The following is a 72,089-nucleotide window of genomic DNA, read 5'->3' as shown; positions in this document are numbered from 1 at the left end:
ATCTTATTTAGGCTTTTATGGTCATAAGACCTCTCTCTATCCTTAGGGATAATGCTGCCACCAGTGGGTTCTAACCCACTTAACTTTTGCTCTCTTGCAAGAGCAAGTCTCTCTTTGGCTGGGCAGGTTCTTGCCTCTCAATCCTCAGATTGACTTCTTTCATTCTGGCCTGGTGCTCTCTCCTCTGAGGGAAAGTCATTCTCCTCTGAGCAGAGCCATCAGAGCCTATTGAGCCATTAGAATGTTGAGATTCCCTGGACAGGGATCTCCTCCTTCTGGGCGCAGTGTTAAGCCTGCTTGGAGGTCTGAAAGGGGCTACGCCTTCTACAGCCCCATGTAAGCTTAGGTTGACCTGGTTAAGTTCTAAAACTTGGACCTGATCAGTGTCATCATCCTCTTCAGCATCCTCATACACTTCACTATCATCATCTAGATGGAGGTCAGGGGAATCTTCAGCTGAGGGCTGACCCTCTTCTGCACTACCTGAAGGACCTTGGTTAGATGCTTTCTTGGCATCATACTCTTCAATTATTTCTATAAGGTGCTTAAGGGTAGGGTTTGAACCCTGCTTTAACTTCCTAGTTGTGCACAAGTGCCTTAACTCATGGAAAGTTAGGGTATCATATCTAGAAGGTGCCCCCAGGGGGTCAACTTCTACTGGGAGAGCTCCACTGGGTTCTGCTCTCAGAGACAGGATCTAGTGAGGTGTGGTGTGTGCACCTACCTACACTAAGTGTTATCTACTAAACCTCTCTATGAGTTGTAGTCAGGGTGTGCTAGGCCCTTTACTCTACAACCACTAAGTTCAGTAAAACTTAAGTATTTAAGACTTGATTTATATGTACCTCTAGGTACCTTGATGTGATCTTTCAAATGATCTTTCAAGATTATATGGTAAAACAATCAGCAAGCTCTTATCCCAACCGCTGCACACCAATGTGAGAAGTTGGCCTGGTATATGATGTTCACTATTCTAGTGAGCACCTTGCACCAGTCCAAACAACCCTTATGGTGATGGTTGTAAAGTCAACCTTATAGACCAGCTATCCTAGTGGTAGCATAGACAAAGCAGTCTTAGGCTAATACTTCAGAGAGCATGTGAAGCCAATTGTTTTACCAATTATAATCCCTTGAATACCAAATGAAAGGACACCACACAAGGTATATATCAAATATATATGTATTTATTACTAACACAACCCCTCTGCACTCTTTATGAGGTCAGAGTTCGAGATACAGCACAAGTTACTCAATAAGCATACTATAAGTTGCACAAATACAATTCTGCCCTAGGGGCCTCACGAACCATATACTAAAGAAGAGGTATAAGAACCACTTCAGGAAAGGTGAGTAGGCCTAGGGCCTAGGAAATCGCTGGGGCTATGTTGATCAACCAAAGGATTGGAAGTAGGAGACCCACAGGATGTGTGTGCAGTGTCTAAACACACATGCGAGTTACCATGGAGAATCAATGGGAACGTAAAAGTTTCAAAGTAGTTGATTTCGGACACTTCCGGGTGGACTACAGGAAAACCCTGTTAAACTAGGACACTCGGATAATTGTTACCTACGGGAGCACCGGAGTACTCGAGTTACCTCACCCAGGGAAGCCGGGTGCATATGTGTTCTTTCGTGTCAGGTTTAGTCGATCAATCCTATGGAGAGCTGCAAGAAAGTGCTGCAAGCGACCAGGAGGAAGATGTCCGGATGGATCCAAGGGTGGATCGGAGTCGAGAAGAACCTGAAAGCAGAGGGGACAGAGTCTGGGTCACAAGCCAGTGACCAGGAAGGAACCAGGAAGGAACCAGGCGATGTCGAGATGCAATCAGGTGAAGATGTGAAGCTTGTCTCTGCAGCCATGTGGACCAGGAGGCGTGGAGGACAACCAGGAGCTAAATACGGAGTGTCCCACAAAGGATATAGCTGTTGGCAGTGTCGGTATCAGGATTGGACACAACAAGCCATGGCAAAGGCAATCCATGCAGGAAGGGAAGATCGGCTTCCGTTCAGACCAGCAAGGTCTGGGGAGCTTCCCCTTTACAGGAAAGCAGGAGCAACCCCAGACCAACCAGGCAAGTGGTGTTGTTTCAAAAGGATGTCTTCAGGAGGGTCACTAGCCAACGGGCTAACAACCGCAAAGATGCATCAAGGAGAAATTCAGGTGCAGGCCCCACACGGCACTCGTGGAGTGTGGAGGGCTGAGCTTCGGTGCACTAACGGCTCGGGGTTGGGGCTTCTTAATCCCCAATGCACAACTTTGAGGACACCTCAGAAGCTGCACAAGTAGCAAAAAGCAGGTACTGCAGGATGTCCGGTCCCACGTCTCTCGTGTCTGCCACGGGTCTCAGCTTTGCTGTGGATATGGGTCGGAGTCAGAGAAGTCTGGAAGTCCAGAGGCTGCATCGCTAAGTCTTCGGGATCCGGCTGGAGCATCGACAAAGCAAACCGGCAAGTTACTGGTGGTGCCTGTTTGCACAGGGTGGTCACTCCTTGACCACAAGGGAGAAGTCTTCAGTCTTCCAGTCGAAATGGAACGTCGAAGGTCCAAGAGTTTGTTTCAGAGTTTCTTTCCAGGATAATCTAAAGTCTCTAGACTCAGCTCCTATCTTTATACCAAATTAAGGGGCTGGATTACCTGCTAGGTCCCTCCTGTGGGTGGAACCTGGGAAGGGGGTGTTCACACCCCTTTCCCTTTGTCCAGTTTAGCGCCAGAGCTGGGGCTGGAGTGCCCCAGCAACTGGTTTGAACCGGGCTATGCGTGGGGCACCTTGTGTGCCCCAGGCAGTGTCTCATTTCTTTCAACCCACCCTGCCCCAATACACTAAAGTCCGTCTGGGGAGGTGCTAGCACCTCCCAAGGCAGGAAACCTATTGTCCAGGCCTCCCCTTCCAGAGTTTCATCCAGCAGCAGGAGATCAGACTCGTGTCTGTGGCAGCAGCATCCATTTTGTGATGCTGGGGCTCTGTTTAACATTAACCGGGTAAAGTAGAAACTACATGTCTTCTCCCTCGAGAAGGGTGGAATGCTATCCCAGCCGCCAGAACTGGTGGGAGGGGTAGTATTCCAAAGCGTATGACACCTTACACGACATGTTTTGATAAAGCCAAACCAAAGTTAGCAATAACCGCGAGGATTATAATGCACTAAAGCGTATATGGTATGGCTATATCATAGAACAGCTATAAGGACATGGTTCCGAAAGCTGCAGACAGGCTCAGCTCATGCTAGAGCACCATCTCACATAAAACCAAGCACTCTGCCTCCAGGATTGCTAAGGCCTGCCATAGGAGTGACTTACAGGTATATATGTGTCTATATATATGGGTAGATATAGGTATACTATATCTAAGCAAGGGGTGATTACACGACCTTGCCCAAGCTGAGTTTTCAGCCTGTGGTGTCAGTTTGGATGGCCAGCCAGGGGTGGCATAATACATGCTGCAGCCCCTGGTAGGCCTTGGATGCACCTATGCCCTGGGTACCTATGGTACACTATACAGGGGCACACAAAGGTGACCCAATACCCAATTGGATATGTAAATAAAGCACATGGTATGAATTCAGACAGACAACAGCTGGGCTGTGGGTCTGATTAGCAGGCCCACAGCCACACTAAAGTCGAAAAACCAGTGAATCAGAGCAAAAAGTGGGGTGACCATAGGAAGCAGACCCTACTCTCCAACAGGCCTGATTTAGATCTTGGCTGTATTACCACCATCTTGCAGTGGTCCAAAGTACTCCATTGAGTTAACAGCCGTTCACCATCCATATTTAGATGTTGCAGCAATAGACAGGAGACCACTGAGGCGTTCTTTTCTGCTGGCTAACCGTACTCCAATCTCTATCATGCCGGTGAGTTACCACAAACTTGATTTTAGATTTTCTAGTTGTGCTGTCGGTGTCCTGGCGGCAGATTCCTGAGTGAGGCCATGATGGCGTGGAGACAGGTAAGTACTACATATTTTCAACTCACTAAACATATATGTTATGAATCTGTCAATTTGTATAAGTCTGTAATGTTTACTGCCCATATTTTTAACATATAGCATTTCACAACAACATACACACAGTGCACAGTCTAAATATCGAGTTTTTTATTTCGACCTACAATAATATAGAGTTGTAAATATCGTAGGGATAGAATATCGAAATCAAGAATATCGACGACCAGCATATCGACCTGAAGGTAAGAAATATCGGTTTTGTTAATATAGAAGTTAGTAATATCGATAGCAAAAATATTGATGTTACTAATATCGATATTTATATTAGTGATATGTATTTTATTATGTATTTTATATGTTTGTATTTATATTTGTTGTTAATTATTGTACTAGTTTTAGATTATATATGTATAAAAATGTTAGAAGTTAGTAATTTTTTTAAAGTAAATTATGCGTTTTAGTACTGTAGCGGGTTAATAGGGGAATAGGGAGGGAAGTAATTTAATTCTTATTAGGTAATTATTTATTTTATTGTTTAGTATTGATAATGTATTGTTAATTAATTATTAATTGGTAATAGATGTTTAATAATCAATATTTTTCTGTTTTGAAAATTAATTTATTGTTCCTTACCTATCAACTGGTAATTAATTTTTATTAATTATTATTGATTGGTATTTACCAATAATGTATTGATAATTAATTATTAATTTCTAAATACTTTTTTATATTTATTGTTTTTTGGTATTGGAAATTAATTATGTGTTTAATCATTAATTTGTAATTAATTTTTGATAATAATTTATTTGTATTTATCATCAATTTAATTGTTAATTAATTATTAATTAGTATTTATTTTTATTAAATATTTATTGGTATTGTTAATAAATGTATTGTTATTTAATAATTAAATTATTATTTATTAAAAATTCTATTTTTTTTAATTATTAGTAAGTTATTTTTACCCCTACAGTATCCAACACTTTCCCTACTGTTGCACTCTGTGGAGTGGGAATAGTAATTTTAACTACTTCGCTATCCAACATTTTCCCTACTGTTGCACTCTCTGGAGTTGGAATAGTAATTTTTACCACTACGCCATCCAACACTTTCCCTGCTGTTTCACTCTCTGGAGTTGGATTAGTAATGTTTACCTCTACGCTATCCAACACTTTCGCCTACTGTTGCACTGTCTGGAGTTGGAGTAGTAATTTTTACCCTACGCTATCCAACACTTTCCCTACAGTTGCACTAAATGGGGTTGGAAAAGTAATTTTACCCCTACGCTATCCAACACTTTCCCTATTGTTGCACTCTCTGGAGTTGGATTAGTAATTTTTACCACTACGCTATCAAACACGTTCCCTACTGTTTCACTCAATGGGGTTGGATTAGTCATTTTTACCCCAACGCTATCCAACACGTTCCCTACTGTTGCACTCTCTGGAGTTGGAATACTATTTTTTACCCCTATGCTATCTAACACTTTCCCTACTGTTGCACTCTCTGGAGTGGGAATAGTAATTTTGATCCCTACGCTATCCAACACTTTCCCTACTGTTGCACTCTCTGGAGTGGGAACAGGAATTTTTACCCCTACGCTATCCAACACTTCCCCTACTGTTGCACTCTCTGGAGTTGGAATAGTAATTTTTACCCTACGCTATCCAACACTTTCCCTACTGTTGCACTCTCTGGAGTGGGAATAGTAATTTTTACCCCTACCCTATCCAATATTCACTGTTTTATTTAATGTAGTGTATAATTTATTTTGAATTTTTTTTTTAAATTGTTAAATATATTTTTTATATTTTTATTTGTTATTGTAGTATGTGTATGTATGTACTTATAATTTATAAAATGTTTTTTAACAATTTATAAGTTATTACAATTATTATTTGTAAATATTATTAAGTCTATATATTATATTTTAAATGTATGTTAATTTGTTTTATATTATATATATTACTTATAATTTGAAACATATTTTTAACTATGTTTATTTTAAATATATGTATTATTTTCTTTATTTTGTATTATTTTTAAACATTCTTGACATCGATATTTCGCCTCCGATATTTTTGACGCCAATATTTTTTACGTCGATATTCTGTCAGTAATTCCATACACACACCATTGAAAGTACACCTGCACCCACCAAAAATGCCTACCTTTCATCCAATTGACAACAGAGTGTCATAGTCAAGTAGCAGGAGCACAGGAACGAGCTAGACAATGGTGTGCTAAACAGAATCGGTGGAGGAATTTGAAAAAATATGTGTTTTCACCTCTTTTCTACGATCCCACCAGCTCAAGCTTGGAGGATTTCCCTGCCCCAGGTGCCCTGACGGAAAAGCTCATCGTAATGTGAAAGGTGGAAATCTTGATGGGGCTCCCTTCAAAAGCTGCTTCTGCCTCTGATGCCTTTGACACGGAGAAAGATCCAGGTGGTGTATGCGGTAATGCAGCGGTCTTTCCTCCAGGGACCATCCAACATCTAAATTAAGCGGGCGGACCGCCAAGTCGGCGGATGGGAAGAGTGCCAAAAAAGCAACAGCAGGGCCCGGGCGGCCAAGATCTAAATCAGGCCCCATGTGCTGTGAGCCCTCATTCATAGGTAGGTTGAGTATCCCCCAGACAAAGTATGGTGTGAGATATGAAACTGAAGCATGAGCTCTGAAGTGCACTGAGACACACTTGCTCCATTATTTCTTCATATATGGTAGGCATTCTGCAAGAAGAGAGACTCTTGAAGACAAGATCCTCCTCTCCAGAAATAACTTTTCTAGGTAACACTTCGAAGTATTTTTGGTATATTCTGACCTGCTAAAATTCTAGTTTCCGTACTCATGTCATAAGGGGACTAGTTTTCGACTTCAGCATAGCCAGGCAATAAATAAGAAGTAGTAAAAGCCTACCTCTTAAAATTGTTTTTTACTTCTTTATTTTGAGCTCTTGTGATATTGCCCTGGGCTTCTGAAGAAAAATAAATTAAAAGTGCAGAGATGCTTTCTAGTCAAGGTAATTCAAAGATGATAGGAATATGAGGACAACTACAAAGCAAGGGAGGAGTCAGCTGGTAACACTAGGTGGTCAACAACTGTCTGAAGGCAGAAGGGGTAGTTATTAGGATTTTTGAGAAAGAAAATTTGAGTAATTGATCTATAGAGTTTCTTCTGAACCCTAGGTGCAAATACTGTGATCCAAGTGGTGCCACCCTATTCAAATGAGTTACAAAATATTACCAAATGCTGTTTTTAAATATTGATTGATTTAAACTCTTCAGAAGGAAAGTACTATATGAGACTCATATTATCTAGACTATTAAAAGTGGATTAAGAAGCAAAAAATAAGTATTGACAAAGCCAATATTTCTCACATACGAGAACTATTATCTTTCCAAATTTTTTGTAGTCGTGCTGTACAGCAGCACATGGGCAAGGAGATGAGAGCAAGCATGTGTACAATGGAGGTGAGTAATATTGGTTGGGGCAAATAGACAAAAGACAGAGACATGTGAGAGGCACTAGAGGCAAGTAGACAGTATAGGGTCTAAGGGTTATACAGTTGGTGGTCAGCAATAGACTGAAGGTCTATCACAGGTACAAATCAGTTAAGGCAGGTAATCTGGTACGATGCATATGGTAGGGAAAAACCACCTGATCCCCACCTGTGTGGCTAGCAGACCACTTATGCTATAGATACAAATTATCTGCACACGTTCACAAGTAAATACATAAAGTTACATAAAATATCACAATGATGCTTGTCTTTATATTTCAGATGTCTTTAATTCTGGGGGCATATTAGCAAGGGCCTTATCGCCGCTTTAGCGGCCCTTTTTGCAGATAAAGCGGCGATATTTCTATCGCCCTATTAGTAAGCCAGCGCTAACATGCGTTAGCGCCACCTTTCCAGCGTTATCTGCCAGTTTTCCTATCGCCTCGCATGCCTACGATAATTATCGCTCATGACATGCAAGGTAGACGTTCCTTACAAAAAGCACATGGAAAAGGTCGCTAAAACAACTTCGCTCTATTAGCAAAGCTGTCCCGCGATGACTAAAGTCACGCTAAGCCCCCATCATCGCAATATTCTATCACCTGATTGTAACCTGACTTACCATTAATGCCTATGGGAGGTGGATTGTAAGGTTTAGTCCACACTCCCCTATTACCAAGCCTGACATTAGCGCTGTGAAATCATTGCAGGATTTCACGCGCTAATGTTCATTATCGCAGTCTATTGCAGGATTTCACATCGCCTGTTAGCTAAGCGTTGCTAATATGCCGCTAACACAGTGATGTAATCCAGCGACAGCTGGAGATAATTAAAATCGCGCTAAGAGCGCACTGAGATATGTAGATAATATGCCCCAAGATCTTTTAGCCTTCTTGGCCAACACGTGTTTTGTCGCTGTTACAGGGGATTACCCCGGGACTTCTTCAGGGCTGAGGTCAGTTTCAAGTAGTCTCTTAATTGTGGTGATAATTCCAACCCAACCCGGAAGGGGTTCCTTAAAGTTCTGCCCTTGGAAAGGTAGACCTATTAGTCTTGTGTCTGGAAAGCTAAATATACTTCAAAATGTAAGGGAGTTTCTTTTAGAAGAGCTGCCCCATCCGGCAGTATTAGGTAGAACCCTTCAGATCTCCAGGCCGTGGCGTGTTCACCGCGCAAATCAGCAAGAGCCTGCGTATTAGGCAACATCTAGAAATTAGAGCCTGTGATGCTGTTCTAAATTAGTACCTGGTGAAAGAGCCCGTGCTCTGTCCAGATCTGTAAATGAAAAAGCCTCAAAGACAATGACTAAACAGATTTATTCAAGAGGAAGTTCTAAAAATAGTACAGCACCTGCATCAACAGTTACATTATCACTGCTCCAGAAACACTTTGTGGTATCTTCTTTCTAAGAAAGGGTTCAATCCAAGAACTTCGGGAGAATAGAATGGCTCTCGCAGTCATCTTCTGAAAACATCAGAGATATCATAAATTCAGACGATACTCGAAAGAAGTGTTGGAGGACGTCAAGGTGGCAGCCATGCAAGCATACATTTTTTTTTTTTAAAAAGGGAGTGAGAGACACATATTTACCAACAAGTCTTACTAAGATTATTAGCTTGTTTAACTATTACCACCTGTCAACCTTATTTTAAGTACACTCTACTTGAATGCATAAGATCTAAATGCAGAAAGTAGAGGGAAATAAAAAAGAAGTTATTGGTAATGCTCAGCATAATTATTATAGGAAGTAAAAAAAGGTTATTAGTAATTATCAGCATAATTATTACAGGCAATAAAGTAATACTCAAAAACAATTTATACTAGTTTGGTTGAAAGGACAAAGGGAAGAGGCTGTCAAGGTCAGTCAATTGGCAAAGGAACTAAAGAGATTATATGAATTCCATGATTAAACTGTTCACTCTTCAAGGACACGACCTTATAAAATTCTGTTCATAAGCTTAATATCTAAATAAAAGTTTCCATCTCCATTTCATAAGAGTGATAGGTTCAACACCCAAGAGGAGGTTTCAACACTGCTTTAATTTTCTACATTGAGTTGAAAGTACAATGAAAGGTTTTGCAACGTCACATTAATGGCAGATTGTGCACTACACAAGTGTACTTAATAAAAAAAGAACAATTAATATGATCAAATGGTTTATTGGACAACTGCACTATGGGACTTCAGTAAGTTCTGCTGGCACCTATATTGGATATTTTAAAACTGTTTTTACTTCTTGTTAGACTTTGCACATACTCTGCTGCTAGTTCTGACTCTGGGGATTGCACCAGGCACTTTAGGATCGCCTTCATGTGCTCCGACCCCGGTCCACTGCAGCTGACGCTGTTTGTGTGGAGGGCGGACACACACAACGTGACACACCCCCTTGGCACATCAGATGCGGACGGCAGGCAGGTGGAAGACCATTTAAGCTGCACTGAGACGGATGCGCAGCAGACTTCAGTAAGTTCTGCTGGTGCCTATATTGGAAATTTTAAAACAGTTTTTACCTGTTTTTAGACTTTGCCCATACTCTGCTGTTAGTTCTGACTCTAGGGATTGCACCAGGCACTTTAGGATCGCACTCGTGTGCTCCGACCCCGGTTCACCACAGCTGATGCTGTTTGTGTGGAGGGCGGACACACACGATGCGACACACTCTCCTGGCACGTCAGACGCTGACGGCAGTCAGGCGGAAGACCATTTGAGCTGCAATGAGATGGACGTGCAGCGGACGCGCACAGCGCACGAGCCGCTGGTGCGCCGAAGGCAATCCCGTCTGCGCCCGTCAGCGCTCAGACTGGCCTCAGGGCCAGTCCCCCTGGCCCCCTTGTCCCAGGGATGCTAAGCTATTCCAGAGATACTTTAATGAAACTCGATCCACTGAGGGGGAGGCAGGCTACCCCAGATTGCTGCCTGGGATCCACCCTAAAGATCAAGCAGGTACCTGCATGAAATGCTTGTCACCTCTTCCAATATTATGGCTCTTACCATTAACCAGTTGCCTAATTCAACAAGAAGTAATCACAGGCATAATGAGTTGCCTGTTGTTAAATGTTTCCTTCTTAACACTCGGTCACTGGTTAAGCACAGTGTGGAATGCGCTCTCCTCATTGAGGAACATAACATTAAGATGGCTTTCATAACCGAGGCCTGGACTGATGATTCCTCTGGCCCGGATATTGTGAAAGCATCCCCCCCTGACTTTCTCTGTCACACCCTTGATAGACCCCTGAAAAGGGTGAAGGTCTCGCAGTCATTTATCATAATAGCCTTAATCCCTCTTTTAGCATAGCCTCCAACTTAGCGTGTGTAGCACTGTCAATTAGTGTAAGGATTTCGCCACATAATACATTTAAATCCATCCTCAATTACAGGCTGCCAGGTTCTAGGGGCATAATCTTGGATTCCATCGGCACTCTCCAAGAGGAAGGGCTGTGTGCCTCTTCGTTTACTATGATGGGGGATTTCAATTTCCATTTGGAGGATCCTCTGGACCCAGAAAACATGAGGTTGAAGGAGATTATGAATGGAGGGGGCTTAGAGCAGAGGGTGAACGGTCCTACGCATGTAGCCGGACATACATTAGATGGCATTTTTTCCAACCATGATAGTCTTTCCATTATTGAACTTCTGCCACTTACTTGGACCGATCATGCGGCGATTATTTTTACGTTAGTAAAAACTGCTCACTCCCAATATCAATCTATAACTAAAGACAAGATAGCTGTACGCTCTTGGAAAAATGTAGATAGCCTGGAATTGGAGAAGATCTTAGTTGCAACCGTTCTGAATCTTCCAGAGGAAGTGGAGGCGGCCATGGCCGCTTATTCGGGATGGATTGAGGATGCATGCAACATCTTAGCACCGGTTAAGCTACTCATTCCTAAGCGAGCTCGCCCCTCTGCCCCCTGGTTTTCGGAAAAATTACAAAAACCTAAAACTGACTGCAAAAGGTTTGAATGGGCATGGAGAAAGGGGTACAATGTTAATGAAAAAGAAGCTTATAGAACAAGTCTCACCAAGTATAAAATATTACTTATGGAAACCAAAAAATGATACTTTGCGTAGCAGATACACAAGGCCAAATTCTCATCAAGGGAATTGTTTTAAATGATTATGAAACTGACGAACCCTGATAGACCCGTAACACCTTGTAGTTTCACCCTTTGTGAATCACTAGCCTTCTTCTTTAGAAAGAAGGTGGAAGCCATTTTTTCCTCCTTTTCGTAACTACCTAAGGATGAGGTGGAGACTGTAGTTAGACCAAGGCCAAATGTCACAAACCCTGAATTCTTGTTAGAGGGATTCACTCCACTTGAGACGCAAGATCTAGTTAATCTCCTAAAGGCAGCTCGATCCGGGTCGCCCATGGACCCCTGTCCAGTCTCAATGATCAAAGGTTTTCTGGAGGCCATTGCCCCCATTCTTACTCCTTTGTTTAACACCATCTAAGATACTGGTCAGTTTCCAAGGCCCTGGAAAACAGCATCAATACTTCCATTGATAAAAAAGCCCAAACTGGACCCTTTGGATCCTAACAGTTATAGGCCTATCTCGCGCCTCCCCTTACTGGCTAAATTGATCGAGAAGGCTATGAATGTACAACTCAGCAAGTATATTCAGCTAAATAATGTGCTAGATCCCACACAATTTCAGTTTTCGTACAGAACACAGCACAGAGCTTGCCTTGATCAAAGCTACGGAGGAGGTCCGAGAGGTAATGGACCATGGGGGCACAACAATTCTAATCATGCTAGATATGTCAGCAGCCTTTGACACGGTCCACCACGCAGTCTTGATGAACCGGCTATTGGCTGCAGGGGGGCAGGGTAGAGCCTGAACCCTCCTGAAATCCTTTTTGGCAGACATAATTCAAACGATGGATATGGGGTGACAGAAGTCCAAGCCGTTCTCTTCTCCTTGCGGGGTCCCACTGGGCTCTTCGCTTAGTCCCACGCTTTTTAATATCTACATGGGCCCACTGGCAGCACTTATAAGATCTCATGGGCTCCGGCTACCTTCTCATGCAGACGATACACAAATTGTGTTGTCCGTACAGCGAGGCAAGGAATTGGAAACTGGCTTAAGATGACGCGAATGTATGAAAGCCATCACCGGCTGGATGTCCTCAAATTGCCTCAAACTTAATGCAGGCAAAACAGAGGTCATCATTTTCGGTAATAATCTCAACATCTGGACCCCTGACTGGTGGCCTGAAGAAATGGGAGCTCCCCCTGCACCCACCAGGAAAGCTAAGAATCTAGGGGTGATCCTGGACAACAAACTAACCTTTGGGGATCAGGACAACAAACTAACCTTTGGGTATCAGGTTAGTTTGTCTCAACAAGCTTCGACCTACTCAGAGTTCTGAGGAAAATAAAATTTGTTTTGCCCAAGGAAGGTTTCAGAACAGCAGTTACAGCGCTCATTTTGTCCCGTCTGGATTACAGTAATAGTCTCTATGCAAATATTCAGAAGAAGCATCTCTACAGGCTCCAGCTGGTGCAAAACGCGACAGCCAGACTAATTACCAGCACGCCTTGATTTGTTTCTGTTAGGAAGGATATAAAGGAGCTTCACTTGCTACCACTGATACAGCGTGCCCAATTGAAAGCACTGTGCAAGGTGTTTAAATCTCTGACGGGCTGGGGCCCTGATTATCTGAGGAATCATTTTCATTGGTATGTTCCTGGGAGACAATTTAGATCAGTAGAGGCAAAATATGTGGTTGTCCTCGAGTCAAAAGAGCCAGCTGGGGTGGCAGAAATTTTATTGTGGGCGCTGCCAAAGCATAGAACAATCTGCCATCATATCTCAGGAATAACACAGAGCTACTTGCCTTTAGGAGGGGGCTCAAAACTTGGTTGTTTTCTCAATAACCGTTGATTTATAGCTTTTGTATCCAGTTAGGTTTCAGTTAGCGCCAGGACACCCTTGGGTATAAGTGTGCTTTATAAGCTTTTTAACATAACATAACATAACATGTACTGGACAACTGCAATAGAGTTAATATGCACTTTCCCCAACTACCAAAAGGCCAGTTTGCAGAAGGCATAAAGTGAGGTATGCTCCAACTCCCCTCACACTTGATCAGCATGAAGTAGAGAGAGGCTCTCAGAGCATGAAACGTATGTGTCTTCCAAATCACACTGTTCCATCCATTGGACCCACTGCAGTTTTTTAGATCTTGCATAAGACAGCGCATGCCCTGTCTCTTGCAAGACAAAATGCTAGCTTAGAGGGGTCTTAGAGCCCACCCATTGCTTAGCATTTTTTGACTTCATCGTCCCTAACATTGCCTTGCTTCTATTTGGACAGAGGACCAGGTTCACTTATTCTTGGTCTGTTTGTTCCTCCTTCTTTTGAAATGGATAACCCCTCCCCCCACACTTTTTGCCTGGAAAATGGAGTGGTTTCCATTGTAAGTTTATTTATTTATTTTGAAAGTTTTATATAGCGCAAACATGACCACCAAGGTTATCAGAGTGCTTTACAGATTAGGCATCACGATGGTTATAAGCAAACAAACAAAATCAGCAGGGCAACAAAATCAGAGTATAATTGACAAACATTATCCTAAGAGAAAAACAAACACAACAGAATTGTCAGCTCTACAAGGTCCTTATCTAGAAATGTCCAAGAATTTTGTGAACCAATTGGCTGGGCCAGAGTCAGCGGGTATGGACCAAAAAACAAATAAAGGAGCCATGCTAAAGAAGAAATGTCTTCATCAGGCGTCCTTTAACTTCTTTTTTTAAGAAGACATTGGAGGGGTACACCCTGACTTCGGATGGAAGGTAGTTCCAGGTCCTCGGCTCTATCCCTAAGAAGGTTCGGTTGTAGGTCTTTTTTTTCTTGAATTTTTGTGGTTTTAGCAAAAGGGTGCTGGCACTTTTGGAGGCTCTAGAACTGCAACAGAGCTCCAGTTTCTGAGTGAGGTACAGCGGGGTCTCGAAGTGGATGGCCTTGTGAGCCATGCATGCAATTTTTAACTGTATCCGACCTTCATATGGAAGCCAATTCAGGTCCCTCAAGTCCGGAGAGATGTGGTGGTATTTTTTTGTGCCAGTTAAGAGTCTAGCAGCGGAATTGAGGGGAGCCCTAAGAGGAGCCGTCCTTACGCTATGCAGGCCGCAAAGTTTCGTGCTACCATAGTCCAGCTTTGAGATCACTAATGCTTGTACTGCCACCTTCAAGTCATGAGCAGGGAGAAAGGGTTTGAGTTTCCTGAGTAGTCTGACTTGGAAGTTTGCTCCTTTGGTGAGGTAACTGAGGTGTTTCTGCATGTTCAGGTTTTTGTCCAGAATGATACCCAGAGAAGATGCTGAGTCCACAAGGTGCGGTCTAGAGTTAAGAGCAGTCAGCTGGTTCAGCCATTGCTCCATGACAGGAGATTGGTTGTGGGGTGAGATCAATAAGAATTAAATTTTAAGAGCATTTAACTTCAGGTGATTACTTGTCAACAAGCTTTGTTTTTCCAGCAGGACTGAGTTGAGGGACTGAATGTCTTCTGGGGAGGTGATCTTCAAGTATAGTTGGGTATCATCCGCATACATATGATAATGAATAATGGATGATTTTAGAATTTTAGTCAGAGGCTCCATGAACAGGTTAAAGAGGGTGGGGGACAGAGCTGAACCTTGGGGAACCCCCAAGGTGACCGGTGCAGGATGGGACAAGGAGTTGTTCACCTTGAAGCTTTGGGATCTGTTGTGAAGGAACGAAGAGAACCAGTTTAAAACTGGCCAGACAGCTCCATCCTAAGTTTCAGGAGGTCAATTAAGTGATCGTGTTTGACAGTATCAAATGCTGATGAGGGGTCAAGAAGGATCAATAGACACGCTTCATTGTGACCCAGCATTCTAAATGCATCATCCACGATGTGTGTTAGCGCCAACACTGTACTATGACCTGGGCGGAAGCCAGATTGGTATTGGTCCAGGAGCTGGAAGTGGTCTTTGTGATATCAGAGTTGGGCAAGCAGATATTTCTCCAGGAGTTTTGCTAAGGTGGGGATGTTAGTGATTGGGCAAACGTTAAGAAGGTCCGTGGGATCAGCATTTGGTTTCTTTATGATTGGAGTAACTTGACCTGATTTATAGCAATCCGGAATAGTACATTGCATAAGAGAAGCATTGACGATCGTCGTCCCGTTAGTAAGGAGGATCTCACTTCCGGAAACAAGTTCGGTGGCAATGGGTCGTTGTAGTGATTGGAAGGTTTCAACGTCAACAGCATTTTGCTTATAATGGGTTAATCCAAGGCTTGGAACAGACTCCAAGATGCATTGTTTTTGGGGAGGAAGGGCTGTTAAGGTTCAGTGCTTGTAGACACAGAAGGGCATCGTGTGTTCAGAGGACCACTCGGGAGGAGATCACGGGCCAAGCATAACTCCATCTCAATCTTGGTAGACTTATCAGTGAAGAAAACAGTGAATTCTTTGCAGTTTGTGAGTGCCCATTCACCCGGAGAGGAGAGGGTATGATGATTGTTAGCTTGGGACTTGATGAGTTCAAACTGTTTTTTTGGATGTTTTTTTGCTTGATCCAGTTGAGTTCTGAAGAAGGTGGCCTTCGAGCATCTTATGCGTTTATTGTATGTGCTTTGCAAAGGATCTCAGATGACAAAGATGTTCAAGGGAGGCATGCAATCGCCATTTCCTTCCTGCAAGTCTTACATTTCTTTTTACTGCATTAAGACTATCATTGAACCATGGTTTGGATGATTTAGAGGACACTCGTTTAAGCTGAAGTGGTGCTACTGAGTCAAGTACATTAAGCATTGCATGGTTATAGTGTGCCTTCAGGTCATGAACATCTGACATGTTGAAAGTGGGTGGCAAGATGCTATCACAGAGGTCAGGTCTTGCGAGTTGATGTTTCGTTTAGTGTAGAAGATGAGATCATTTATGGAGATACCCTTGTTGATGAAGAAGATGGGGTCTAAAATAATGGTTTCCGAATGTGTTTTAAGTAGACTATGATTGAAGTTTCTTGCAGCATTTTTTGAAAGGTTCGGAGGATATATGATTCGGAAAGCGTTCTGGCCTGCCATCTCTAGGTTGGGAGAGATGAGCTTCGGAGGATTCGGCTTCAGGCCCCCCCTCCACCATATCTCCTCACCCAGGAAGACTAGACAGGCAAATAACCTGGAATAGGGCAAACTAAAGCAGACCCATGCGTGGAATATATGGGGAAGAGCCTACTCCAAGGAGGCAATCATGTACGTTACACCTTCAGAGGTAGGCAGTTCAGGCAAGCCGTTTCATAAAAGGCAATAAATAAGTGAAGAGGGCCCCTCCAAACAAGGCCCTCTGTGCCAGTGCTCCTTTTTAGAACTGCACCATGATTGGTACTAGGGCATTGGGACTGAAGAGGATCCCCTAGGGACCCCTCACCTAGGCTATGCACACTGACACGATAAACAGACAAATTATCAATTTCAAAATATCGAATGGACAAAATATCGACTTCAAAATATAGAATGGACAAAATATCGAATGGACAGAATATATTCATCAAAAATATCGTTTTTAAGGTAAGTAATGTAATATCGAATTTTAAAAATATAGAAAGTCAAAATATCGAATTATATAATATAGGTTATTAAAATCATCTAATTTTTTATAATATAAAATTTTTTATAGTTTTTTTTATGTTATTATATGTGTGAAAAGTGTGTATTTATGTTATAATTTATTTTAATTAATGAATTTTATGTTATTTAATTTTTGCATAATTTAATTCTGTAGCGGGTTGTGGGTTTATAGGGGAATAGGGTGGGAAGTAATTTAATTATAATTAATTAAATATGTAAATCTATTTCTTGATATTTATTTTTAATTAATTGTTAATTAATTTGTATTTGGTAATTAATTAAATTTTAATTGCCAATTAATTTTATTTAATTGATTCATTGATAATCATGTTAATTTTACTAATTTATTTTCTGTAGTGGGTTATGGGTTTATAGGGGAATAGGGTGGGAAGTAATTTAATTATAATTAATTAAATATGTACATGTATTTATTGGTATTTATTTTGAATTAATTGTTAATTAATTTTTAATTGCTAATTAATTAATTGTTAATTTGTAAATAATTTGTATTAATAGGTAACTAATTGTAATAATTTATTTTAATTTATATTTTTAATTGATTAATTATTATATTATATTAAATTGGTAATTACTTTTAATTAATTTTTTATAGATATTAATATATCTATTTTTAAAAAAAATATATGAAGTATTTACTTTCCCTACTGTTGCACTCACTGGAGTGGGAATAGTAATTTTTACCCCTACGCTATCCAACGCTTTCCCTACTGTTGCACTCTCTGGAGTGGGAATAGTAAATTGTACCCCTACGCTATCCAACGCTTTCCCTACTGTTGCACTCTTTGGAGTGGGAATAGTCATTTTTACCCCTACGCTATCCAATGTTTTCCCTACTGTTGCACTCTTTGGAGTAGGAACAGTAATTTTTACCCCTACGCTATCCAGCGCTTTCCCTACTGTTGCACTCTCTGGAGTGGGAATAGTAATTTTTACCCCTACGCTATCCAACGCTTTCCCTACTGTTGCACTCTCTGGAGTGGGAATAGTAATTTTTACCCCTACGCTATCCAACACTTTCCCTACTGTTGCACTCTCTGGAGTGGGAATAGTAATTTTTACACTTCCGCTATCCTACGGTAATAATATTGCATATTTTTTATTTATAATATGTTACTATATATATATATATGTTTTAATAAATATGATTGTATTATTTTTTTTATAACTTTAATTAATTATTTAATAAGTTTAATGTAATTTAAATATTTTTAAGTGTATTTTAGTTATTAATTTTTTATATTTTTTTAATTTAACATTGTTTTTAAGAAATTCGATATTTTTACAAACTATATGTTTTAAACGATATTTTTGACTCGATATTTTAGTACTTACCTGTTTGTAGATAGAAACTCAATATTTTGTCTGTCGATATTATTTCGCCGATATTTTTGGTAGTCGATATTATGTCCGTGATCCACTGACACTGCAGAATGCATGCCTTGGTGCAGACAAAAACTACAAAGTTTACATGGTACACTGCCTGTGTGCAATCCCCAACAGCACTGCTGAGGGTATCGGTAAATAACCCCTTTATCAGGCCTTACAGGCCCTAAGGCTGGGTGCACTATATCTCAGGTGTGGGCATATCTGTATGAGCATATATGCTCCTATAATATCTAAGTCTATTCTTTAAATTGTAAGCGCCAGTGAAGCAACAGAGAGTACATGGCTGGAAACTTGATAACTCGAGTTCCCCAGCACCATGATGGCTTCACTGAGCACAGTAGTGTTTGTTTCCAAACAACTCTTCTCACTAAACCCACACTGATGCCAGTGTGGGGTTTACTGAAACATGTACCCAGCGGGCACCTCAGTGGTGCCCCCCGGAAACCTACCAACCCTGGTGTGGTCTAGGACTGGCTTTAGGCAGCCTGCCACCAACATACATGTTTCTAGACCCCATGGGTCGAGAGCCCTTGGTCTCCGAGGCCAGAAACAAAGCACATCCTGGGTAGAGGTGTCACCTCTCCTCCCCCAGAATGAGCACAGTGCTTGAGAGGGGATCTACAAAGGTCCTGCCACTTTTGTAATGTGACCCCAGTCTCTGCTGCTAGGAGCAGATGGCAACCCCGGGTTCAAACCCCCACTTTTGGTTAGAGAACCAGTGAGAAAACCAAGATAGAATAGGAGGTGTGTGTCCCTTTGCCAAATCCACCCCTTAGGTGCTAGAGGTGAATTTAAGCAATTTTTTTTTCAGTGCCCACCCTCTTGAAGATGGTTGGACTTATCCCATCTGGGCCAGGGCTAGGGTTATACCCCCCTCTCACAGTAGGGTGGCATAAAGTGGGTCTAGACACCTAAGGGAAGGAACCCATTAGCCTCTACCTCTTACTCCCCTGTAACACCCCTAAATCTATTATTTAGGTGGCTCCCCTAGACCCTGAAATCAGAATCCTGATTACCAACTGTGACAGGTTGAGATCTAAGGGGCAAGATGGCCGCGGATGAGTTGTGCTGAGAGGTCGCACTCCTTCCTCTCTCCAGCATAAGCCGATTTTCAGGGCTTACAAGCTGCGAATGGCGTATGGCGAATGGCTAGATGGCTAGATGGATGGCCTCAGTTGGTAGAAGATAACCCTAAAGGAATATATCCAGTTGTTAAAGCGACTAGCCGGCAAGTGGTCCTGGACCCGACATTGGCAAGTGAAGTGGCTGACTGGGTTGGAGAGCGTATGCCTAGGCTCACTCCTCGAGATGCCCCTCCGAAGCGCCAAACCCGAAAAAAAAAAGGAAACACCAGTTCAGGCGGCAACAGCGATGAAGAAGAAAACGGCTCTCCCAGGTACCCCAAGCGTAGATCCTGGCATGGGTAAAACCGGGAGCTCGACAGGGGCGGCACTGAAGAACCCGGTGCCCCTACCTCCAGCTACCAGAAGAAAGATGGAGCCGCGGGAGAAACCGGGAATGACAGCGGGAAGCGTGGCTTCAAAGTCTGCTGAAATCCGCGCTCAGAAAGAGGCCAGAGCCGAAAACGCCACGAAGGGAGCGGAGACCCATAAAATTAAAGACTCAACTATGCGACAACCCACCTTAAACGAAGTCTTCTCTGCGAGGGCCCCCGAGCAGATCGAAGCCGCGAGGAATCACCAGATACAGCAGGAAAGCAGCGAGAGTGTCCTCGAGGACACAGCGATGGAAGCCGAGAGTTTGGTTGCTAGGCGACGCTCGAGTCTCGAGCAAGGCAAGCAGCGCGCGCAAGGTGAAGAGAGCAACCAGACGCCCAAGCAGCCGCCTAACGACAGGAGCACTCAAGGTACTACCTTCGGGGGGGCGCCAGAAGTACGGACTGAGGCTGTGGAGGAGAACACGGGTGACCCCAGGGCCGAAGTGAGTGAACTGGGAGAGGGTGGCAGCAGTATGGCGATAGGAGGCAGAGAACAGGGAAATAAAGACATGCTAGAGGCGATACTCTCAGTAGAAGAGGAGATGAAACTGGGAAAACGTACACTACAGTTGAACAATACAGAGTGGGGCAGAGATAGTCCCAGCACCAAAGAAGGGGGCGAGTGTGTGTCACTGGAGGGTGAGTGCTTTTTTTCTGTGAACGTAGACACAGAGACAGAGTCAGAGCTAGAATCACTAGTATCAGAAAGTTCAGAGGAGGAGGAGGGGGAAGAAGGCTCAGGCTCAGGTTCAGATACTTCAGGAAAGAACTCTACACAAAGGAAAAAAATCCCTAGATTAAGAAGACGTGGCACGCGGTCCCCCACTCATACTGAAAGACGCTTGGAGTGGGACTACTCAGCTACCTTGCAGGAATACCAGGAATACCAGGATGATGGTGGAGTAGGACCAGCTGGCGGGCCCGCCCAGAGCGACTCCTTTGGGATTTTATTTTCCACACTAAAGCAAATGCAAGCTGAGGCGAGGGCCGATAGTAGCAGAGCTAGACAGGATACGAAGAAAATCCAAGGGTCCCTGAGGAAGATCAATAAACAGTATAAAGCAATGGCAGACAGAGTGACAGAAGTGGAAGAACGCACTGGGAAGTTAGAGAATGATGTTGGGACATGGCATTCCTTCAAAACTGAGCACGAGAAAATGACGGAAGATCTACGATGGAAGATTGAAGACTTTGAAAATAGACAGAGACGGAATAATGTCAGAATTTTGGGTGTGGCTGAAGGGATGGAAGGGCAGGATATAAGACAATTTGTTGTGGATTTGTTAAAGGGGGCCTTTCCAGAATCCCAGTGGCAGTGGGAAAGGGAGGTCCAGAGGGCGCACCGGTTTCCGTTCACTATAAGGAAAGGACAGGCCAGTGAAGCTAGAGAGGTCTTACCCAGGGCAATTCTAGTTAACATTGGAAACTATCTGCTAAGACAAGAACTCATAGACAAAGCAAGGCCCAACAAAAAACGCACATTCAAAGATGTCACTTTCTTTACAAGGCCTGATTTTTGCCATACGACGGTAGAGCGCAGATGAAAATTGAGGCAGATGATAGTTCCATTCCAGGCTCTAGGGGCGGGAGCATACCTCCTTTACCCCTCTAGACTCAAGGTGGTGTTAAAAGGGAAAGTTTGGATGTTTGTTTCAGAGATTAAAGCCCAGCATTTCTTGGAACAACTGAAGGATAAGAAAGTAGAGTAGAGTAGAGAAGGGGGGCGATGAAACTGATTTAAACAATAATTGGATATGAAAGGTTATGTATGGTGATTAATTAGATGAAAGGCAGTTCACTCTCAACTTCCAAGGGAATTCTTTTTGTTTTGGGCAGTTTTTCAAAGGGGAATTTTTCTAAGATTACACTTAAGCTAAAGCAGCACGGGGATAGTAGGATTAAGCTGGAGGGGGAGGCGACGAGCAGAACTCAACACGGTCACATATAGGTCACCAGACCTATTTGCCTGTAAAGGGGTGGGAGGGTGGGGGGGAGATAAAGGGGGGGAGGGAGGGAAGGATTGGGGAGGGCAAAGGGGGGGAAGAAAAGAGGCTCGAAGGATGGAAGCTTTAAGTTTGGCACAGCGCACTGGGACAGGAGGAGTCATGACGAAATACTTGTATGACATTCAAGCTGGACAAGAAATACATAATAAACAGTTATATTTAGCAGTTATAGTTGTAGCATCTTCACGGTTAAGCAAATACATAGAGGTACCCACTGGGATGGTAATAAAGCTAAAATCTAATGTCATGTAGGATAGGATCAATAAATGTATGTGGGCTGAATGACATAAATAAAAGACACAGAGTAGCTGCATTGTTAAATACCTTGAAATTAGATCTGGTGTGTTTACAAGAAACACACATAGAAGGTAAAAATGCATCTCTTATAGAACAGCTGGGGTTTGCGGTGCTGGCAAAAACTAATCAAGGGACAAAGACTAGAGGGGTGGTAGTGCTGGGCAGAAAGAAGGACACGGAGGTAAAGAGGAAAAAGGAAGATCAATGGGGAAGATGGGTGATTTTGGAGATTGCATTTAAAGGAGAGACAATAACGTTGGTCTCAGTGTACGGGTCTACTGATGACGATACGAATATTTTTCAATACCTGGATGTAGAATTAGCACAATGGCAGGAACCAATTATATGTTGCGGCGACTTTAACTTACACGATCCTGACAGCTCGTTTACCCAAGTAGGTTTTCAGTACCAAGGTAGAAAGAAAAAAACCTACAAAGCCCTGTCAGATATGGTGACAAATAATGCATTGTTGGATCCATGGTTAAAATGGCACCCGAATTTGGATGGAAGCACCTTCTTCTCGGCCCCACACCAGGTTTTAGTCAGGCTTGATTACTTCCTTATTTCAAACAGCTTGGTAACAGGGTCGGAAATAGAAAAACACCCATGTATCGTATCAGACCATAGCCCACTAGTACTAACAATTAAATTAGGGCAATGCCAAAGAAAAGAGTCACAGTGGACCTTCGAAAGAGCATTGTTGCAGGATCCTGAATATAGAACGTTCATGACAAACTGGATTAGGAGTTTCTGGGGGTTAAATCGAAATACCGCACCCCCAGGCATAGTCTGGGATACATTTAAGGCGGGTGTAAGGGGGGAGACAATGAGTTATGTCTTCTCGAGACAAAAAAGGGAAAAACTGAAAATAGAAGAAATAAATAGAAATATCCTGAGAGTAGAGGGTGAGTTAGAGTTGGCTATTAAACACCAATCCCCACTAGACCAGATATTATTAAAAGGCATAGCGCTAAAGGCAGAAGCTGTTGAAGGGATTGCTAAAAAGACAGTTGAGAAATATCTGGCAAGAAAAGAGAATGTTTACGAACTCAGTGAACGGGTCGGGCACATTTTGGCTGTTCGTACAAGGCAGAGAGGGGCCACATTAGATATCAGGGAGATCAAAGACACCTAAGGGAATATGGTTCATGAGCCGGCTCAGATAAGAGAGGTATTTAGGCAGTACTACTCAGGCCTTTATGATACTGGCGATGCAGTAGGATCAGAGGAGGTAGAAAGATATCTGAGTGACATACCACCTCCAGCGTTATCAATACAGGATAAGGCTTACCTTGAGGAGGTTATCCACCTTGAGGAGTTTGGGATAGCATTAGGAGAACTCCCGGCAGGGAAAGCCGCTGGCCCAGATCAGATACCGCTGGAGTTCTACAAAACATTTAAAGGAACTCTGGAGTTCAATATAATACGTTCAATATAATACGGCAGGCACAGGAAGGAGAGTCGATACCGGAATCATGGGGAGGGGCAGTCATTATTGTAATTGCAAAGAAAGGAAAACCTACGATCAACACAGGCTCGTATCGGCCAATTACTCTGATGAACTCAGACGTAAAAATGTATTCCAAAATACTGGCCAAAAGGTTATCAAGGGTGATAGAAAGTATGGTCTGCCCCTCCCAGCATGGCTTTATTCCAGGGAAAGGCTCAACACAACACATAAGGCAGGTCATAACGATGCTGGACGCAGCAAATACCCTAGGAGACCCTATGGCCGCGTTATTCCTAGATGCTGAAAAAGCATTCGATAGGGTCTCCTGGGAGTATTTATGGTCAGTTATGAGGTGGAGTGGAATAGGAGACAGTTTTATTAAGGCCATGCAAACTCTCTACATGAACCCGTCAGCCAAGATAAACGTTAATAGAGGAACAAGACAGGGCTGCCCCTCATCTCCCTTGCTATTTGCCCTATATCTGGACCCTTATCTGCGAAGGTTAGAGCGTAATCCGGATATTCCGGCAATGAACTTAAATAGCAGCGACGTTAAAACACTGGCGTACGCAGACGACGTAGCCATATTAACACCTGATCCCGGAGCGGCTATCAAGAAGGTGGAGGAGGAAGCACAGTGCTTTGGACTGGTTTCAGGGTATAGCCTGAATAAAAGTAAAACCCAGATTGTGGTGAATAGTTGCGCCACTTGCCAGGACAACAGAGTTGTTAGCTCCGCAGTATATCTGGGGGTCTCAATAACGGCAAACTTAGATTCAGTGGTGGGGAACAATATGACACCGTTAATTACGCAAGTAAAAGGGGACCTGGAAAGAATGAATAACCTGCATTTGTCACTGGTGGGGTGTACAAACGTCATAAAAATGTTAATTTTACCTAAGTTTCTCTACCTTTTTAGATCAATTCCTTTATTTTTTGAGGCTACGTGGTTTAATACTCTGGAGGCAATCTGCAATAAGTTTATTTGGGCCCATGGTAAGACACGTAGAGCCTATAGGTTCATGACCTTACCTAGAGAGCGGGGGGGATGGGGCGCTCCGGATTTCAGGTTGTATTATATGGCCGCGGCACTCCAATATATGCAAGGATTAATTGGTGGGAATGATGGCGACCCGAGGATCAGATGTTTTTCTACGAAAATATATACAACGGTAGCAGGGGAGGAGGTGGGAAACTGCTTATTAAATTGTATAAACTATGGTTACTTTAAAAGAACGAGATTCAAGACACTACTGGCTGCAGTTAAAATATGGAATGCATTTTGTAAAAAGTGTAAATTGGGGAGATATAATCGATATGTAAGATTGTACAAAAATAAGTCATTCCCCCCGGAGATATTTGGGGATCAAACTATGTTGAGTTGGGTGGAAAAGGGGATTGTACAGATTGGCGATGTCTTGAGATCAGAGGGAATGTTACAATTTGAGGATTTAAGAAAGAAATTTGACTTGAGCAATAGAGACTTTTTTAAATACCTCCAGATTAGAAGCTTCTTAGGTGGTAAACAAGGAGGTCCAGGAGGTTTTAACAAGAACGAAATTTTGGAAAAAATAAGATTAGCAGGGGATCGCTCGATTCGATCAATATACGCAAGTTTGATAAAAGAGAAATCTGATGATTTAGAAAAATACAGCAACAAATGGGAGGCAAAAGTACAGGGAGAAAGTGGTTGGTTTCAGGAGTCATTGGATATAGGTCGCTCATTATTGTGTGCATCCTCCCTTCAATCCCAACACTACAAAACGATCTATATGCTCTATATTACTCCCTCCAAGATTGCACAATGGGGAGGGACTGAGGGAACGTCCTGCTCGAGATGTAATGCCGCCGAGGCAGATAGCATACATATATTTGCCACATGTCCGCAACTTCACACGCTCCTCAAAGATATAGAGAGGTTTATGGACAATACATTAGGGATTCGGATAAAGCTTATCCCATCCTGGATCTTATTAGGAGTAGGCAGGGTTAATGACGGGATGCAGCAGGAATTTATTTCCGTGGCAATGGCGGTTTACAGACTAATGATAGCCAGGGCCTGGCTAGATAAGAACCCACCAACGCTACAGTGCTGGTTGGCTAACTTATTAGCATCTTACAACACGGAGAAAAATATCTATGCTCGTAAAGGAAAAAGAGGCAGACTGATGGGATTGAGGATTTGGGACCCTATTCTAAGATGGAAGGAGGGAATAGGTTGACCAAATAAGATGCTTGATTTTGCTTTAATTCTGCTTTGATAAAATACTGGCATTATAAATGAAGAAATATAAGGATATATAAGGAACGGAACTGTTGGTTATAGCATATCTTTGCTTTATATCTGATATAAGACCGGGGCTAGGGGCACGTCACTCTGCCCAAATCATCACTTACACTTCCTCCCAACTCCGCAGTCTTCATGGCCCGTGGCCTTTGCCCCCCTCTACCTGCTCTTGCATATCTTCACTTGATCTGTCCCGTCTCTTCACTTCCCCGCCCTCCCATTCCTCCCACTCCCTTTCATTTCCCCAGAGGGGATACCAGCGCAGGTTCTCTTAGGACTCTCTCGGCCTACTACCTCAATACCCGGTCAGCAGTGGCCCACTCACACGAACTGTCGGTGCTGCTGGACCTCCACGCACCTGACCTTCTCTTCCTAACCGAGACTTGGTTTAGTGATGATTCTCTCCCCGCCCTACTGGCCACTCTCCCTGCTCCATACTATGCTCTACGAGCAGACCGTCTCGCGGGTAGGACTGGGGGTGGCGTAGCGGTCATTACCCGGGCCGACCTCCCTTTCCAACTTCTATCCTTGCCAGATATCGCCACAACAGAGTACCTTGCCATTCGTACTACATCTACCACCCCTCCTCTTACTTGTTTTCTCACTTACCGGCCCCCTCAGTCACCTTTACTTTTTCTCTCTGATTTTCAAGAGGTACTGGCCACACTTACGGTCAATAACGCTTCCATTCTATTATTGGGAGACTTCAACTTCTGGCCTTCAGATCCAGCGGAATGTCCGTCCTCTAAACAGTTCTCAGATACACTTCAATCCCTCAATTTTGTGTCACATGTTCATTCTCCCACTCACGTCAAAGGACATATCTTAGACCAGATCTGGTCCTTGAACTGTCCGGTAGACTCCCTGTCCATCTTACCCTGCACCTGGTCTGATCATCATGTGGCTATGACAATTTCTGCCAGTGGTTAAACCAATCATTAGATACTCTTATACCAGCCAGGTGGAGTAAAACCAGATCAAGTCCCTCGAGTCCGTGGTATGACGAATCCCTTAAACAGCTCAAATCCTCCTGCAAAAAAGCGGAACGCGCATGGCGCAAAAAATATGATGCGGACCTTAAGTCGGCTTATAGGGCCTGCACCAGAGTCTACCACCGGGCCATTTGTTCAGCTAGGGCTGCCTTCTACTCTCAGGAGATTAAGAACAGCACCAATCCCACCAAGGTTATATTTAGGGTATGCAGTGATCTTACTAGTAAAAAGACCAATACTGCTAGTCTTGAAGCCTCGCTGGTTCACTGTGAGGACCTCGCCTCGTTCTTCGTGGAAAAGGTAGAAGCCATTTACAGGTCTTTCTCTCATACCTCTAACAGGGAGAATATCACTGCTTCTACGGTCTCAAAATCACTGCTCCTTATTCCCAGCCCCACTTTGGAGGAGTTTAAAGCCTTAACGACAAAGGTCAAATCTGGCTCCCCGGACGACCCTATGAGACCTACTCAATTCCGGGAATTTGCCCAGTGCTGCTATCCTGCAATGCACAGTCTGCTGGATCTGTCCTTTAATACTGGTTCGGTTCCTAGGGCCTGGAAGCAGGCGACTGTCATCTCTATCCTTAAAAAGCCTGCCCTTGACCCTATCAAATCCGAACACTACCGGCCTATCTCTCTTCTGCCCTGGCTAGCTAAATTAGCAGAATCTCATGCTAATCAGATTTTGTCTTCTCATCTGCAGGAAGCTAACATTCTGGATAATTCCCAGAATGGGTTCCGTGCTGGCCACAGCACCGAGACTGCGCTCTTGGTCGTGGTGGAACATATTAGGAAAATGTTGGATCAGGGTCAGACGGCGGCACTGATCCTATTGGATCTAAGTGCCACCTTTGATACGGTTTCCCATCAAATTCTCCTGCACCGTCTCATGGAGGCCGGAGTTGGAGACTTAGCACTCGAGTGGTTCAGATCCTTTTTGACGGACCGAACCTTTAAGGTATCCACACCTCCTTTTGTCTCGGCCCCTCGTCCCATTCATCAGGGTGTCCCGCAGGGATCGGCCCTCAGTCCCACCCTTTTTAATTTGTATGTTCAGCCACTGGCGGAGGTAGCCCATAGTTTTGGTCTCACCATGGTGTCATACGCCGATGACACGCAATTGGCGGTGGCACTTAATGGTGACTCCAATATGGATGCCCCTACCTTTCAGTCAGCCCTCAAAGCTGTGGCAGGCTGGATGGCGCATAACCGACTTCAACTTAATGCCTCTAAGACTGAGGTCATTATTTTTGGTAGGGAAGGTGGTCTTTGGGGAGAACAATGGTGGCCATCTGAATTGGGCCCGGTCCCCACCCCCGTGGCTGAAGTTAGAAATCTCGGGGTGTGGCTCGATGACAAACTCTCCTTCACCTCCCACACTAAACGTGTAGCTGGTACATGTTTTGGCACCCTGCATTGTCTCCGACCCATCTTCAAGTTTTTTGACGCGGATACTAGACAGATCATAGTCCAAGCTCTGGTTCTTACCAGATTGGACTATGCTAGTTCTTTGTTTCTGGGTGTGAACCAGGCAGAATTGGCCCGCCTTCAGAGGGTGCAAAACGCAGCGGCCAGGATGCTTGTCGGCCTCCCGAAGTTTGTCTCTGCCCGTCGTACTATTCGTGACCTACATTGGCTGCCTGTCGGGCAAAGAATTAAGTTTAAAGCTCTGTGCTTAACTTTAAAATTCTTAAGTCTGCCTCCCTTCCTATTCTATCGCAGACAATTCAACATTATGTCCCTTCTAGAGCCCTTCGATCCTTCGGCTCAAATCTCGTCTCTGTGCCACGCTTTAAAAGAGCTAGAATGGGTGGACGCTCTTTCTCAGTGTTGGCGGCAGCTCTTTGGAATTCTCTACCTGCCACTCTCCGTTCCATCCCAGATTTGCTCCCTTTTAGGAAGGCACTGAAAACCTTTTTATTCTCCTCAGCTTAGCTGTTCGGGTTTATATTTGTTGTGTTGTGTTCTACCATCTCCGGAAAGCGCCGGGACGCCTCTTGTCTGCGGCATCTGTGCGCTATATAAGCAAAAAATAACATAACATAACATAACATTTGATTTCGTTTACCCTTCCCATTAGCCCTACCGCCAGGCCCCCGCTCCCAAAGAATGTTTGGGTCCGCTCATGGAGCCGAGTGGATCCGGAGAAATTATCCGCTTTGTTAATTTCCTCCTATCCTACCTTACAAGGCCTATCCACTCTTTCTCAGGCCGCGGCTATTGAACACTGGCTACTCGCAGGCTGTGATTCCATTGCCCCGCTGAAGCGGGTGACATCAAAGCGGGAGAAGGATGCCAACCTGTGCTTTAGCGAGGATCTTAAGACCACCAAACTGGCGGTACGCCGAGCCGAGCGTGCCTGGAGGAGGAATTATTGTCCCTTACTCAGATCTGAGTTTACCACTCTTCTGGCTCAATACAAGAAGGCCATTCTGGTGGCAAAAACGGCCTACTTTTCCTCTAAGATTCTTACAGCTGAGAATCGGCCGAGGGAAATTTTCTCGATAGTCCACAATCTGGCATTCTCCGATAGGACATCTCTTAAGCCCTCCCCTTCCCAGGACCTCTGTCACTTCCTAAATAATTTCTTTATTGAGAAGATTGCTATTATTAAAGCCAACATTCCCTCACCCTCCCCGACTTTTGTTGACCCACAGTGTCCTCTACCTAAGGGGCAACTAGATGCCCTCCCCCCCTTGACTAAGGAATCCTTGACCTCGATAATTCCCTTGGTCAAATCTGGCTCCCCACTGGATACCTGCCCCGCGCACATTCTTCGCCATATTTATACAACTTGTCCAGATCCCCCTCTTCACTTCCTTAACGGCTCTCTTTCTCAGGGGGTTGTAGCCAACTCACTGAAAACAGCTGTCATTGTTCCCATCTTAAAGAAGCCCGGCGCAGACCCTTCAGTCCCTGCCAATTATCGCCCCATCTCCCTCCTACCATTTTTGGCTATGGTGCTCGAACGCCATGTTACCAAGTCTTTGAGCACGTTTGTGGAGGAGTATGGGGTCCTGGCTCCCCGCCAGGCCGGCTTCCGCCCCGCACACTCTACGGAGTCCGTAGTACTTTCGGTCCTTGACAACCTCAGGGAGGGAATGGATACCAACCAGGCCCAGGCGCTGGTCCTCCTCGATCTCTCAGCCGCCTTCGACACGGTTGACCATACCATCTTACTCTCCCGTGTCGGGGCGGCGGGGATCTGGGGTACCGCCCTGGTATGGTTGTCCTCCTTCCTGAGGGACCGCACCCAGGCTGTTTGCCTGGGTGATTTCTCTGCGGACTTCTGGAAAGTTCAGTGCGGGGTCCCCCAAGGTTCCTCCCTTTCACCTCTTTTGTTCAACCTCTACATCGCCCCCCTTATTTTTTCGTTGCAGCAAATGGAGGTCAGCGTGTATAATTACGCGGATGACCTCCAACTTGTTTTCAATCTGTCTTCTTCCTCTGCTTCCATTTCAAACTTTCAGTCTATTATGATTTTTATCCGGGACTGGATGAACTACAACCACCTAAAACTTAACCCGGATAAGACCGAATTGGTGTTGACGGGTGGTTGCTCCAGTCCCTGGTCCCCTCTTTTTTGGCCCCCTTCCCTAGGTTCTCCCCCGGTCCCCTCCACCTCAGTCAAAACTTTAGGTATCAAACTTAATTCCCAGCTCACCCCTCACTCCCAGGTTAGTTCCGTGGTGTCCTCTTCTTTTCTGTCACTACGCACCATCCGCAAGGTATCCCGTTTTTTTTCATTTGATGCCTTGAAACTGATCATCTTGGCGATGGTTATTTCCCGCCTGGATTATGGCAACGCCCTAAATGCAGGCATTCCTGCATATTGTTTAAAGCGCTTGCAGCTGATCCAGAACCAGGCGGCACGGTTGGTGTTCAATCTCCCAAAATCCCACCGCGTAACACCCCTTCTCAAATCCCTACACTGGCTCCCTGTCCGGGAACGCGTCCAGTTTAAGCTTGCTTCTATCACCTTTCAAGCACGACTTGGCGCGGCTCCGGCCTTCATCACATCTGAGATCATTCCCTATGTTCCAACTAGGGAACTACGATCTTCTACCCAATCCCTACTGTCAGTCTCCCGTTTCCGAAGGAAGAAATGGGGAGGATCGAAGTTCGCGATCCTTGCTCCAGTCCTGTGGAATTCATTGCCTCTAGAGCTTAGATCTCTAACTCTTTACCCTCAATTCCGAAAGAAACTCAAAGCTCATCTATTTGCTAAAGCCTTCAACTAGGTCACGTGTGGCCTTCGTTCTTTCCTTCTTATTCTCTGTTACTCCTCCTCTGGGGATTTGTCTGTTACAGCGCCATGAAACCGCTGGTGAAAGTGCGCTTTTATAAATACTTTAAACTCAAACTCAAACTCAAGATACTAATTGAATGTGGAACAATGTATAAAGTATAATGTATAATGAACAAAGTGTGACTAACTTTTGAAAATAAAAAATACATATAAAAAAAAAAGAATCCTGATTACCTAAGAAGAGGCGGACACTACAGCGTCACACCGGCGGAGGAGACTGCAGACACCGACTGACATGCCCCATCCATACTGGCATGTCTGTAGCCCTCCATGATCCTGCGACAAAAGATGACCTGTCCATCAGCCCAGCAACCTCCAAAGCCTTGGGAGGACTGCCTGCCCTAGACAAGTTCCTCCGTGGACAACGGACCTGTCCAGAAGAAACCAACTTTAAAGAAAAGGAACTCAGCCCTGAGGAACTTAACACATCTCCAGACCCACCTCTGTACCCGACGCCCACACCCTGAGTCCAAGTAGCCCACTGGTCTTGCAAAAGCTCACTAGCACTTCTGAGCCAGAGTCCACTGTGGACTGATCCCTGCCGGACTCTACCTTAACGCCTGCAGCCTCATTCCGAAGATTGCCCATGACCTCGACATGCCAGTAAGCTGTTCCGATGCCAACGGAACCCACTGCACCCGAAGCCCCTGGGCCTTGAGGAGCTTGACCAATGGTGTCTCTATGCCCCCTAGCATCAGAACTTGCTGGGCAGCTGTGGATTTTCTTCATGCAGCCTCCTGGCCAGCTCCTGCAGCCTCTTTCCAAAACCTATCTCCCCCATTGAATCGCATTGGGCTCCTGACACTGTGTTGGCACCCTTCACATGACAGCCCCTGAGCTACGGAGGGTGTAAGTTTGGTGCTGCCTTGTGTCCTCCCCTGTACTTACCTTAACACCAGGAGCTTGACCCCTGATTCCACTTAACTCACCTCCGAGCGGTGCATCTTCAAATACCTCCAGTCTCGATAGGTTAACATTGGACGCCTGACCCCGAATTCGACCTCTGCACCGGCTGCCCCTGCGCAGCAGGCGGTGCATTCTTGGTACCAATTTGAACCTTGCCTGGAGTTGAGCTGAAATCCCAAAGTCTAGATTTGTAAGTTGTGTACTTAACTGAAAAACTGCATTCTTGTTTTCCTCCATAGATTAATATTATGCAGCCTGAAAATTGCAGTGTTGCATATTTAAAGTGTAATAATTTTTTTCCTCAAAAATTGACTTACCTTTTTGCGTACATATTGGTCTTAAAATAAATCTAGAAAAAAGCTTATGTTTCTAAAATTGGTGTGGATCTGCTTTTTGAGTTGTGTGTCATTTATTAGTCACTGTGTGCATAACAAATGTCTTACATAAGGCTGCTTGCCCACACAACCACAAATAGAGCGCTTTTGGTTTACATTGAGCCCTGTACACTTCTGGGGGAATCTCTGGGCTCTGTGCCCGATATAATCACTTAGTGGTTTACCATATACAGAGCCAGCTTCCTACAACTCTGCTTATGCTTTGGAGGTACTTTGTTTTCTTTTAGTTGCTTGCCCCCTTGTTGTTTGCCTCCCCATGTTGTTGCTCCATCCCTCCCAACCCTTCACACATTGTGTTCTTTACCTGTTCCACCCACACCCCCTTCCACCATCCTCTCACTGTCCCTCGTGATGTTTTTCCCCTCCCGCTGTTTGTGTCTGCCTTAATTAAAACAATTATTTGACAGGGCCATGCTGTCAACAGGACTCCCAAAAAAACATTGACCCAAAGTAATAGATCTCTCATAGGCGAGACCTATGGGCGTGGGCAATGTTTTTTTTCTATACATGACGCAAACTTGACCTAAGCACTGTGGAGTGCTTTACAACAGAGCCAGACTATGTTACACTTTTTAGGTTTTGCCTGGCGAAAGCTGCGCTCTGCGCAGCTTTTTCGCACAGGCGAAAACCTGATGAGAACTGTAGTGGGGTTTGGGTCGGCCCTCGTCATTTATTGGCTGGCTCCATAAATGGAGCCTAGCCATTGGACGAGGGGCCTGTCCGTCAATGCCGGACCAGATTCGGGGGCGTTCCCGAGATTCTTTGGCTTTTGCCGACGTCACGCGACGTCAGCCGAAAGCCGGGAACGCCCCCGAATCGACTTGCAGGTAAGCGATGGTGTGTTTTGTAATTAAGAAATAACTGTGTTCAGCCTATATTGTTTATATTGTAATGTATTTATTTTTTTCCTTTGCTCTCCCTCTGTTCTCTCTAGTGTTTCCGTGTCGGGTCTCCTCCGTGGCGTGACGACTTTCAGGTAAGCGATGTTGTGTTTTGTAACAAATGACTGTCCCTTTTCAATGCCCGGTAGTTTTTTAACTTGGAAAAGGTATTTGTGAGTTTATTTATCTTCCTTTCTTTGCAGGAATTGGGCGGCGGCGGCGTGGTAACGATTTCCGGTCGGGAACGCCCCCGAATCGACTTGCAGGTAAGCGATGGTGTGTTTTGTAATTAAGAAATAACTGTGTTCAGCCTATATTGTTTATATTGTAATGTATTAATTTTTTTCCTTTGCTCTCCCTCTGTTCTCTCTAGTGTTTCCGTGTCGGGTCTCCCCCGTGGCGTGACGACTTTCAGGTAAGCGATGTTGTGTTTTGTAACAAATGACTGTCCCTTTTCAATGCCCGGTAGTTTTTTAACTTGGAAAAGGTATTTGTGAGTTTATTTATCTTCCTTTCTTTGCAGGAATTGGGCGGCGGCGGCGTGGTAACGATTTCCGGTCGGGAACGCCCCCGAATCGACTTGCAGGTAAGCGATGGTGTGTTTTGTAATTAAGAAATAACTGTGTTCAGCCTATATTGTTTATATTGTAATGTATTTATTTTTTTCCTTTGCTCTCCCTCTGTTCTCTCTAGTGTTTCCGTGTCGGGTCTCCTCCGTGGCGTGACGACTTTCAGGTAAGCGATGTTGTGTTTTGTAACAAATGACTGTCCCTTTTCAATGCCCGGTAGTTTTTTAACTTGGAAAAGGTATTTGTGAGTTTATTTATCTTCCTTTATTTGCAGGAATTGGGCGGCGGCGGCGTGGTAACGATTTCCGGTCGGCATTTTGTTTTGGGATCTTTGGCTGTCTGTCTCCGTCTCCGTGGTACAAGGGATTTCAGGTACGCAATTTAAATTGTAATGTAATTAGTATTTCTTTTACAGGTGTTCAGGCTTTTTGGTTTATATTCTTTTAATATGTTTCTTTTTTGGGCTGTTCTCTCTAGTGTCTGTGTAGCCTGCCGTGACGTGTCGGGTTCAGCCTATATTGTTTATATTGTAATGTATTTATTTTTTTCCTTTGCTTTCCCTCTGTTCTCTCTAGTGTTTCCGTGTCGGGTCTCCTCCGTGGCGTGACGACTTTCAGGTAAGCGATGTTGTGTTTTGTAACAAATGACTGTCCCTTTTCAATGCCCGGTAGTTTTTTAACTTGGAAAAGGTATTTGTGAGTTTATTTATCTTCCTTTCTTTGCAGGAATTGGGCGGCGGCGGCGTGGTAACGATTTCCGGTCGCCATTTTGTTTTGGGATCTTTGGCTGTCTGTCTCCGTCTCCGTGGTACAAGGGATTTCAGGTACGCGATTTAAATTGTAATGTAATTAGTATTTCTTTTACAGGTAGGTGTTCAGGCTTTTTGGTTTATATTCTTTTAATATGTTTCTTTTTTGGGCTGTTCTCTCTAGTGTCTGTGTAGCCTGCCGTGACGTGTCGGGTTCAGCCTATATTGTTTATATTGTAATGTATTTATTTTTTTCCTTTGCTCTCCCTCTGTTCTCTCTAGTGTTTCCGTGTCGGGTCTCCTCCGTGGCGTGACGACTTTCAGGTAAGCGATGTTGTGTTTTGTAACAAATGACTGTCCCTTTTCAATGCCCGGTAGTTTTTTAACTTGGAAAAGGTATTTGTGAGTTTATTTATCTTCCTTTCTTTGCAGGAATTGGGCGGCGGCGGCGTGGTAACGATTTCCGGTCGGCATTTTGTTTTGGGATCTTTGACTGTCTGTCTCCGTCTCCGTGGTACAAGGGATTTCAGGTACGCGATTTAAATTGTAATGTAATTAGTATTTCTTTTACAGGTGTTCAGGCTTTTTGGTTTATATTCTTTTAATATGTTTCTTTTTTGGGCTGTTCTCTCTAGTGTCTGTGTAGCCTGCCGTGACGTGTCGGGTTCAGCCTATTTTGTTTATATTGTAATGTATTTATTTTTTTCCTTTGCTCTCCCTCTGTTCTCTCTAGTGTTTCCGTGTCGGGTCTCCTCCGTGGCGTGACGACTTTCAGGTAAGCGATGTTGTGTTTTGTAACAAATGACTGTCCCTTTTCAATGCCCGGTAGTTTTTTAACTTGGAAAAGGTATTTGTGAGTTTATTTATCTTCCTTTCTTTGCAGGAATTGGGCGGCGGCGGCGTGGTAACGATTTCCGGTCGGCATTTTGTCTTGGGATCTTTGGCTGTCTGTCTCCGTCTCCGTGGTACAAGGGATTTCAGGTACGCGATTTAAATTGTAATGTAATTAGTATTTCTTTTACAGGTGTTCAGGCTTTTTGGTTTATATTCTTTTAATATGTTTCTTTTTTGGGCTGTTCTCTCTAGTGTCTGTGTAGCCTGCCGTGACGTGTCGGGTTCAGCCTATATTGTTTATATTGTAATGTATTTATTTTTTTCCTTTGCTCTCCCTCTGTTCTCTCTAGTGTTTCCGTGTCGGGTCTCCTCCGTGGCGTGACGACTTTCAGGTAAGCGATGTTGTGTTTTGTAACAAATGACTGTCCCTTTTCAATGCCCGGTAGTTTTTTAACTTGGAAAAGGTATTTTTGAGTTTATTTATCTTCCTTTCTTTGCAGGAATTGGGCGGCGGCGGCGTGGTAACGATTTCCGGTCGCCATTTTGTCTTGAGATCTTTGGCTGTCTGTCTCCGTGGTACAAGGGATTTCAGGTACGCGATTTAAATTGTAATGTAATTAGTATTTCTTTTACAGGTGTTCAGGCTTTTTGGTTTATATTCTTTTAATATGTTTCTTTTTTGGGCTGTTCTCTCTAGTGTTTCCGTGTAGCCTGCCATGACGTGACGATTTCCGGTCGCCATTTTGTCTTGGGATTCTTGGCTCGCTCGCTGTCTGTCTCTGTGGTACGAGGGATTTCAGGTACTCGATTTACATTTTTATGTAATTGTAATTTATTTTATATGTGTTCAGCCTGTTTTGTTTATATTGTAATGTATTTATTTTTTGGGCCTGTTCTCTCTAGTGTTTTTGTGTCTGGTCTCCTTCGTGGCGTGACGACTTGCAGGTAAGCGATGGTGTGTTTTGTAATTAGGAAATAACTGTCCCTTTTGAATGCCTGGGAGTTTTTTAACTTTGAAAAGAGTTTTGGGAATTAATTTATCTAACTTTGCAGGTATTTGTCGGCGGCGCGGCGTGGTAACCATTTCCGGGCGTGGTAACGATTTCCGGTCGCCATTTTGTCTTGGGATTCTTGGCTCGCTCGCTGTCTTGTCTCCGTGGTACGAGGGATTTCAGGTACGCGATTTACATTTTTATGTAATTGTAATTTCTTTTATATGTGTTCAGCCTATTTTGTTTATATTGTAATGTATTTATTTTTTGGGCCTGTTCTCTCTAGTGTTTTTGTGTCGGGTCTCCTTCGTGGCGTGACGACTTGCAGGTAAGCGATGGTGTGTTTTGTAATTAGGAAATAACTGTCCCTTTTGAATGCCTGGGATTTTTTTAACTTTGAAAAGGGTTTTTTGAATTAATGTATCTAACTTTCTTGGCAGGTATTTGTCGGCGGCGCAGCGTGGTAATGATTTCCGGTCGCCATTTTGTCTTGGGATTCTTGGCTCGCTCGCTGTCTGTCCCCGTGGTACGAGGGATTTCAGGTACCCGATTTACATTTTTATGTAATTGTAATTTCTTTTATATGTGTTCAGCCTATTTTGTTTATATTGTAATGTATTTATTTTTGGGCCCTGTTCTCTCTAGTGTTTTTGTGTCGGGTCTCCTTCGTGGCGTGACGACTTGCAGGTAAGCGATGGTGTGTTTTGTAATTAATAAATGACTGTCCCTTTTGAATGCCTGGGAGTTTTTTTAACTTTGAAAGGGTTTTTTGGAATTAATTTATCTAACTTTCTTTGCAGGTATATGTCGGCGGCGCGGCGCGGCGTGGTAACGATTTCCGGTCGCCATTTTGTCTTTGGATTCTTGGCTCGCTCGCTGTCTGTCTCTGTGGTACGAGGGATTTCAGGTACGCGATTTACATTTTTATGTAATTGTAATTTCTTTTATATGTGTTCAGCCTATTTTGTTTATATTGTAATGTATTTATTTTTTTCCTTTGCTCCCCCTCTGTTCTCTCTAGTGTTTCCGTGTCGGGTCTCCTCCTTGGCGTGACGACTTTCAGGTAAGCGATGTTGTGTTTTGTAACAAATGACTGTCCCTTTTCAATGCCCGGTAGTTTTTTAACTTGGAAAAGGTATTTGTGAGTTTATTTATCTTCCTTTCTTTGCAGGAATTGGGCGGCGGCGGCGTGGTAACGATTTCCGGTCGGCATTTTGTTTTGGGATCTTTGGCTGTCTGTCTCCGTCTCCGTGGTACAAGGGATTTCAGGTACGCGATTTAAATTGTAATGTAATTAGTATTTCTTTTACAGGTGTTCAGGCTTTTTGGTTTATATTCTTTTAATATGTTTCTTTTTTGGGCTGTTCTCTCTAGTGTCTGTGTAGCCTGCCGTGACGTGTCGGGTTTCAGCCTATATTGTTTATATTGTAATGTATTTATTTTTTTCCTTTGCTCTCCCTCTGTTCTCTCTAGTGTTTCCGTGTCGGGTCTCCTCCGTGGCGTGACGACTTTCAGGTAAGCGATGTTGTGTTTTGTAACAAATGACTGTCCCTTTTCAATGCCCGGGAGTTTTTTAACTTGGAAAAGGTATTTTTGAGTTTATTTATCTTCCTTTCTTTGCAGGAATTGGGCGGCGGCGGCGTGGTGACGATTTCCGGTCGGCATTTTGTCTTGAGATCTTTGGCTGTCTGTCTCCGTCTCCGTGGTACAAGGGATTTCAGGTACGCGAATTCAATTGTAATGTAATTAGTATTTCTTTTACAGGTGTTCAGGCTTTTTGGTTTATATTCTTTTAATATGTTTCTTTTTTGGGCTGTTCTCTCTAGTGTTTCCGTGTAGCCTGCCGTGACGTGACGTGACGATTTCCGGTCGCCATTTTGTCTTGGGATTCTTGGCTCGCTCGCTGTCTGTCTCTGTGGTACGAGGGATTTCAGGTACTCGATTTACATTTTTATGTAATTGTAATTTCTTTTATATGTGTTCAGCCTGTTTTGTTTATATTGTAATGTATTTATTTTTTGGGCCTGTTCTCTCTAGTGTTTTTGTGTCTGGTCTCCTTCGTGGCGTGACGACTTGCAGGTAAGCGATGGTGTGTTTTGTAATTAAGAAATAACTGTCCCTTTTGAATGCCTGGGAGTTTTTTAACTTTGAAAAGAGTTTTGGGAATTAATTTATCTAACTTTGCAGGTATTTGTCGGCGGCGCGGCTTGGTAACCATTTCCGGGCGTGGTAACGATTTCCGGTCGCCATTTTGTCTTGGGATTCTTGGCTCGCTCGCTGTCTTGTCTCCGTGGTACGAGGGATTTCAGGTACGCGATTTACATTTTTATGTAATTGTAATTTCTTTTATATGTGTTCAGCCTATTTTGTTTATATTGTAATGTATTTATTTTTTGGGCCTGTTCTCTCTAGTGTTTTTGTGTCGGGTCTCCTTCGTGGCGTGACGACTTGCAGGTAAGCGATGGTGTGTTTTGTAATTAATAAATGACTGTCCCTTTTGAATGCCTGGGAGTTTTTTTAACTTTGAAAGGGGTTTTTTGAATTAATTTATCTAACTTTCTTTGCAGGTATATGTCGGCGGCGCGGCGCGGTAACGATTTCCGGTCGCCATTTTGTCTTGGGATTCTTGGCTCGCTCGCTGTCTGTCCCCGTGGTACGAGGGATTTCAGGTACGCGATTTACATTTTTATGTAATTGTAATTTCTTTTATATGTGTTCAGCCTATTTTGTTTATATTGTAATGTTTTTATTTTTTTCCTTTGCTCTCCCTCTGTTCTCTCTAGTGTTTCCGTGTCGGGTCTCCTCCGTGGCGTGACGACTTTCAGGTAAGCGATGTTGTGTTTTGTAACAAATGACTGTCCCTTTTCAATGCCCGGTAGTTTTTTAACTTGGAAAAGGTATTTTTGAGTTTATTTATCTTCCTTTCTTTGCAGGAATTGGGCGGCGGCGGCGTGGTAACGATTTCCGGTCGGCATTTTGTCTTGGGATCTTTGGCTGTCTGTCTCCGTCTCCGTGGAACAAGGGATTTCAGGTACGCGATTTAAATTGTAATGTAATTAGTATTTCTTTTACAGGTGTTCAGGCTTTTTGGTTTATATTCTTTTAATATGTTTCTTTTTTGGGCTGTTCTCTCTAGTGTTTCCGTGTAGCCTGCCGTGACGTGTCGGTTTTCCTTCTCCGTGGCCGAACGAGTTTCAGGTAAGCGCTGTGGTCATGTATTAGTGCGACTCGGTGTAGATAGATTTGAATGTAATTTGTATTTTTCTTACAGGTGTTGTAGATTGTAACGTAACAGGTGTTCAGGCTATTTGGTTTATGTTCTTCTAATGTTTCTTTTTTGGCCTATTCTCTCTAGTGTTTCCGTGTCAGGTCTCCTCCGTGGCGTGACGACTTGCAGGTAAGCGATGTGTTTTGTAACTAAAAAATTACTGTCACTTTTGAATACCCGGAGTGTTTTTTTACGTTTGAAAAGTAATTTCTGACTTCATTTATTTTCCTTTATTTGCAGGAATTTGGCGGCGGCGCGGTGGGGGTAACTATTTCCGGTCGCCATTTTGTTTTGTCATCTTTCACTCGCTGTCTCCGTCTTCGTGGTGCAAGGACTTTCAGGTAGGTGATTTTGATTTTTTCCCAAAGTAATAAGTGTGGCTCATGTATTTTTGTTCGCCATTTTGTCTGGTGATCTTGGCGTGACTTATTCAGGTAAGTGCGACTCGTAGTACATACTTTGTAATGTAATTAGTGTTTTGTTACAGGTAACTTCATGCTCCTTTGTTTATAATCTTGGAATATATTTTTGTTTTGCAGCTCTCTCGTGTTTCCTTTATATGTTCGGACGTGGCCTCCGTGCGCTTTGTTCGTGGTGCAAGTCAGCTATTTAACCTGTTCGATATTAATCTCTCTTTTCTGCTTCTTTTGTAGGTACTTTCGTATCGCCTCAGCTGCTTGGTGCCTTTGCTCGTGTCTTTTGTGATCTTTGGCTCGCTTTCTCCATGGTGCAAGGCCTTTCATGTAAGCTATTAAATCGATTTTGTATTTTGTAAAATAAAACAGTTTTGTTTCTTTCAATGCTCTATATTTTTTAATACATCTATTTTGTTTTCGTTGCAGGTATTTGACGGATGGGTGGCACTCGTATTTCTATTATGCTTACTTTAATAGCTATTTTATATCGTGCTTTCTGTGTAGGGAATTTTTGCAAACAGCTATCGTGTTTTTCTACTTTACCAAAATGATATTCACCAGCACTTTTTTTTATTTGCAGGCAGCGTGGCGCCAACTCGTCTACCACCATGCTTTGATATGCAAGATAGGCAAAAGTCGCACGTAGCCACTAAGTACTCTAACGAGTCACAACATCCACGACCTTTTCAGTCGGCCAGACAGCCTCCTATCGGCAATTTACATATGTCGAGACAGCAACATCCTAAACAACATCTCACCTACATGTTCTTAACAACAAACTTTTCAAGTCTTTTGTTATTTAATGAACTAACTGCGTTTTTTGTCTTCCACAGTATGTAAAGGACTACAGCCACGAAAAGAAACATTTCTTCGAGCGAGCTCAGAAGGTATACTTCGAGACAGCGGACTGGAGCCTCTCTAGAATTTTCGAGCGATCGATCTCAGGAGGTATACTTCGAGACAGCGGACTGGAGCCTCTCTAGAGAAACTGTAAGTTACTTGCCTTTCTGTGAAAGTCATTTGTCCTTTTGACCAGCGGTATTACGAGCACATTTTTCAGTTTTATACGCGCAAACAAAGCAGTAATAATATGTATCACTTTAGATTTCAATTGTGTTGCCTATACGTTTGGCCAATTTCACCATGTTTTTGTTTAATGTGTTTGAGTTCTTTTTGGTACATCGAATAGGTACATTTACGATATAAATGTTTGCGCATGTCTACTTTATTCATGGACTTTGCAAATTCGAACAAATGCTTACTTTGTAAGGCCTTTCTGTTTAGTAAAATTCGTCATTATGTACATTTTGGGTGCCTTGTTTGTGCGATGCCAGATTTTATTTAATATGCTGCAATCGTGGGGCTGAGAGTTACCTGAGCACAAGCATGTGTTTGTCGCAACACTAGATTAAGTCAGAGCATGAAGGCCCGTTACATTTACTGAGAGCATAAAGAACCGTTAGGATAAGGTGAGACCCGAAGACTTTCAGTGCAAAGTTATACATCGGCAAACTGCATTTAGGATGAAAATGTTTGCGCATGTAAGTTTAGGCCTTTCTGTGAAAGTAATTTGTCCTTTTGAGCTGCGGTATTACGAGCCCATTTTTCTGTTTTATACGCGCTAAGCAGTAATAATACGTATCACTTTAGATTTAAATTGTGTTGCCTATACATTTGGCCAATTTCACCATGTTTTTGTTTAATGCGTTTGAGTTCTTTTTGGTACATCGCCAATAGGGACATTTACGATATAAATGTTTGCGCATGTCTACTTTATTCATGGACTTTGCAAATTCGAACAAATGCTTACTTTGTAAGGCCTTTCTGTTTAGTCAAATTCGTCATTATGTACATTTTGGGTGCCTTGTTTGTGCGATGCCAGATTTTATTTAATATGCTCAAATCGTAGGGCTGAGACATAGCTGAGCACAAGCATGTGTTTGTCGCAACACTAGATTTAGTTAGAGCATGAAGGCCCGTTACATTTACTGAGAGCATAACGAACCGTTAGGATAAGGTGAGACCCGACGACTTTCAGTGCAAAGTTATACATCGGCAAACAGTGCATTTAGGATGAAAATGTTTGCGCATGTAAGTTTAGGCCTTTCTGTGAAAGTAATCTGTCCTTTTGAGCAGCGGTATTACGAGCACATTTTTCTGTTTTATACGCGCAAACAAAGCAGTAATAATACGTATCACTTTATATTTAAATTGTGTTGCATATACATTTGGCCAATTTCACCATGTTTTTGTTTAATGCCTTCGAGTTCTTTTTGATACATCGCCAATAGGTACATTTACGATATAAATGTTTGCAAACTGTGCATTTAGGATGAAAATGTTTGCGCATGTAAGTATGCCTTTCTGTGAAACTAATTTGCAGTAAGAATACGTATCACTTTACAATTAAATTGTGTTGCATATACATTTGGCCAATTTCAACATGTTTTTGTTTAATGCCTTTCAGTTCTTTAGGTAAGACTAATCTTTCACACATATATATCTATATATCTATATATATATATATATATATTTATATATATATATATATATATATATATATATATATGTTTAGTTACAACTTTAGTTCACAAACTGCTTTGCATGATGCGAGAAATTAAATAAAACACTGACAACATTCCTTGTTTTATTTTCACTACGTGCATGCGCGGATTTCTATATTTTTAAAGGCACATACAAACCAGTAACGTGACGCAAATAATTGCCATACTATTACATTAGAACACATTAATCGCTAATACGCAAAGCTTTAGCTAAGATTCAATTTGCAGAGTTTGCATGAGAAAATCACTGCTTGTTTTGCCTGCACTCGTAATCTTTTGCTAACGCTATATTTGTTTTATAGGGACAAAAAGTAGACGTTTGTTGCAACTGACCCATCGACTACACATATTTGAAATTCGTTATATAAACACGGTATGTTAATACTTTATTTTTTTTACTTAATACATTAGTTTTTTTACTCATTGCTGTCTGTACTGGGCATTCTTTGCTGTATAGTTATACACAACATTTCGCTCATAAAGCACATCTTACGCGTGTGTACGTGAAAGCTGCACTGGTGAAGTTGTAGTCAGCAGAGAAGGAAAACTTATAACCAACACTTTGTTTACAGGTCCCTGTAGGAAATGCTTAGAAACTCATTTACCACACGCAATATACATAGATCTCCTTCTTTCCTGCCTTTCCTTTCAATTTCTTTCTTGCCTTTCCTTATGTCTCTCTCCTGCATTTACTCTGCATCTCCTTCACAATTTTACATTCACTGTCCTTCTTTCTTTCACTCTCGCACTATTCTTCTCTCCTTTTCTCCTACTTTCTCTTTCCTTTGCTCTCCCTCTCTCTCCTGCATCCTCTCTCTTCTGCCCTCATCCTATATCTTCATCCCCACCTTCTTTACAGGTCCCTGCAGCAAATGCTTGCATACTAAGCTAGCACATGCAACATACATACATCTCCCTCTCTTGACTTCCATTTCAATTTTGCATTCTTGACTTTCTTTATCTCTCTTTTGCATTTACTCTGCATCTCCTTACCCATTTTGCCATCAGTCTTTCTCTTTTATTTACTCCTGCTCTATTCTTCCCTCACTATTACTCCTTTCTTTTTTTCTTCTCCTCTCCCTCTTTTTTTCATCCCCTCTCTTATACATACTCTCTCCTGTCTTCCCATCTTCTTTCCTTCTATCATGCACGCTTTTTCTTTTACTCCCTCACTCTCCCCCTTCTGCTTGCTATCTCCCTCCTTATCTATTATGCTTATCTCTCCTACCTTCTCTTTTCCTATTCCTTCTATCTTTATTTCTCTCACCCTCTTGATATCTTTACCTTTTGCCCCTCTTCTTTTATACACTTTCCACCACTCCTTCTTTCTCTCCTCCTTATATCTCGCTCTTTTGTATTCCTTCTTTATTTCTCTCAATTTTGCCCACTCTATCCATCTTACCTTCACACTCTTGTGCTTTTCTTCTTAATCTACCCTTTTTCACATTCTTCTGTCACAATCTGGTTCCTCCCGTTCTCTCTCTTGCACTCTCTCTTCCTTTTTTAAAATACTTCTTTATCGCTCTCCTCTATATCTCTCTCCTTTCTGCTCTCTCTTCCCTCTCCATCCTGCCCCCTATTCCAGTTGCTCTCTCTCTTCCCTCTCTATCCTGACCCCTATTCCAGCTGCTCTCTCTCCTTCCTTCTTGCTTCCTCTCTATTATGCTTCTCTCTTTATCTCCCTCTCCTTTCAGCTTTTTTCTCTTGGCCATCGCTCTCCCTCTTGTCCCTCTTCCAATTGCTCCCTTAATTCTTTCTTGCTCATGTTTATCCTCCCTTTACCTTCTGCCTTCTCTCTCTCTCTCCCTTTTGCCCTCTCTCTTAGTTTCACTGTCTATCTCTTTCCCTATCTAGTTCTCACTTTCCAACTTGCATTCGTTTTTGGGCATTTGACTCCATTCTGCACTCTTTTCACCCTTTCTATGTTCTCTCTCATGATCTCCATTTATCTTGCATTCTCTCTACTTCCTTATCTATCATACTTCTATTTCCTGCACTCTCTTCCTTTATCTTTGTCTTCTTTTCACCTCTTTGCGTTCTCTCCTTATCAAGCTTCTCTTTCACTTGCACTCTTCCTCATCCTTTCTTCTTTATCTTTCTCCTTTTTTATTTACACTCCTTTTTCTTTTTGCCTATCCTCCCCTCTTTCTTTCCATCTCTCTCTTCTTCCTGACCTCTATCTCTTTCTACCTTGCTACTTTATAGTCTTTACTTCTATACTAGTTACTCTATAATACATAGTGCTTCTAATTCTCTATTTACAACTTATAATATACTTCACACGAATGTCCTCACTCTTTTCAATCATTTGCTAACAGTATATTTGACTTTTACAGGACCAAAAATTTGCCATTTGGTGCAACTGCCCCATCGAAGACACATCTTTCAAATTCGTTCTTTCAACACGGTACGTTCATACTTAAAACTTTCATATATCTCATTCTTTCCTGCCTTTCCTTATCTCTCTCTCCTGCATTTACTCTGCATCTCCCTCACAATCTGACATTCACTGTCCTTCTTTCTTTCACTCTTGCACTATTCTTCTCTCCTTTTCTCCTACTTTCTCTTTCCTTTGCTCTCCCTCTCTCCTGCATCCTCTCTCTTCTGCCCTCACCCGATATCTTCATCCCCATCTTCTTTACAGGTCCCTGCAGCAAATGCTTACATACTAAGCTAGCACACGCAACATACATACATCTCCCTCTCTTGACTTCCATTTCAATTTTGCATTCTTGCCTTTCTTTAACTCTCTTTTGCATTTACTCTGCATCTCCTTCCCCATTTTGCCATCAGTCTTTCTCTTTAATTTACTCCTGCTCTATTCTTTCCTCACTATTACACCTTTCTTTCTTCTCCACCTCTTTTTTCACCCCCTCTCTTATAACTTCTCTCTCCTGTCTTCCCATCTTCTTTCCTTCTATCATGCACGCTTTTTCTTTTACTCCCTCACTCGATTCTCATATATCTCCTTCTTTCCTGCCTTCTCTTTCAATTTCTTTCTTGCCTTTCCTTATCTCTCTCTCCTGCATTTACTCTGCATCTCCCTCACAATTTTACATTCAATGTCCTTCTTTCTTTCACTCTCGCGCTATTCTTCTCTCCTTTTCTCCTACTTTCTCTTTCCTTTGCTCTCCCTCTCTCCTGCATCCTCTCTCTTCTACCCTCACCCTATATCTTCTTTACAGGTCCGTGCAGCAAATGCTTACATACTAAGCTAGCACATGCAACATACATACATCTCCCTCTCTTGACTTCCATTTCAATTTTGCATTCTTGCCTTTCTTTATCTCTTTTGCATTTACTCTGCGTCTCCTTCCCCATTTTGCCATCAGTCTTTCTTTTATTTACTCCTGCTCTATTCTTCCCTCACTATTACACCTACTTTCTTTCTTCTCCTCTCCCTCTTTTTTTCATCCCCTCTCTTATACCTTCTCTCTCCTGTCTTTTAATCTTCTTTCCTTCTATCATGCACACTTTTTCTTTTACTCCCTCTCTACTCAGCTCTCACTTTTACTCATCCTTTCCTTCTCTCTCCTGCTCTCTATTTCTTGCTGCCCCCCCCTTCTGCTTGCTATCTCCCTCCTTCTCTATTATGCTTATCTCTCCTACCTTCTCTTTTCCTATTCCTTCTATCTTTATTTCTCTCACCCTCTTGATATCTTTACCTTTTGCCCCTCTCTTCTTCCATACACTTTCCACCACTCCTTCTTTCTCTCCTCCTTATATCTCGCTCTTTTGTATTCTTTCTTTATTTCTCTCATTTTTGCCCACTCTATCCATCTTACCTTCACACTCTTGTGCTTTTCTTCTTAATCTACCCTTTTTCACATTCTTCTGTCACAATCTGGTTCCTCCCGTTCTCTCTCTTGCACTCTCTCTTCCTTTTTTAAAATACTTCTTTATCGCTCTCCTCTATCTCTCTCCTTTCTGCTCTCTCTTCCCTCTCCATCCTGCCCCCTATTCCAGTTGCTCTCTCTCTTTCCTTCTTGCTTCCTCTCTATTATGCTTCTCTCTTTATCTCCCTCTCCTTTCTGCTTTTTTCTCTTGGCCATCGCTCTCCCTCTTGTCCCTCTTCCAATTGCTCCCTTAATTCTTTCTTGCTCATGTTTATCCTCCCTTTACCTTCTGCCTTCTCTCTCTCTCTCCCTTTTGCCCTCTCTCTTAGTTTCACTGTCTATCTCCTTCCCTATCTAGTTCTCACTTTCCAACTTGCACTCGTTTTTGGGCATTTGACTCCATTCTGCACTCTTTTCACCCTTTCTATGTTCTCTCTCATGATCTCCATTTATCTTGCATCCTCTCTACTTCCTTATCTATTATACTTCTATTTCCTGCACTCTCTTCCTTCTTTATCTTTGTCTTCTTTTCACCTCTTTGCATTCTCTCCTTATCAAGCTTCTCTTTCACTTGCACTCTTCCTCATCCTTTCTTCTTTATCTTTCTCCTTTTTTATTTACACTCCTTTTTCTTTTTGCCTATACTCCCCTCTTTCTTTCCATCTCTCTCTTCTTCCTGACCTCTATCTCTTTCTACCTTGCTACTTTATAGTCTTTACTTCTATACTAGTTACTCTATAATACATAGTGCTTCTAATTCTCTATTTACAACTTATAATATACTTCACACAAATGTCCTCACTCTTTTCAATCTTTTGCTAACAGTATATTTTACTTTTACAGGACCAAAAATTTGCCATTTGGTGCAACTGCCCCATCAAAGACACATCTTTCAAGTTCGTTCTTTCAACACGGTACGTTCATACTTAAAACTTTCATATCTCATTCTTTCCTGCCTTTCCTTATCTCTCTCTCCTGCATTTACTCTGCATCTCCCTCACAATTTGACATTCACTGTCCTTCTTTCTTTCACTCTCGCACTATTCTTCTCTCCTTTTCTCCTACTTTCTCTTTCCTTTGCTCTCCCTCTCTCCTGCATCCTCTCTCTTCTGCCCTCACCCGATATCTTCATCCCCATCTTCTTTACAGGTCCCTGCAGCAAATGCTTACATACTAAGCTAGCACACGCAACATACATACATCTCCCTCTCTTGACTTCCATTTCAATTTTGCATTCTTGCCTTTCTTTAACTCTCTTTTGCATTTACTCTGCATCTCCTTCCCCATTTTGCCATCTGTCTTTCTCTTTAATTTACTCCTGCTCTATTCTTTCCTCACTATTACACCTTTCTTTCTTCTCCTCTACCTCTTTTTTCATCCCCTCTCTTATAACTTCTCTCTCCTGTCTTCCCATCTTCTTTCCTTCTATCATGCACGCTTTTTCTTTTACTCCCTCACTCGATTCTCATATATCTCCTTCTTTCCTGCCTTCTCTTTCAATTTATTTCTTGCCTTTCCTTATCTCTCTCTCCTGCATTTACTCTGCATCTCCCTCACAATTTTACATTCACTGTCCTTCTTTCTTTCACTCTCGCGCTATTCTTCTCTCCTTTTCTCCTACTTTCTCTTTCCTTTGCTCTCCCTCTCTCCTGCATCCTCTCTCTTCTACCCTCACCCTATATCTTCATCCCCATCTTCTTTACAGGTCCGTGCAGCAAATGCTTACATACTAAGCTAGCACATGCAACATACATACATCTCCCTCTCTTGACTTCCATTTCAATTTTGCATTCTTGCCTTTCTTTATCTCTTTTGCATTTACTCTGCGTCTCCTTCCCCATTTTGCCATCAGTCTTTCTTTTATTTACTCCTGCTCTATTCTTCCCTCACTATTACACATACTTTCTTCCTTCTCCTCTCCCTCTTTTTTTCATCCCCTCTCCTATACCTTCTCTCTCCTGTCTTTTAATCTTCTTTCCTTCTATCATGCACACTTTTTCTTTTACTCCCTCTCTACTCAGCTCTCACTTTTACTCATCCTTTCCTTCTCTCTCCTGCTCTCTATTTCTTGCTGCCTCCCCCTTCTGCTTGCTATCTCCCTCCTTCTCTATTATGCTTATCTCTCCTACCTTCTCTTTTCCTATTCCTTCTACCTTTATTTCTCTCACCCTCTTGATATCTTTACCTTTTGCCCCTCTCTTCTTCCATACACTTTCCACCACTCTTCTTCTTTCTCTCCTCCTTATATCTCGCTCTTTTGTATTCCTTCTTTATTTCTCTCAATTTTGCCCACTCTATCCATCTTACCTTCACACTCTTGTGCTTTTCTTCTTTATCTACCCTTTTTCACATTCTTCTGTCACAATCTGGTTCCTCCCGTTCTCTCTCTTGCACTCTCTCTTCCTTTTTTCACTTACTTCTTTATCGCTTTCCTCTATATCTCTCTCCTTTCTGCTCTCTCTCTTCCCTCTCTATCCTGACCCCTATTCCAGCTGCTCTCTCTCCTTCCTTCTTGCTCCCTCTCTATTATGCTTCTCTCTTTATCTCCCTCTCCTTTCTGCTTTTTTCCCTTGGCCATCGCTCTCCCTCTTGTCCCTCTTCCAATTGCTCCCTTAATTCTTTCTTGCTCATGTTTATCCTCACTTTACCTTCTGCCTTCTCTCTCTCTCTCCCTTTTGCCCTCTCTCTTAGTTTCACTGTCTATCTCCTTCCCTATCTAGTTCTCACTTTCCATCTTGCACTCGTTTTTTGGCCTTTGACTCCATTCTGCACTCTTTTCACCCTTTCTATGTTCTCTCTCATGATCTCCATTTATCTTGCATCCTCTCTACTTCCTTATCTATCATACTTTTATTTTCTGCACTCTCTTCCTTCTTTATCTGTCGTCTTTTCACCTCTTTGCGTTCTCTCCTTATCAAGCTTCTCTTTCACTTGCACTCTTCCTCATCCTTTATCTTTCTCCTTTTTTATTTTCACTCCTTTTCTTTTTGCCTATCCTCCCCTCTTTCTTTCCATCTCTCTCTTCTTCCTAACCTCTATCTTTTTCTACCTTGCTACTTTATAGTCTTTACTAATATACTAGTTACTCTATAATACATAGTGCTTCTAATTCTCTATTTACAACTTATAATATACTTCACACAAATGTCCTCACTCTTTTCAATCTTTTGCTAACAGTATATTTTACTTTTACAGGACAAAAAATTTGCCATTTGGTGCAACTGCCCCATCGAAGACACATCTTTCAAATTCGTTCTTTCAACACGGTACGTTCATACTTAAAACTTATTTTACTTTAGACATTTTTTTGGGTAGTACTTCCTGTCTGTACTGGGCATTCTTTGCTGGATAGTTATACACAAAGTTTGCCTCATAAACAACATTTAATTTAGTTTGGAGATGAAAGCTGCACTGGTGAGGTCGTAATCAGGAGAGAGGTCAAAGCTAAAGGAAAACTTATAACTAAGACTTTGTTTACAGGTCCCTGCACACACCCTATATCTTCTTCCCCATCCTGCAGCAAATGCTTAGATACTGAGACAGCACATGCAACATACATACATCTCCCTCTCTTGCCTTCCCTTTCAATTTTGCATTCTTGCCTTTCCTCTCTCTTGCATTTACTCTGCATCTCCTTCATGATTTTGCCAGCAGTCTTTCTATTTTATTTACTCCTGCTCTATTCTTCCCTCACTTTCTCCTACTTTCCTTCTTTCTTTTCCTCTCCCTCTTTTGCATCCCTTCTCTTCTACACTCTCTCTCCTGTATTCCCATCTTCTCTTTCCTTCTATCATGCACTTTCTTTTACTCCCTCACTCTATTCTGCTCACACTTTTACTCCTCCTTACCTTCTCTCTCATGCTCTTTCTATCTTGCGTCTCGGCTTGCTCTTTCCCTACTTATCTATTATGCTTATCTTTCATGCCTTCTCTTTACCTATTCCTTATATCTTTATCTCTCTCTCCCTCTTGCTCCCTTTACCTTTTGCCCCTCTCTAATTCTTGCATACCCCTTCCATCTCTCTCCTTTTTTCTCTACTTCCTATATCTCGCTATCTCTCTTGAATTCATTCTTTATCTCTCTATTTCCTGCGTCCTTTCTCTCTTCTGCTTGCTCTCTCCCTCCTTTTCTATCATGCTTCTCTCCTGCCCTCTCTTTTCCTATTCCTTCTATCTTTATCTCTCTCCCTCTTGCTCTCTTACCTTTTACCCCTCTTCTTCTTGCATACCCTTTCCATCTCTCTCCTTTCTTTCTCTCCTCCTTATGTCGCTTGCTCTCTTACCTTTTACCCCTCTTCTTCTTGCATACCCTTTCCATCTCTCTCCTTTCTTTCTCTCCTCCTTATGTCGCTATCTTGTATTCCTTCTTTATTTCTCATTATTTTGCCCACTCTCTCCATCTTACATTCACACTCTTGTGCTTTTCTTCATCTACCCTCTCTCACCTTCTTTCTTCCATCACAATCTGTTTCCTCCCGTTCTCTTTATTGCTCTCCTATATATCTCTCTCCTTTCTGCTCTCTCTTCCCTCTCCCTCCTGCCCCCTATTCCATCTGCTCTCTCTTTCCTTCTTGCTCCCACTCGATCATGCTTCTCTCTTTATCTCCCTCCTTTCTGCTCTTTTCTCTTTGCCATCAATCTCCCTCTTGCCCCCTCTTCCAACTGCTCCCTTCTTACTTATTTCTTGATCATGCCCACCCTCCCACCCTCCCTTTACCTCCTGCCTTTTCTCTCGCTCTCTCCCTTGCTCTCCCTTTTGCCCTCTCTCTTACTTTCACATTCTATCTCCTTCCCTATCTTGTTCTCCATTTCCATCTTGCACTCCTTCTCTTTCTTGCCCTCTGACTCCATTCTGCACTCTCTTCTCTCTTCTCTCTCCTTTTTGCTCTCTTTCTTCTCCCTCCTGCCCCCTATTCCATCTGCTCTCTCTCCTTCCTTCTTCCTCCCTCTCTATCATGATTCTTTTTTTATCTACCTGCTGCTATTTTCCCTTTGCCATCACTCTCCCTCTTGCCCCCTCTTCCAACTGCTCCCTTCTTAATTCTTTCTTGCTCATGCACACCCTCCCTTTAACTCCTGCTTTCTCTCTTTCTTGCTCTTCCTTTTGCACTCTGAGTTTCACTCTCTATCTCCTTCCCTATCTTGTTCTGCCTTTCCATCTTGCACTCCTTCTATTTTATGCCCTCTGACTCCATTCTGCAGTCTTTTCCCCCTTTCTACGTTCTCTCTCATGATCTCCATTTATCTTGCATCCTCTCTACTTCCTTATCTATCATACTTCTATCTCCTGCACTATCTTCCTCTTTCTTCCTTATCTTTCTCTCTCTTCTTTTCACCTCCTCTCTGCGTCCTCCGTTCTTTCTTTTGCACTCTCTCTTCCTTTTTTTAATTACTTCTTTATTGCTATTTCTTCTCTATATATTTCTGCTCTCTTCCTTCTTCCTGCCCCCTATTCATCTGCTCTCTCCTTTCTTCTTGCTCCTTTTCTATCTATCATACTTCTCTGTCCTGCATTCTCCTTTTTCTTTTATCTTTTCCTCTTTCTAATACTCTCCGTATTCCTCTTCCTCCCTATCTATCATTCTTCTCTCTCTCCTTTATGCTTTCTTTTCTCTCTACCGTCCCTCTCTCCTGCACCTCCTAGAGAGAGAACAGAGGGAGAGCAAAGGAAAAAAATAAATACATTACAATATAAACAATATAGGCTGAACACAGTTATTTCTTAATTACAAAACACACCATCGCTTACCTGCAAGTCGATTCGGGGGCGTTCCCGGCTTTACGCCGCCGCCGCCCAATTCCTGCAAAGAAAGGAAGATAAATAAACTCACAAATACCTTTTCCAAGTTAAAAAACTACCGGGCATTGAAAAGGGACAGTCATTTGTTACAAAACACACCATCGCTTACCTGCAAGTCGATTCGGGGGCGTTCCCGGCTTTCGGCTGACGTCGCGTGACGTCGGCAAAAGCCAAAGAATCTCGGGAACGCCCCCAAATCTGGTCCGGCATTGACGGACAGGCCCCTCGTCCAATGGCTAGGCTCCATTTATGGAGCCAGCCAATAAATGACGAGGGCCGACCCAAACCCCACTACAGTTCTCATCAGGTTTTCGCCTGCGCGAAAAATCTTGCACTCCTTCTATTTTATGCCCTCTTGTTTGTTTGTTTGTTTGTTTGGATTTATATAGCGCTTATAACCCAGGGGTCTCTAAGCGCTTTGCCTTGGGAACCCGTCCTGGTTTTTCCCTGTGAGATAGCCCCTACAGGGCATCCCCAAGGTGAAAGCCAGGCATCCCGCCGCGGGGGGCCATTGTGGAGATTAAGCAAGCTTAATGCCCAGAGTTGCAGAGTGTGAACCCATGATTAGGTCAGGCACCGAAGCGAGAATTATCGAGTCCGTGGACATTTGAGCTCGAGACCCTGCCGCGTCGGGAATTGAACCCTGGTCCCGGGTCTGACCTCTGCTTCAGGGTCTGCCTGCTCTAACCAGTGAGCCACACTTCTCCTCTGACTCCATTCTGCAGTCTTTTCCCCCTTTCTACGTTCTCTCTCATGATCTCCATTTATCTTGCATCCTCTCTACTTCCTTATCTATCATACTTCTATCTCCTGCACTATCTTCCTCTTTCTTCCTTATCTTTCTCTCTCTTCTTTTCACCTCCTCTCTGCGTCCTCCGTTCTTTCTTTTGCACTCTCTCTTCCTTTTTTTTAATTACTTCTTTATTGCTATTTCTTCTCTATATATTTCTGCTCTCTTCCTTCTTCCTGCCCCCTATTCCATCTGCTCTCTCCTTTCTTCTTGCTCCTTTTCTATCTATCATACTTCTCTGTCCTGCATTCTCCTTTTTCTTTTATCTTTTCCTCTTTCTAATACTCTCCGTATTCCTCTTCCTCCCTATCTATCATTCTTCTCTCTCTCGTTTATGCTTTCTTTTCTCTCTACCGTCCCTCTCTCCTGCACCCTCTTCCATCTGCTCTCTCTCCCTCCTTCTTGCTCATGCCCTACTTCTTACTCTTCCTTTACCTTCTGCCTTCCTCCTCTTTCTTCTTACTCCAGAGTCTTATCTCCTTCCTGCCTTCACTCTCCATCTCTGTCCTCATCTTGTCTTCTCTTTCTATCTTGCACTCTTTGGCTCACTGTCTCAGTCTCCATGGTGCAAGGACCCCCATAGAGAGAGATGTAGATGGAGGGCACTAAGAAGAGAGCAGTTGGAAGAGGGGGCAAGAGGAAGAGTGATGGCAAAGGGAAAAAAAAGGAGAGGGAGATAAAGAATAATGATAGATAAGGCAAGAGAGAGAGAGGATGCAGAGAGTGAGCAAGAGAAAAAACAGATAAAAGAGAAAGTTAAAAGGATAAAAGAGGGAGCAAGTGCAAGAGAGAAGAATAGTACATAGGGAGGAAGAGAAAGGGAAGACGAAAAGAAAAGTAAGGGTAGAATGAAGTCAAAAATTCCTTTTCAAACTTAAAAAAAATTCCGGGCATTCAAAAGAGACAGTCATTTATTTGTTACAAAACACAACATCGCTTACCTGAAAGTAGTTACGCCAAGGAGGAGACCCGACACGGAAACACTAGAGAGAACAGCCCAAAAAAGAAACATATTAGAAGAATATAAACAAAATAGCCAAACACCTGTAAGAGAAATACAAATTACATTACAATTTGAATCGCGTACCTGAAATCCCTTGTGCCACTTACAATTTGAATCGCGTACCTGAAATCCCTTGTGCCACGGAGACAGCGAGCCATGGATCCCAAGACAAAATGCAGACCGGAAATAGTTACTATCTTGCACTCTTTGTTTTCTATCTTCTTGCTCCATTGTACCCTTGCTTTTCTTTTTGTCTTCCCTCTTTCTTCCTCCCTATCTACTATTCTTCTCTCTTGCACTTTCTCCCTCTTTTATCCCTTTAACTTTCTCTCTTTTCTATCTTTTATCTGTTTTTTCCTCTTGCTCACTCTCTGCATCCACTCTTTCTCTCCTTCCTTATCTATCATTATTCTCTTTATCTCCCTCTCTGCTTTTTTTCCCCTTTGCCATCACTCTTCCTCTTGCCCACTCTTCCAACTGCTCTCTTCTTTACTGCCCTCCATCTACATCTCTCTCTATGGGGGTCCTTGCACCATGGACACTGAGACAGCGAGCCAAAGATCCCAAGACAAAATGGCAACGGGAAATACTTGGCCAACCCTGCTGTCAAATACCTGCAACAAAAGAAAAATAAATTTAGTCAAATTCGGAGCATTCAAAGTGACAGTATTATTAGCTTTACAAAAGACAAAATTGCTTACCTGAAAGTCCTTACACCACTGAGACGGGCCTCTTGCTCCTGCACCTTCTTCCATCCATTCCTCCTTCTTGCTCATGCCCTACATCCTACCCTCCCTTTTTCTCTCTCTCTCGTGTCCTCTCTCCTTCCTGCCTTCACTCTCTATCTACGTCTCCATCTTGTCTTCACTTTCTATCCTGCACTCTTTACTTGCTATCTTCTCACTCCATTCTGCACTTACTTTTCTTCTTGCTTTCCATCTCTCTTGATCTCTCTTATGCGTCTTCTCTCTTCATCAACACTTTCTACCTACTTTGTGTGCTTTACACACATTTTTCCACTTCACTTCCCAAAGTTAGTGTTAGCATCCCTATAAGGCTATATAGATATATAGATGGTGTTAACTATAGTGTTTATTTAGGAACACTATGCCACAACTATGGAGCACCCTGGACAAACGCAATGAGCTATATTTACAACTAATTGTGTGAAAGTTTTATATGTTTGTCTGTTATTTCTTTTACAGGTGCACAAACACTCCGCAATTAGGAGTATTTTTGGAATGAGCAATTGCTCTTCCCCCTTTTTTTATGCACTAAATCATTTTTTTGATATTTTCACTTTCACGCCCCCAGGTCAGGGTGGACGATTAGAGAGTCCATACCGCCAGGGTATAATTATGTCATTATAAATGCCTAAGTAAATTTAAACTACTGTAAAGGATGAAACATGTTGACTGACTAATTAGTATTTTAAATTAACAAATCCATTACCTTGGGCATTAAATTCAGACACATAACTCTTTCATTTGTGTACTAAGCATCACGAATTATAGAATTGTACTTACACATTAGGCACTTTTAATTAGAAAACTCACAACATGCCTTTTTCACACAACCAGCTCCGCAGTCTTCTGGCGTCGTAGCACACCAAAGAGGCATTCGGCCTCTTTGGTGGGGCCCAATGATGAAGCATGACACTGACTAGGTCGGTGTGTGAGGGCTTTCTTTTCCACCTAAAGTGAGTGTGCAATTCCCCAGTTGCATCGCTCAGTCTCTGTGGCAATTTGAGACTTATTTAACGTCTCTTCTCTTGTTTATTTAGATTTAACAGGGGACTAAGTGTTCCTTAATCTCCCTGCCTCTCCTATTGTTCTTTTGTACTTGCTTAAAATTACAAACAATGCTTCTAATACACTCTTTACAACTTCTAATAAAATACACATTGTGTAATTTACATTTCTATCTTTTTTTTCTACCTTCCTTTCTACACCTCTATATCCTCTCTCTTCCTTATCATACTTCTCTCTTTTCCTTATCTTTCCTACTTTATCTTTCTCTTCATCTTTCCACTACTCTCAATCTTGCCTATCCACCCCTCTTTATTTCCATCTCTTCTTCCTGCCCTCCATCTCTCTCTCTCTTGCTCACTTTATCCTCCTTACTACTATACTTTACTAGTTACTCTATACTACATACACTTCTAATACTCTATTTACGACTACTAATATGCTTCATCACTCAGTCCACACACATACTACACATACAACTTCTACAGTCTTAAAGTATGTACTACATATACACTTTGTACACACAATTTCTACACATATGCCTTTATACATATACGTTCGCCACTCATTACACATGCACTCTTTACACATGCACTCTTTACACATGCACTCTTTACACATGCACTCTAGTCACAATGTTTCAAAAACGTATATCCACATACAATACAATATATAGTATTAAATATAACTTACTGTATACACTTTTTAATACTAGTAATTAATTAAAATTAAGAACTTTTTTGCTAAATATTTTTATATACTAACAATGATTAGGAGTATCGAGCCACTTTTATTATATTAATATCTAAACTCAATATTAATGCTTGTTTTCATTCTTCCTTAGATTGCCAATTGATTGAATAAGATCAGACGTTCATATTTGTTTGACACATCATCAGTGAAAACATCATCACGGTAAAAGTATCTATTTTGCTTCTGTATTCACTTGTAAGTATAGAAATAGCAAGGAAAAAAATAAGACACATATATCAACACACACACACATATATATATATATATATATATATATATATATATATATATATATATATATATGTATATATATATATATATATGTATATATATTGTATATACTTATAATTAGAAAATATCGCATAGAAGATTTACATAGGTAACATTAATCTTAAGAATTTTTTTTTATTTAAGACAAAAGTAAAAGTAATTGCTTTGTTTTGCTACCAGCTCCAACTATAAAACAGGTCAAAAACAACAATAGAGTGGATTTAGATAAATAAAACTAGACCTAATCATATATAGACTTATTTATTTAAAAAAATTATATATATATTTATATAGTTACCATTGAAAATTATTTCTTTTGTAAAGACAATTGCTAATTGTTTGGAAATATATACAATTACAAGTATCTTTTTTAAATAAGTTATCAACCTGTAACTTGAAATCTATTTAAAAACAGTAAAATAACTATATATATATACAAATAAATATATACAAATATATATATATATATATATATATATATATATATATATATATATATACACGCTAATAGTATAAATTATAGCTAGTACATCACTAAAATTGTAAAAAAGATACATCTAAAGTTGCTACCTAAAATACAAAGCAAAAAAATAGTGTAAAATTACATTAATTGCCTTGGATTATAGTTAACTACAAGACAAATATAAATTAGCTATATATATATATATATATATATATATTATATAAGAGAGAGAGAGAACAATAAAAGACTCAGGTATAACAAAAAAATCTAGCAATACTGTAGCGATATCAAATTATTTAATAAATTAGCTTAGCTAAGATGCAAATACTAGCAGCAGATTATCATCAAGGTCATGACAAATTTACATGCAATTCTAGAGGTTATCAATGCTTGCCAAATAGTACATTTGCAATTATACACAACTATTACAAAGATGCACATACATGGACTAAAGAAGACTTGCATTACATTATGAAATTAGGTGATGCTTTATATATAGATATGCATTTACTTAATAGCGAACAACTTAGGCATCCAGATGAGTTACCAAATTTTATTGAACACAATACTACTATCTATTCTCTTAAACTTAAAGAACCTTATTATGGAGACATATTACAACAATGTGACCCTTCGTTTCCAAATCTCAACAAAATATTAAAACAGGCACTTGATTACAACTCCGGTGTTATACTTTGCATGGAAATTTATGTTATTTCCATTTTTAAGAAAAATGATTCGTACTTTGTATTTGACTCACATAGTCGTGATAACACTGGAATGCCTCACCCAAATGGAACATGTATTACTATACAGTTCAGATTTGAAAAACTTCTAGAGTACATCACAAATCTGGCACACTATCTAAAGAAACCAAACATGAATTGTGTACCGTATGAATTAACTCCAATACAAATAAGTACGATTAAAAAAGAATCACTTCAAAAAGCAATGGTGCTTCATGAAAAAAATAAGAATGCAGTAGCACCGAAAAATATTTATGTGTATTCTACTAAAGCTAGTGAAAAATTTTTCACACAAGCATTTGAAATGCATATAGAAAGTGCCAAAAAATTCATTCAGAGATGTCAATCTAAAAAAAACACTTTTTTGAATAAGGAACAGCCATTAGCATCTTTAGATAATACTCCTAGTACTAGTACATATTCCTGTGCAATTCTCACTACAACAGGGCCTAATAATCTATCTAAAAACAACAGCAAGCAGATCAGCACAACACAATATACTAATACACCACAAGAGACTACTCCTACTGACACATATGCAAGTATACTTAAGAAAACACTAAAGGGCAACACAGAAAGACAACATATTAATAGCACACACATAAATGTACAACAGACAATACCAGCAAGTAATTTAAATACCAACACATATTCTAGTAATGTAATTAATAGCACACACATAAATGTACAACAAACAATATACACAAGTAATTTACATACAAACACATATTCAAGTGATTACTATAATACATATAAACGTATTACTGGAAGTAATGACAGTTTACTTCATGATAATATACACAATAGCACATTGCACAACAAGGAAAGTAGCACAAATAATACCAATATAGATTCAAATATTTTAACACAAACACCACAAGAAAATACCTTTTTACATAACACACATCCACAGGAAAAAAATACACATAGTGATAAAAGTATTCACTATACACATTCTCTTCAAAATAGTATATTTGCTATTCTAAAGAACTACTGTAAACCAGCATATATTTGGGATAGTGTAGACTTGCACTGTATTATGAATCTTGGAGATGCTTTGTACACTGAAATGCACTCTGTTGATGAACAAGATTGTATGCAACCTCTAAAGTTACCAAATTACATAGTTAGCAATGACATAATTTATTCTACAAAGCTCAAAAAATGCTTTAGCGAAGAACTAACAAAATCAGCACAAACTTTACATAGTAAATTTATATCTGCATTAACTTCTACAATTAATTCACAAACTGGTGTATTGATCTCTATAGGTAGATATATAATTTCAGTCTTCAAAACTATACATACATACTCTCTATTTGATTCACATAGCCAAAATGAAAATGCAATACAACATTCTAATGGAACATGTATTGCTATCCAAATTGACTCTATTAATCTTATTATAGAATACATCCTAAAGTTAGGCAATAGAGAACAAATTACTAATTCTGAGAGTATTATTTTAGATTTAACTACAGTGAACATAACAACAATTAGCAAAAAAGGATTACAGCAAACACAACGGAATCATAAACAAGGAAATGTAAAGTCTAGAAAAAGCATATATGTTCATACGACACATATATCTATAAATGCATTAGGGGAAATTCCTTCAAATAACTTACAAGTAGAAAATACAATAATAAACACACAAAAGAGCAATAGTCAAGACAATAGACTGCATGTAACAGAAGACAGTTATTTAGCTTCACACATAGCTCTTAACAATACTGAGATAATAAACACATTAACAGCTGATGTTGAATCACTAATTCAAACAACCAATATAGAAATTCTAGAAATAAACAGTAATAGAAAAAGAAAACGGACACAAAACAAAGAGAATGAACTTAATCATAGAGATATAGCAGGTCAAACAACAAATGATATAATTAGGATATTTCAGGAAGAAATAAGATATGGACCTGAGTACACTTGCACTATTTGCAATCAACTATGGCATAAGCAAAGTCTTCAAAAAACAAACAGTATTAGTAAGAGAGCTAAATTCATAGATTGTAACATTAGCAAATACAGAACAGATGAGATATGCAGAACATGTTACACATATATATCTAAAGACAAAATACCTCCATGTTCAGTATATAATGGGATGACATTTCCTGATATCCCAGCAGTCTTACACTTGCATAACTTAGAAGAAAGATTAGTATCACCAAGAATACCTTTTTTACAAATTAGAACATTACCACGTGGATTCCAAAAATCTCTATCAGGTGCAGTAGTAAATGTACCTGCAGACGTTATGACAACAGTAACTGTTTTACCAAGGCAAATTAATGATAACATGACAATTCCAATAAAATTAAAAAGAAAATTAAGTTATAAATCGTATACCCATTATGAAAATGTTAGACCAAACAAAGTAAAACGTGCAGCTTTATATTTAGCCACTACTAGCACTTTGTTTCAAGAATATGGAATCACTATTAATAAAGATTGGGATTATACAACACAAGATATACATTCTTGTGATGAGACTTCAGATACAAGTTATATGTCAGATTCCTCAGACAATATTCCAGCAGGAAATTTAGATACTATGTTAGATAATGAAACTATTACTACAGAAACAAATAATATTTTAAGTTTAGCACCTGCAGAATATAACACACCAAGAGGCTTGTATGAAGACAAAGATTCTGAATATTTGGCATTCCCAACTATATTTTGCGGAAAACGAAGGCCAACTAATAAAGAAAGGCATGTCCCAATACATTACAGCACAATCTGTCAATCAGAAGTAAGAAGTAATGATCTAAGAGTAGCAAAGTGTGCTACTAATCTTTTCTTTAAATTAAAAACATTACACATTAAACAATTACAGAGCAAAATATTTATATCTCTTAGGAAATACTTTAATAATGGAAACATTATAACTGCCAAAGACATAAAAGATAAATTAGATACAATTTTACAGTATAATGAAGGATACAAAATACTTTAAACTATCCGTAGTTCACCACCATATTGGGAGCAATGCAAAAAAGACCTTTTTGCTATGATTAGACAATTAGGATTACCAACATTTTTTTTAACTTTATCTGCTGCAGAAACGAAATGGTATCACTTAATTAACATATTATTACGTACAGAAAAAAGACCAGAATGCACAAAAGAAGAATTTAAAAATATGTCATGGGAAACAAAATGCCAATTAATACAGCAAAATCCCATTACATGTGCAAGACATTTTGACTTCCAAGTTAGGAAATTATTTAATTCTATTTTATTGCATGAAAGTAATCCGATTGGCAAAATTATTGATTACTTTTATAGAGTGGAATTCCAACAACGGGGATCACCACATATACATGCTATAATATGGATAGAAAATGCTCCACTATATGAAACTTCTGATAGGAATGAAGTCACTACTTTCATAAATAAGTATGTTACATGTGCAAAAACACAAGAACCAGATATAGAGTCTTTACTACCTCTACAAAGACACGGCCATACCAAAAACTGCCGTATCAAACATAAAAGAACATGCAAATATCATTATCCCAGATATCCAATGCCTGAAACTTTTATACTAGAACCAATAGAGCTAGACAAAACAAATAACGAGCTCTTACAGCAAATTGAACTAATACATCTAACTATAAACAGCCAAGAATTTTCAAATTATACTTTTGAACAGTTTTTACATTCAATGAACATAGATCTAAAACAATATACTTTATGTATACAATCTATTATAGAAAAAAATACTATTTTCTTGAAAAGGACACCAGCTGAATGCTTTATAAATAACTACAATCCAACTATTTTGAAAGCATGGCAAGCAAACATAGATATACAATACATCTTAGATGCATATGCATGTGCTGTGTATATTGTTTCATACATTAGTAAATCACAGCGAGGAATGAGCAAATTAATTGCCCAAGCTGCTAAAGAAGTACATGCCAATCCAAGTATTAAAGAACAACTTAAGCATATAGGTAACAAATTCTTAAACTGTACAGAAATAAGTGCCCAAGAAGCAGCATATCTAATACTACAAATTCCTTTACGGAAAAGTTCAAGATCTTTTGTATTTATCAATACAAGTCCTAATGAAAAGCGTACATACTTATTAAAAGACATCGAAAATATCAATTCTTTACCAGATGAGTCTTGTAAAATACAATATGATAATATTATAGTGAGGTACAGCAAACGCCCTGTAAAATTAGAAACATGTACATTAGCTGACTATGCATCTATGTATAATGAAAAGAAAAAATGTAAAGGAAAAGAAGAAACAGGCCATGACAATTTCCTTATTGAAAATAACTTTCATAGCTCAGATGACAAAGAACTTGAGATAAATTTAGTAGACGAAACAAACTACATAAAAAGGAAAAAAGCAAGAGTAATTCGCTATTGCAGATTTAACATCAAAAATGACTCCGAAAACTACTATAGAGAATTGCTCATGCTTTTTTACCCATGGCGAAATGAACATAATATAATTAATAACAAGGAAACGTATTATGAACGCTATCTAGAACTTAAAAATGCAGTTGATTCAAACCATAATAAATATAATAAACATAATAAACTACTAACAACTAATAGCAATGAAACTAGTATATTAGATACATTGCTACCACCAATAGATGCAGAAGAAGATAACGCCATATTCCATGAAGTCCAAAATAATGAAAACCCATTGTATGACCTATCATTTGATTTAGGGATTAGAAGTACAAGTAGAGAAGAAGCACTAAGCAATAACATAATGCCAAAAGAACAATATGATAGTATAATGCAAAATCTAACAGCAGAACAACTTAACTTTATATATCATCATTTGCATTGGGTTAAAACTAAAGAAACACCATGCTACACATTTTGTACAGGTGGTGCAGGAGTAGGCAAAAGTTTCCTTATAACAGCACTTTACCAAACATTAGTACGTTATTACAATACAAAAGCAGGAGAAAACCCAGATAACATATATGTATTGCTTACAGCTCCAACTGGCAAAGCAGCACATAACATTCAAGGCAAAACACTACATAGTACTTTTAAAATACCTATTTCACAAACACTAACTCATAGACAGCTAACTCATGAGAATAGAAGCACACTACAAGGTCAGCTAATGCATCTTAAATTGCTAATAATTGATGAAATATCAATGGTAGGGGCTAATGTATTCAACTTTATACATAATAGATTGCAAGAGATAAAAATGTCTGATCTCCCTTTTGGCGGAATATCTATTTTAGCAATTGGAGACTTTTACCAATTGAAGCCAGTTTTTGACCCATACATATTTGACAACCCAAAACATTCATATAGGCCAGTAAGTACTAATTTATGGCAGACACATTTCAAGTTATTTGAGTTGACTAAAATAATGAGACAACAAAATGACTTGCCATTTGCTGAACTACTAAACAGATTAAGAGAAGGGAAACAAACAAATGAACATATTATTCAGATAAAAACACAGAGAAATAGAGCCACCTGAAACCATTAGCAAAACGATCCCTTACATTATGGGAACTAACAATGAAGTCAATAGCATAAATAATGCAGTTTTATTAGAACATATAACTCATTACCCAGTTTACACAGCTACAGCAATAGATACAGTTGCAGCAGACTTAAGTGAAGCAGTAAAAAAAAAAATACTCCAACAGTTGCCCACAGATCCTACTAAAACAATGAGCCTGCCATCAATATTACATATTGCATTGCAATTAAGATATGATTTAACAAACAATATAAATGTCAATGATGATTTAACAAATGGTGCAACAGGTATAGTAGAATTTGTAGAAACTATCAATAACAGACCAAATGTAATTTGGATTAATTTTGATAAAGAAACAGTAGGCAAATTAACAAGACAAGAAAACAAACACATATATCACAGTAATATTTTGCCTCATTGGACACCCATTCATGCTATTACACGGCATTTCCAATATACACAGAAATTTATAACTATTATACGCAAACAATTCCCATTGCGACAATCATCTGCAAGAACTATACATAGAACACAAGGAGAAACAATTGAGCCCATTTACATTCACTTTAACAACAGTAAAGTACATCATCTGCATTATGTAGCTTTAAGCAGAGCTAAATCTTTAGACAACATATACATTAGAAACTTTCAGCAAGACAAAATAGCTGTACATCCAAAAGTACATGAAGAAATGACACGTTTAAGAACACACATGCAATTACAAATATCAGTACCACAATTAGATCGCTATAGACAACAGTGTAATATAATTGTCCATAACATACGGTCCTTGCAAAGAAATTACACTGCTATTAAATCAGACAAAAATATCATGAACAGTGATATTATATGCCTCACTGAAATAAACACAACTAGAAAAGCAGGTAAGAATACGTTCTTAATAGAACAATATCACCTAGTATTATTTGATAAATTTCACAACCAGCACACAAAGCATGGTATTGCCATTTATTACAAATAAAACATGCTTTTATCGCCAATATATCAAACACAACACGAAATTGACTTGTTATTTTTCACTCAGCATCTTAATGATTCTGAATACTTATTTATTATACTGTACAAACCACCACATGTACTTTTGCAAACATTATTACAAGTTTTAAGTAGCATAATTAACTTGTATCCAAATTCGAAATATGTCATCATGGGAGACTTCAATATAGATTTAACACAAATGTCACCAAACAGAACTTTGCTATTAGAATATATGCTACAGCAATTTCAATGCCAGCAAAAAATACAACAATACACAACAGACTACAATTCAACACTAGATCACATCTATACTAATGACAACATCATGCACTACAGTACATTAGAATCATATTATAGTGATCACAAAGCATTATGGGTGGCAGTTTAAAATGCAACCACTTCATTAACATGCGATTTTATTACAGGTAATAGCAAAAGGGGAAAAATTTATGTTCAGAATGTGTACTAACATTTTCTCTCGTTTCAGATGATTTCCATACAAGACCTCAAAAAAATGAAACCTGAAGACAACAAACCGTACCAAAAAACAATCCGAGCCAACGTTATAAAATGTTCCACAAAAACAAACTATACAAATGCTAAACAAGAGAACAAAGTCATGTATCATCTAGCTCTAGCTGATGAAAGTAGTTGCATTAAAGCAACGTGCTACAATGAGCCATTTTACCAGCAAACTAAAGAAGGACAAGCTATTATGATTCGCAATTTCTTAGCCAAAAACAATGTGATTATCATCACGAAACAAACAAAACTATCACGCATGATCCCCTTAACTATACCTCAAGAAATAATACAGGAGGCAGAATATATCCTACAACCCCCTGCTCCACCAATATCACCTATAAAAACAGTTAAAACAGCTTCACTACGCTCATTAATGAGCATTTCTGGGACTATTGCAGAGGTAAGCTTATAAAAAGAAAGAAAATTATCACACACACCCTTTTACACACACACTATATACCAAAAACTCTTGCACACAATACTTACCGCTTTGACCGACTCTCACTCTTTGACCGACTCTCACTCTTTGACAGACTCTCTCTCTTTGACAGACTCTCTCTCTTTCACAGACTCTCTCTTTGACAGACTCTCTCTCTTTGACAGACTCTCTCTTTGACAGACTCTCTCTCTTTGACAGACTCTCTCTCTTTGACAGACTCTCTCTCTTTGACAGACTCTCTCTTTGACACTCTCTCTCATTGACAGACTCTCTCTCTTTGACACTCTCTCTCTTTGACACTCTCTCTCATTGACAGACTCTCTCTCTTTGACAGACTCTCTTTGACAGACTCTCTCTCTTTGACAGACTCTCTCTTTGACAGACTCTCTCTCTTTGACAGACTCTGTCTCTTTGACAGACTCTCTCTCTTTCACAGACTCTCTCTCTTTGACAGACTCTCTCTCTTTGACAGACTCTCTCTTTCACAGATTCTCTCTCTTTGACAGACTCTCTCTCTTTAACAAACTCTCTCTTTGACAGACTCTCTCTCTTTGACAGACTCTCTCTCTTTGACAGACTCTCTCGCTTTGACAGACTCTCTCTTTGACAGACTCTCTCTCTCTTTGACAGACTCTCTCTCTTTGACAGACTCTCTCTCTTTGACAGACTCTCTCTCTTTGACAGACTCTCTCTTTGACAGACTCTCTCTCTTTGACAGACTCTCTCTCTCTTTGACAGACTCTCTCTCTCTTTGACAGACTCTCTCTTTGACAGACTCTCTCTCTTTGACAGACTCTCTCTCTTTGACAGACTCTCTCTCTTTGACAGACTCTCTCTCTTTGACAGACTCTCTCTTTGACACTCTCTCTCATTGACAGACTCTCTCTCTTTGACACTCTCTCTCTTTGACACTCTCTCTCATTGACAGACTCTCTCTCTTTGACAGACTCTCTTTGACAGACTCTCTCTCTTTGACAGACTCTCTCTTTGACAGACTCTCTCTCTTTGACAGACTCTGTCTCTTTGACAGACTCTCTCTCTTTCACAGACTCTCTCTCTTTGACAGGCTCTCTCTCTTTGACAGACTCTCTCTTTCACAGATTCTCTCTCTTTGACAGACTCTCTCTCTTTAACAAACTCTCTCTTTGACAGACTCTCTCTCTTTGACAGACTCTCTCTCTTTGACAGACTCTCTCGCTTTGACAGACTCTCTCTTTGACAGACTCTCTCTCTCTTTGACAGACTCTCTCTCTTTGACAGACTCTCTCTCTTTGACAGACTCTCTCTCTTTGACAGACTCTCTCTCTTTGACAGACTCTCTCTTTGACAGACTCTCTCTCTTTGACAGACTCTCTCTCTCTTTGACAGACTCTCTCTCTCTTTGACAGACTCTCTCTCTCTTTGACAGACTCTCTCTCTCTTTGACAGACTCTCTCTCTCTTTGACAGACTCTCTCTCTTTGACAGACTCTCTCTCTTTGACAGACTCTCATAAAAAACACTTTCGTACACACTCTTGAGCACACTCTTTCGCACACTCACACACTTTCACACACATTCTTTAACACACACATTCTGCTACAACACGCTCACACCAACTCTTTAACACCCACACTCTTACACACCAACACTGTAACATAATAAACAAATTTCTATTAACAATTTTTTGTCTTACAGGAAGAAGAAACAAAAACAATTATTATTGCTGGCCAAGATACAAAACTTAAATCAATAACTGTGAAAGATACAACGGACTCAGTGAAAATAACTCTTTGGAGAGATGCCACAGACTTCCCCATAGAAATTGGATCCTACATAAAGATGACGCACCTGACAGTGCATGAATTTAGCAGCAATAAAATGTTAAACACAACAAGAAATACACAATTTCAAGTAAGTACAAATTATTAAACTATTAATAACTTGCTCTACTACTCAATCTATACTATTTACTTTTTAAAACACTATCAAACTCTATATTCACTAATTACAATTCACTCAAACTCTCTCTTCTAATACTCTCTATCTAAATCGATTAAGCTATACTACGTATTCTACTAATCACTACTATAAAACTCACTAATACTCTCCACTAATAAATCTACTACTCAATCTTAACTACTCTCTCTTTATTACTCACACCATAAAAAAACACAATTACAGAAAAATAACATTCACTATTTCAAAATAACTTACTAAGAATGCCCAACTATCACTTACAAATATGACTTTAATACTAACACTTAAGTACACAATTTTGTCGTTTTCAAATTCTCTTTATACTACTACGCCAATAACTTCAATACTCCCAAAAATAATTAACAATGCACTAAAAAAAACATACACACTCTACTAATAACTCAAACTCAACTCACACTGCACTATTAACTATAATCACTATTTACAATACTCTTCTAAAACACAAAACTAGTACCTACTACTCACTATTTATTAATACGTATTTTTACTAAAGTACCTATAACATTACAAAACAGTCTCTAATCCTCTATTATACACACTATATTATACCTTTTCACTATCTTTACTCACATCTATCCTTTCTTAAACTATCTTCACTACTTATTAACATTATTTAAGCCTGCATATAACAAGAAATTTTTCCGTAGGTCAACACAAGAAAAAAAAAAAGGACTTCTAAAAAATGAAATTAACTAACTTCTTTTTCCTTCACAGAAAATACAACCACCAGAAGAAGAAATAAATATGACTATATATGGGCTAGAAACTGCGCATCAGGAACACTGTACACTAAATGTACATATTGATAACGCCGAAAATTTACAATCAGTAGAAATAAATAACAATGTTCTACTGGACTTCTTCAATATACCAGCCGACATTGACGACATTCAAGAAGCTCTAATGCCTAACTTGCCAAAAAATGTTAATGTCATTTTTCAAAACGGATACATACTAAAAATACATGAGTTGTAAAAAAGAACACAATACTTTACTGTAAATAGAAGTACAAAAAGAAGATATTCAAATTATGTTTCAGTAAAAAGGCTAAAAATACAGTATTTTAATTAAAGTTTAATTTGCTTTCATACAATAATACTAAATATATTTACTTAAATAAAATTTTTAACGTTTTTTATCTTGTCTTTGCATTATTATTTACAGAGTACATAAGATATGTTACTGGCCAATTTTACTTTAAAAAGACTACAACAAATGCAATAATTCTATGTTCTATAGCAAATTGAGCAAAATGCATAAAATGTTACTGTGCACAATTTTTTTTTTTTACAGAAGCTACACCACATGCACTCATTCTATGTTCTGTAGCAAATTCATCTGTCTTATACCTTGTGAAAGAATGGGAAAATACAAACATCCCACATTCATTAGAACTGCTACTCCCGTGATAATGCTCATACGCCCACACTTTCATCCATCCACCGATCATTCATCCCACCACCTTTTCATACATCTTTCATCCATGCAATATTTTATCCATCCATACATCCAGCCACGTTTTATTCCATTCGTCCACCCTTTTATCCTACCATGCATCCTTTCATCCACACTTTCATTCATCCACACTTGCATCTTTCCATCCATACTTTCTCAGCCACACTTCGATCCATCCACCCATCATATAGCCACCTACATTTTCACACATCCATTCATCATTCATGCAACATTTTTATTAATACATCCATCTAACATTTCATTCTACTAACAATACATTCACTCACTTTCAGCTTTACATCCATACATCCATCCTTTACACATCCACCCTTCTATCCATCCACTCATCATTCGTCCACCCACCTTTTCAACAATACATCATTCATCCATGCAACATTTTCTACATCCATCTTAAAATTTCAGTCTCCAATATATATACACATCAACGCATCCATCCAGCAACACATCATTTATCCACCGACATTTTCAAATATACATCATACATCCATGCAACATTTTAACTATCCATACTTTCATTCTACCATCCATCCTTCATCCATCCAACGTTTCATCTATACATCCATCCACCCACACTTTCATCCACCCACCCATCATTCATCACAACACATTTTCACACATCCATACGTCATTCATCCATGCAACATTTTATACATCCATACATCCACCTTTTCTTACATCCGTCCTTCCGTCCACCCTTTTATCCTTCCATGCATCCTTTCATCCACACTTTTATTCATCCATCCTTCAGCCAGCCACACTTCCACCTTTCCATACATCCATCCTTTACTCATCCACCCTTCGATCCATACACCCATCATACAGCCACATAAATTTCCACACATCCATCCACCATTCATGCAACATTTTTAATAATACATTCATCTACCATTTCATTCTACTAACAATACATCCATCCACTTTCAGCTTTCCATCCAGACAGCCATCATTTACACATCCACCCTTCTATCCATTCACTCATCATTCGTCCAACAACTTTTTCAACGATCCATCAATCATTCATCCATGCAACATTTTCTACATCCATCTTAAAATTTAATTCCACAATCTATACACACATCAACACATCCATCCAGCCACACATTATTTATCCACCTAGCTTTTCACACATGCATCATACATCCATGCAACTTTAACTATCCATCCTTTCATTCTTCCATCCATCCTTCATACATCCTTCATCCATCCAACGTTTCATCTATACATCAATTCACCCACACTTTCATCCATCCACCCATCATTCATCACACCACCTTTTCACACATCCATACATCATTCATCCATGCAACATTTTATACATCCATACAACCACCTTTTCTTTCATCCGTCCTTCCGTCCACCCTTTCATCCTTCCACGCATCCTTTCATCCATTCACACTTTCAACAATACATCCTGCATCCATCCACTTTTTCATCCTTCCATCCATCCTTTACACATCCACACACCTTTTCACACATCCATCATTCATCCATGCAACATTTTATACATCAATCTTCAGATTCTTCAGAACTTATGGGGTTTTTCAAACTAGTAAAGTCACTGTGTAATATTGTGCCTATGCATGGTTCTGTGTGTCATCCTCAAGTGCCTTATTGATGTTTTACAACAATACATGCAATCGCATTCTAAGACCTTCACATCATTGTATATGTTTAAAGAAGTTTCGAAGCAGCTGCCTGCATCCATCTAAAAGTGGCTTGTACAAGATATATTTTCATAAGTTGAAAAAAAGGACACAACACTTTACTGTAAATGGAAGTAAAAAAAACAAAATTAAATTACGTTTCATAAAAAATGTAAAAGTATTTTCTGTAAAGTTTAATTTGCTTACATACAATAATAATAAATATATTTACTTAAATAAAAAATTTAAACCTTATCTTGTCTTTGCATTATTATTTACAAAAAACATAAATATGTTACTGTGCAAATTTAGTTTAAAAAAAATACAACAAATGCACTCATTCTATGTTCTATAGCAAATTGATCAAAATGCCTAAATTATGTTACTGTGCAATACTTTTTTTTTTAAAGAAGCTATACCACATGCACTCATTCTATGTTCTGTAGCAAATTCATCTGTCTTATACCTTCAGAAACAATGGTAAAAAAATATCCTACGTTCATTAGAAGTGCTACTCCAGTAATAATACTCACAACAAGATACAAATTGTGAATAAGATACATCATTCATCCTACCACATTTTCACACATCCATACATCATTTATCTATGCAACATTTTATCCATCCATACATCCACGCTTTCTTCCATCCTTCTTCCATCCACACTTTCATCCTTCCATGCATCTATTCATCCACACTTTCAACAATGCATCCTGCATCCCTCCACCCTTTCATCCTTCCATCCATACATCCATCCTTTCAACATCCACATTTCAATCCATCCAACAATCAATAATCCACCCACATTTTCACACATCCATTCATCCATGCAACTTTTAATACATCAATCTTCATATTCTTCAGAAGGTACCTTATTAATGTTTTACAACAATACATGCACTCACATTCTAAGACCTTGACCTCCTTGTATATGGTGTTTCAGAAAATTTCTAAGCATCTGCCTGCGTCCATCTAAGAGTGGCTTCAATAAGATATATTGTACACCATTGTATAGTTACAAAAAAATATATTCTTCATAATAAAAAGTTGAAAATAACTCTCCAAAGATTTATAGAACTCTAAGGGCTTACTATACATTGCCAAACAAGGGGACAGCTTTCTGTGTGTGAGCGGGGTGGCTCTAAGTGTGGAGGGGGCTTTGTAGGAGGTGACTCGCAGTTTATAGAAGAGGCTCACAGTCTGTGGAGGGAGCTCAAAGTGTGTGTGGGGGGGCTCGCAGTGTGGTGGTGCTCGCA

The 72,089-nt window shown here is 40.6% G+C and overlaps 1 protein-coding gene across 1 annotated transcript; it reads left to right on the top strand.

Moving 5' to 3' along the window:
- The first annotated feature begins 56,932 nt into the window (after window positions 1–56,932).
- Window positions 56,933–68,754, top strand: LOC144824955 (uncharacterized). The gene is made up of 4 exons (XM_078683895.1): window positions 56,933–56,955; window positions 65,259–65,696; window positions 67,412–67,627; window positions 68,429–68,754. Exons 2-4 carry the CDS (start codon window positions 65,259–65,261, stop codon window positions 68,687–68,689), a joined length of 915 nt encoding a protein of 304 aa, XP_078540021.1. The 5' UTR covers window positions 56,933–56,955; the 3' UTR covers window positions 68,690–68,754.
- Window positions 68,755–72,089: the final 3,335 nt, after the last annotated feature.

Source organism: Lissotriton helveticus, chromosome 3_1, assembly GCF_964261635.1.
Source record: "Lissotriton helveticus chromosome 3_1, aLisHel1.1, whole genome shotgun sequence".
NCBI classification, from domain to species: domain Eukaryota; kingdom Metazoa; phylum Chordata; class Amphibia; order Caudata; family Salamandridae; genus Lissotriton; species Lissotriton helveticus.
This window is presented reverse-complemented; position numbering and strand designations above follow the sequence as displayed.

What these genes read in the sequence shown, in the direction of transcription:
- LOC144824955 (XM_078683895.1), top strand. Translation starts at nt 65,259, where the DNA reads ATGATTTCCATACAAGACCTCAAAAAAATGAAACCTGAAGACAACAAA. An exon ending in TTTCTGGGACTATTGCAGAG is followed by an intron (nt 65,697 to 67,411) that starts GTAAGCTTATAA and finishes TTTGTCTTACAG; the next exon opens with GAAGAAGAAACAAAAACAAT. An exon ending in CAAGAAATACACAATTTCAA is followed by an intron (nt 67,628 to 68,428) that starts GTAAGTACAAAT and finishes TTTCCTTCACAG; the next exon opens with AAAATACAACCACCAGAAGA.